Genomic DNA, 67341 nt, shown 5'->3' on the forward strand with positions numbered 1-67341 from the left:
CCTGCCCAGGGAACTGACCTGGTGGAAGGGATGTCAAGTCCCCGCTTCCAGCTGTCCGCAGAGCCACAGGAGCATCCCCTGGGACATGCGAGGTCAGCCCAGCTCCTGCAGCAGCATTGGGAACGGTGTGGGCTTGGGCCCTGACGTTCCAGACTGACAGGGCTCGGAGCAACCTGGGACAGTGGAAGATGTCCCTACCCATGGCAGGGGATGGAACGGGATGAGCTTTAAGGTCCCTTCAAACCCAAACCACTCCATGATTTCATGAAACTTGGAGCAGAGTGGTTTGTCCTTGGAGCAGCTTGCACAGGTACAGTTCCTAAAAGAGAGCTGGAGAGGAACTTTGGACAAGGGCCTAGAGTGGCAGGACAAAGGGTTTCCCACTGACAAAGGCTTAGATGGGATATTGGGAAGGAATTCCTCTCCCTGTGAGGGCGGGGACGCCCTGGCCCAGGTTGCCCAGAGAAGCTGTGGCTGCCCCATCCCTGGTAGTGTCCAAGGCCAGGCTGGACGGGACTTGGAGCAGCCTGGGATAGCGGAAGTATCCTTGCCCGGGGCGGGGCGTGGCGCTGGATGAGATTGAAAGTCCGTCCCACCCAGTGCATCCCGCCCTCGGGGATTTCTCCCCTCACGGCCCGGCGACACGCCCACCATCACAGCGCCTGTCAATCAGCGCAGGGGGCGGGGCCAGGCATGGCGCACGCGCAGACACCTCCCTGCCCCGCGCTTCGTCCCGCCCTCCCCTGCCATTGGCCGGCCTGGGGCCGCCGCAGCCAATCGCGCGCGGGGAGGTGGTGGGGCCCGGCAAGATGGAGGAGTACGCGCGCGAGCCCTGGTGAGGGGAGCGGAGCGGGCCTGGGCCGGGATGGATCGGGATCGGGATCGGGATCGGGATCGGGATCGGGATCGGGATCGGGATCGGGATCGGGATCCGCGAGCGCCGGGAAGGGGCGGGGGAGCGCTGCGGGCGCGTCCGGGGCCGCTCCCCGTCGGAGGGGCGGGGTTGACCTTGGTGGGGCCCCCTGAGGGAAGCGGCGGAGGCCGCTCCGCGGGGCCCGCTCGGGGCCGGGGCAGCCAAACCCCGCCGCTACCGAGCCCCGCGCGGCCTCCCGGAGCGGCCAGGAGCCGACGGGGCCCTGCGGCCTGCGCCGCTCATGCGGCTCCGGGGGCGGAGGGCGCTGCAGTGACGGTCCCACGTCGGGCAGCGCTTCGGTCCTCCAGCACTCCTTTATTCGCAGCCCCACCTCTGTCCCTCATGCTGAGCTTCCCTTCCAGCCTTCCCTTGTCCTTAGTACCTCCTCATCCTCAACCCCCCTCGGCCTCAGCCCCCCGTCATCGGCCTCCCTATCCTCAATCCCCCCTCATCCTCAGCTGCTCACATTCTCAGTCTCTCCCTCATTCACAGGCTCCTCAGCTCCTCTCCTCATCCTCAGTCCTTTCGTCATTCTCAGACTATCCATCCTCAATCTCCCCTCATTCTTAGCTCGCCTCATGTCTCCCCCCGACCTACAGCCCCTCCAGTTCTCAGTCCCCCCTCAGCCACCATCTCAGTCCCCCGTCCTCAGTCTTTCCTCTTATCCACAGCCCCCCCGATCCTCAGCGCCACCATTTTCAGCACCTCATCTCAGCCCTCCTTCATCTACAGCCCCCTTCAATCTCAGCCTCCCCCACGCCCCACTCAGCCTTTTCTCACCCTTAATTCTTTCTCAGTTCTCTCCCTCATCCTCAGTTTCCTCCATCCTCAGCCTCCCCCTCCTCAGCCTTCTCTCACCCTTAATTCATCCTCAGTCGCCCCTCAGCCCCCAAGTCCCCCCCCATCCTTGGCCTCCCCAGGCTCCCCTCACCCCCCAGTTGCCCTGCCCCTGTCCTTCCCTATTTCCATAAGCCTAGCCCAGCCCCCTGGCCCTCTCCATGGCAAACTGTCAGTTTCTGAATCCTGTCATGGTTGAGCACTGTCTTTGTAGACCTGCACAAACACATTGGTTGCAAGTCAAAGGTTGTATTTGTAGTAATAAAAGGATTAAATGCAAGCTCAGGTGCAGGGTTACTGAATCCTGGGCAGAGTTCTCTGTCAGCATGGAGAGGGACTTGGGACAAGGGCCTGGAATCACAGAACAAGGGGGAATGGCTTCCTACTGCCAGAGGGCAGGGTTAGATGGGAGGCTGAGAAAAAAATTCTTCCCTGTGAGGGTGGGGAGGCCCTGGCCCAGGTTGCCCAGGGAAGGTGTGGCTGCCCTGTGCCTGGAAGTGTTCAAGGCCAGGTTGGACTGGGCTTGGAGCAGCCTGGGATGGTGAAAGGTGTCCCTGCCCATGGCAGGGGGTGAAATGGTCTGAGCTTTAAGGTCCCTTCCAGCCTAAATCGTCCTGAGATTCTGCTTGCCTTTGCAGACAGAGATCTGCGACTGTGCATGAGGCTTTTCCCAAACTTTGCAGGGTGCTCTGCTGACATGTATTAAGTTTCTCCATAAATGCCACCCCTGCCTTTTTACAGCATAAAGTCTGGGTCATGAGCAGAGTAAATTGTATTTATTAAAAGATTGCTGTGGGCTCCAGGAAATCCCAGAATTACTGAGACTGGAAAAGACCTCTCAGACCAGCAAGTCCAACCTGTGCCTACCCTATCCCCACCTTGTCAACCAGACCAGAGCACTGAGTGCCACATCCAGTCATTCCTTGAACACCTCCAGGGACAGAGATTCCACTGCCTCCCTGGGCAGCCCCTTCCAATGCCTGACAGTCCTTTCTGTGGAGAAATTCCTCAATATCCAACGTGACCCTCCCCAGGCACAGCTTGAACCTGTGTCCTTAATGCTGTGCAATAGAGATGTTTCACTGCCAAGCCATGTGGGGCTGCTGGTGTCCTCCATTGTTCTGACCCCTTTGCTGCTGGTCACCCAGTTACCCAGCCCCCAGGAGCTGCTGTCCTGGGGTCAGGCAGGTTCCCTATGAGCCACTGGCACAGAGAAAAGTCCCCTTTGTTCATTTAAAGTGTGGTGGCCTCTGATTCCAGTAGTTTTCCAGCTGTCAGGAGAACTGCAGGATGCTGTGGGGCTTGGAGGGAGGACTTCTCCCTCTCTCAGGCATCCAGAGCTGGTATGTGGCTGCCCCGGAGCCCTGGGAAAAGTGAAGTCTTGCCCTCTGCTCTCTTCATCTCTGAGAAATCTCTGGTGCCATCAGGGACCCGACCTTATCCACATGTCATTTCCCTGCAGCTGGGGCTTCCCTCAGAGTCAGGGAAACAATTAACAGTAATACTGTGCTTGTAGATAAGTGCCAGATTAACAATGGAATAATCTCTTCTCCTCCAATTCTTTATGAGGTCAAGCAGTGCCAGGGCTGGGGGTATTTTGTGTCAGCTTTGAGGGAGTTTGGAGGAGCTGACACACAGGCTGGCTGTGCTGGGATCAAAGAGGTTCTCTCATTTAAAAGCTGCTCAGAAAATCTTGGAGAGTAGTTTAAAAGGAAAATTAGGAAGCCCAAAGGTAACAGCTAATGAGGTTAAAGAGGGAAGCATTCCATGATTGGGGTCTCATTAAGAGGCTTCAGGAAAAAGCAGCCATGATTTGTAGATTGGAATTCCTTGACTTTGTGGATGAGGGAAGCCCGCTTTACATAATCCATTTAGGTTTCCAAAAAGCCTTTTAACAAGATCACTCTTTGAGAGTTAACAAAGGGAGAGAATTGGGATGAGATGTGTTATTCATAACAGGGGAGATCAAAATCTGCACAGGAGATGTGAGAGCAAAACAACAAAAAATCCCTGAGAAGAAAGACTTGAGTTGCTTTTCATCTTGGCATCTCAGACAAGAGTGTGCCTGGAACCTTTTCCTGGTGCAGGAAAGAGCAGAAGGAAAATAAACTGTTGAATTATTGAATGCAGTCAGGGCTGAGGGGGTTGTAATGAGGTAGGACGAGACCACGTGCAGGCAGGACAGACAAACAGGAGGTGATGAAGGATAAAATACACTGCCTTGCTCCCTGGGCCATGTGGCTGTCACTGGGGACACTCAGTGGTGACGCTTGGGTGGGGTCCTGGTGCCTTGGGAACAACCCATGGATCCAAGGTACAAAAGTGAAGCCAGCACTGAGTGTGACCTGTGCACACAGGAGTTCCCTTGGGAAGGGGGCAGGGCTGGCTGTGGAGGAGGAGATTTGGAAGTAGGTCATGAACATGAGGAGCCAGGGAGAACATGCAGGAGGAGGGACTGCAAATTAGAGATACTTTGTTCAGGAACAAAACACTTTGTGGCAAAGCCTGCAGCACAGTGAGGGAGGTTTGTCACCCCTCACTAGAGGAGGTCTGTAAGGTGGGGAAGTGGCAGGTCAGGGATGGTGTCCTCATGTGCAGGAGCTGGAAGCTGTAGGGGGTCCTCAGGAACAGAAACATGACATTCCAAGTGAAATTGGAAATGCTCATTGAAGTTCCTGCCTGGCATAAACACCGAGCTTGCCATGGTGCTCAGATTTGTGACCTTCATGCTATTTTAGGCTGATTTTTGCATTTTCTGGTTGTTGGCAGTGCAGGAGTTAAATTACCTGAGTACTTGGCTGGAAGATCTCAGTACAAGATGAAAGAAACCAAACAGCTTTGTTACTTTATGCTCTGAAATTACCCACAGTGACAAAAGAAGTTAATGGCATCTTAAAGCTCACCTAGTTTAGGAGTTTGGTTTAGGGTTGCAAGGCTCCAGTTCTTGGCAGAGGTTCTGAACTCCAAATGAAGGCTCCCCTGGCAGGTGCTGACAGCCTGTGCTGCAGGAAGGTGCTTCTGTGCAGGGTTTTCCTGGCTGCTCTGTGATGTTGGAGCAGGAGTTGTGGCTGCTGTACCTCTGAAGGGATCTCTGTTTTGTTTGAGTGGACTTCAAAGATCCAGAGTGCATGAGGAAAAACCTTTCCAGCTCAGCAAAGGTAACTTTGAAGTCTCACTTAAATAAGCAGAACTAATGAAAAGAGTGAGTGATTCAAGAAAATGTGTTTTGTGCCAACTGGGAGCAGAGTCTCATGGAATTTGCTGCCTCAGTTCTCTGTAGGTCAAGAGAAGAATGAGATCAGGGAATTTAAAGCTATTTACAGTATGTAAGTAGGGCAGAGCTGGAATTCTGCAGGAGTTTTCCATGATGGAAATGTCTCTGCCTTGTGTGAGGAGTTCAGGCATTTCTGTATAATTGCTACTTCCCACTCCAGGGAAGTGGGCCAGGAGACTCTGGCAAAGGTTGAGTTTGTTTTGCTGTAATATTCTTGTTTTCTTTGTTGCTGCCTGCTCAGTGAGCTGGATGTGAAACAGAAAAGCCACCGGGCTCTATTTTCACCCCAGTTACACCAGTGCTGAAGTGCTGGATCCATCCCAGTCACTTACACAGTTTAACATGATGGGATTTAATATTTTCATCCCTATTTTTCTTTCCAGTCCCTGGAGGATAGTGGATGACTGCGGAGGGGCCTTCACCATGGGGGCCATAGGAGGGGGCATTTTCCAGGCTATCAAAGGCTTCCGAAATTCCCCAGTGGTGAGTAAAATGCTCTGAAGGTGCATGGACTGCAGTCTTGCCTCCCCTGTCCTTCCCCAGGGAGCGTGGCAGTGAAGGGCAAGGAGAATAAATCCCTGTGCAGGGAGCAGGGCTGATTAAAGACCTGCACATCGTTAATCCAGACCATGAGAATCTGTCCTGGCTCAAGATCTGTGGGGTCCTTCATTTTTTTGGGATAAAATTGCTGCTTCCCCGTTTGCTCTGGTGGCCACAATGGGATACTGGTAGCTTGTTCCTCCCTAAGTGATGAACATTTCCCTCGGGATGGGGAAGTGCAGCAGGAAACATCCACCTTGGCTGATCTCCTGCTTGTGGTTCTGTCTGCATGGAGGGACATGAAGCCTGGGCTCTCCTTCCTTTCCTGGCCTCTTCCTTTCTTTTGAAACATGGAATGACTCAAAGAAAGAGTCTTTTTCTCCTTCAGATTTATATTAAAAGGTATAATTTTCTGTAATTAATCTCTTATGTAATCATTGCCCTTTTTATTAACTCAGTTTTTCAGTGCTCAGGTTTGGTTTCAATGCAGGAGTGAGTAAACATGGCAGTGAAGGTTTGCTGATGCAAATTGGTTTTCACTTTCAGGACTTCTGCTGCAAAATTTTGGCTATAAACCCATTGCAGAGACATTTGATAAATTAAGATCTAATTGCTACTTAAACATTTGTTTTAAAATTTCTCTGACTTCATATAAAAGGTGTTTTTGATGTTACTCTGACAATTAGCTGTTGGTTTGAGGTGGGTTTAATAATTAACTTTCCGAACTAGTCAGATCCTGCAGACGCTTCACTTCAAAAGGACTGTGTGCTTAATTAGATTCTTAATTTTGCTTAAGACTTGCTAAATATACCTATCCTCACTTCTGTGTGATTGTAACAAAAATAAAACTTGGTGGATATTCTTTAAACTGCGTTAAAGTGTGGGAAAATGTGTAATTGTTCTGTGGGGTGACATGTTGAGTATTGGACTCTGGAAGGCTCAGCATGACTTCACTTCTCTTGGGTACAAAGACTGTATATTCCAGCTGCAGGAATGACTAAAGTGGCACAGCTAGTGGGATTGCCCATCAGATGGGAAGAAAAAATGATACATATGAAAAATCGCTGCTTATCCTGCTAAAATGTTACTGTAATGCCTCCTTCAGTCACAGTGGGCCCCTCAGACTGTGAACCCAAATTGTTTCCTGCCTGCTAACTGTAATTCCCATATGTACCTGACAGGAATATTGTAAGGGAGTGGTAAATAGTGAAATAGGTGTAAAGCACACTTTGTCTCAGCTCCTCACAAGCTGCTGAGGGGGCTCAGAAGGCTGTTGGACCTGGGGCAGGTTTTTGCAATACAGACTCAGCTTTGCTGTAAGATTTTACTGTTTTATTTTAACTAAATTCTCTTATTTTAGGGTGTCAACCACCGGCTGCGTGGCAGTTTGACAGCCATTAAAACCAGAGCTCCACAACTGGGAGGTAATGAATTTTGGGGTTTTGTTGCAGAGTTGACTGTTGGCAGAGTTTGGAAATATTACATGGTGGAGGTGCACTGACACCTGAGCTGGGTCTCAGCAGGTTTGTTGGCCCAAGCAATGAGTAAATACAGTTCTGATATATCCAAAATGAGTTTGGTTGGGGAGGAAACAGTCTGTGTTCCTGGAGTGATAAGCCAGCAGTAATAACTGGTCATAAACAGCAGAGCTCCCTGAGCCTCTTCATGGTGTGCAGGGGGTTAAGATAAAACTAACTCATTACAAGAAGTGATCCAGTTTGGATCAAAAATAGAACTTGGGGGTGTCCCTGCATGTGCTGTAGGATGCCAAGCTCCTGAGGCCCCAGGAGCAGGGTTGGGTGTGGTGTGAGGTGTGACATGACTCTGCATCGTTGTCTGTGAGGAAATACGTTAAAAAGGGATAAATCTGGAAGTTCCCTTAGCTAATCTGACTTTTTTAGGATGAAAGTTCCATTATAATCACAGTTTGATAAACTTTCTGGAGTTAATTGTATATTAGTGAGATGATATATAAAATGGGGGGAGAGGGGGATAATGACAAGTTGGAAATTTTCCTGTATTTATTTTAACCTGTATTTGGTTCTTCATGAGTTAGAATTTACTTCATGTCTGAAAGGGAGCACAGTAATGCCACAGCACCTCTTGTGCAGCACAACTGGCTTCTCTGCTCTCTCCAAAGTGGCTTTGGTTTGATTTGGAACAGGGAGCTTTGCTGTCTGGGGAGGTCTCTTCTCCATGATTGACTGCAGTATGGTCAGGATGAGAGGGAAGGAAGATCCCTGGAATTCCATCACGAGTGGAGCCCTGACTGGAGCCATTTTAGCTGCAAGAAGTAAGAAATTAGGGATATCAGTTGAAAACCTCATGCTCTCTAAATGTACAGTTCTCATTGTTATAGCAAAGCAACAGTCTGTGGCACCCAAATTGGAATTTGCTGTTTCAGATGCTGAAAAATAATCTGGAGCTTTTCTCCTCTGCTTAGGAAAGTAATAATCAGGCTCCCAAATGTTCCTGGTGTTTCTTGAAGGGAGGGCGGAGGGAGTTGCCCAGTAATTATCCTTTAATGCAGCTTAATGGATGCAAAATTACTGCTCTGAGTCTGCTTTAGGAGAGATCAAGACTGCACGAAGAGGGTGGGCAGGCCCTGGCACAGCGTGCCCTCGCCAGAGAAGCTGTGGCTGCCCCTGGATCCCTGGCAGTGTCCAAGACCAGGTTGGGTGGGGCTTGGAGCAACCTGGGCTAGTGGAAGGTGGCCCTGCCCATGGCAGGGGGTGGAACAAAATGATCTTTAAGGTCTCTTCCAGCCCAAACCATCCTAGGATTCAGTAGATTCTGACATGTAGCAAAGAAATGAAAAGCGTTGGTTTGTGCTTTTCATTCCCAGACGGCCCCGTTGCCATGGTCGGATCTGCTGCGATGGGAGGAATTCTCCTGGCCTTGATTGAAGGAGCAGGAATTCTGCTGACAAGATTTGCCTCCACACAGTTCCCAAACGGTAAGGAGCCAGAGGATGTGTCACAAGGATTTGCTTTGCTGATGTGCCCCTGGCAGTCTTCTTCTTATCCTAGAGTGAATCTGCACTGCCCTGCCAGCTCCTGAGGCTGTGGAAAGCCAAGGAGGAGCTGCAGGTGCTGATGACATGAGATTATCACCAGCTGCTTCCTGCTGGGAGACTGGAGGTGGCATGGCTGAGAGCAGGGATGTCCCTGCTGTCCCTGGCTTCTGCCACACACCTGGCACATGGTGGCAGAAGGGTTTTACTCAGGGGTGGGGCACAATGGTTTGAGGGAATGGCAGGCAGCAAGTTGTTGAAAAGGGGGGTGGTTCTGGCAGGCCCTTGTCTGTGTGGGGAACTCTGGGGTAAAAGAGATGCTAAAGACCTGGGAGATACAGATACATGATTTCCAAAAAAGGTGGTGGTGATTCTCTTCTAAACTGCTTCAGTATCTGCATCCCTGACTTCTTTCCCAAGTAAAATGCAAGCAGGGCTCTCACGGAGTCAGAAGCTGTTGTGTGAATGCTTCCCATGGAAAATCCTAAATATCTCTGTCACAGAATCCCAGACTGGTTTGGGGTGGCAGGGACCTCAAAGCCCATCTCATTGTACCCCCTGCCATAGGCAGGAACAGTTTCCACTAGCCCAGGTTGCTCCAAGCCCCATCCAACCTGACCTTGGAAACTTCCAGGCACAGGGCAGCCACAGCTTCTTTGGGCAAACTGGGCCAGGTCCTCCCCACCCTCACAGGGAAGAATTTCTTCCCAGTATCCCATCTAACCCTGCCCTCTGGCAGTGGGAAGCCATTCCTTCTTGTCCTGTGATTCCAGGCCCTTGTCCCCAGTCCCTCTCCAGCTCTCCTGGAGCCCCTTTAGGCACTGGAAGGGTCTCTAAGGTCTCCCTGGAGCCTTCTGCTCTTCAGGCTTAACATTGGTAGCTTCTCCCAGCATTTCGTTGTAGGATAAATGCTCCACCTTATTTTGGGAAGAACACAAACTGCTAGTGTTGGAGGAGTAGTAGGTCACTGTTTCCCAAGTGAATCCTCTTCTGGGTTTGTTCACCAATATTCTTCATCCAACCTAAACTATGACAATTTCTATTCTTTAAAGATGCTTGAAAATTAATCTGCCTTGGAGAAAGTGTTACCATCTGTCCATGATGATTAATTCTCTCTGGATTGTCCCACCACAGCTGTGTTGCTCCCTCCAGCAGCAGGCAGTGGATCAGGAAGCTGACTCCACACTTGTTCCGTTTCACTGGTTGCTTTATTGTTGGGCAAGTCACCGTGGTTGAACCTTTCTAGAGGAGCCAAGGTCACCTCAAGGGCACTAACGTGCAAGTTTCCAGCTGCTTTATGTGACTGGAAAGATTTCCCTCTCCCTGCTCTAGTTCATTTCCGTGCTAGAAAACCTTGTCTAGTGCAAGGTGTCCCTGCCCATGGCAAGGGATGGAACAAGATGAGCTTTAAGGTCCCTTCCAACCCAAATCATTCCACAATTCCATGATTCTGTGAAACTTGGAGAGAAGTGGTTTGTCTTCAGAGCAGCTTGCACAGTGTACTTTTCCTAAAAGAGAGCTGAAGAGGGTCTTTGGACAAGGGCCGGGAGTCACAGAACAAGGGGAAATGGCTTCCCAGTGCCAGAGGGCAGGGTTAGATAGGATATTGGGAAGGAATTCTTCCCTGTGAGGGTGGGGAGGCCCTGGCACAGGGTGCCCAGAGCAGCTGTGGCTGCCCCATCCCTGGCAGTATCCAAGGCCAGGCTGGGTGGGGCTTGGAGCACCCTGGGCTAGTGGAAGGTGTCCCTGCCCATGGCAGGGGGTGGGAATGGGATGAGCTTTGAGGTCCCTTCCAGCCCAAGTCAGTCTGGGATTCTATGCAGGTTTTGAAACTTTTTATGAAACCAAAGCCATTCCAGGATTTATTATTAATTTTAAGAGGGATTTAGATAAACAAACCAGTTGTGAATTCTGTTAATAGGAAGAATCTCTTGTCTTTTGGTATTCATTTGCCTTTTCCCCTGTCCCTGCTCCAGGCCCACAGCTGTCAGAGGATCCATCCCAGCTCCAGCCACCCCCGTTCAGCGACTACCGACAGTACCAGTGATGGTCCCTGGCCACCTCCTCCTCCTCTTCCTTCTCCTCTTCCACTTCCTTCCTTTTTCCTGAGCGGTCCCACCTGGAGGATGCAGAGGGGGTTTGTACTTAACACCAGGGGTTGTCCCTTACACACCATGCCAGGAGGACCTGCAGCATTTCTTAATGTCAAACTGCTCAGGAGAACTTTTAGAAAAGAAAATCTATTTATTCCTGATATATTCCGTTGCTGTAATGTTACACGTGTCTGGTAGAATACAAGGAGGTTTGAGACAAGGACCAAAGAGAGTCTTGTCATCCTTTGGACACAGACTGGAGTGAAAGTCTTGGAGTCTCCTCTGGGATGTCGCACCTGCAGTGAACACAGCTGGAAGGTAGCCTCTTCCCTGTCGGATTTAGGTTATGGGGCTGGAGGGGGAAGCATTGCACCTGCTGCCAGCACAGCCTCCTGCTTTTCATCCCGGATCCTGGCCTGAGCAGAGTTACCACATCTGCTCTGTGGTTTTGTCGTTAAACTCCAGCCGTGGAGGCCCCTTCCTTCTTGCCAGCAGTTACAAAATAACATCCAGCAGCGTCTTCTGTTGCAACTCGTTAATTACCTCGATGCTATTGTGTGCTGGCAGTTCCTGATACAGTATCCAGAAAGACTTGAGTAATGTTATCTGAGCCAGTCCTGGCTTTTCCTCTGCCCAGGGAGGAGGAAACCAAGTCAGCCATGTAGTGGAAGCAGAGGATGGAAGGAACAGAAGTGCTCGCAGTAATGTTGACACGTGGGTAGATGAGGGTTGCGTGAGGTGTGCATGCACGTGTGAGAGCCTGATCATCTCCTGTGTCCTTAGAAGGGACATCTTCCACCCCCCTGCCTCTCAGAATCACCCCAGGACTACCAGGGCTTGTGTCTCATCCCTCAGAGTTACCACTGGTTTGTAATTTTCAAACCCTTACACACAAAAGTGCCTTTTGTGTGTTTGTGTTGTGTGTGTGTAGAGGCTCGTCTTGCTTTGCCACTTCCCTGGTTCCTCGGGCAGATTTTGAAGGCAGTTTTCTCTATTTGTGTCACTCGGGTGGTGTCTTTTCTGTTTTCAGGTGAGTGTCTGTGCTCTGAGAGACAATTACACTTGCAGATTCCCTGAATATCCAAACCTGGGTGTTCAAATCCCTGGTGTTTTCCCAACCTCCAGAGGAGGAGCAGTCAGGTGTTGTTCAGATCCATGTGGAGCTCCAGGCTGCTGCTTCCAGGCCTGGCTGTGCATCCTGGAGCTTTGCTGGAACGGGGTGGACACTCACCCATGTCACCTCCTGGAGCACGGGGTGACCTCTGCCAGCAGTGCTGTGTCTGGGAGCAGGCTCAGCCTGGGTGAGAGGTGGGATACAGGATTGGTCAGGCTCTGCCCGGGTGGGATGGGGGATGCAGGACCTGCTGCTGCCTGTGCTGGGGGCTCCCTCCAGCCCCAGCCTGGGGGGTTTCCAAAGCTGGGCCACATCCAAACAGCTCAGCAAAAGGATGCCCCCACCTGTGGGGGAGGGCAGGAACAGGTGGCACAGGGGCTGTGGTGGCTCTGCCCACACTGCTCCCTCACCTCTAGGTCGGGCAGTGGCCTTCAGCTGCCTGAGCTGGGCTTTACTGTGCTGGCCTCTGCCCCTCTAAAACCCTGACAGTCACTGTCCCCTGTGCTCCAGGAGAAGCCTCTGGCATGGTCCTGCGCTGCCCCCACCCTTCCCAGGCTGTGACACCTCTCCTGCCCTGCTGAGCCCCAAGGGAAGTCACAGCCCCGGAGCTGTCACCAGCCAGGGCTGGGTTTCCTGCCCTGTCATCACCACACCACCTCAATTTCCCGTTTATTCCAGCCCAGTCCAGACTCCACCGCAGCTGGAGGGGGAATCCCATGGCCCCAGGGCGCTCCTGCCCTGCTCCTGGGGGTGCCCAGAGCCCTCTCTCCCCCTTCCCCAAAACCAGACACGGACACAGCGGTGACACTGAACTATTGACCTTTTTATTTCAATCAGCTACAGCAGCTCTACATTCCCTACACCGTCCTTCCTCCCTCCTCCTGACAGTGAGGGAGCTGAGGACTGCAGCGGCAGCGCATCGTTTTAAAGCTTAGTATTAAATATTAAATATTCTTTCATTTATGTTTACATTACTTTGTCAAGGAAAACAAAACAAAACAGGACAATTAAAACTTTAAATTACATGAGTGTGTGCCCATGCCTGGGGCTGCCCCAGCCAGGCACTGCCATGGGGGATATGCAGAACTCCTGGTGCATGAGGAGCAGGATGTGCTCGGCTGTGCAGGAGCAGGGAGCTGTTCCCTGTGCTGCCAGAGCAGCAGGTGATCCCGGTGCAGCTAAAACAGTCTGGAGGAGGCGGGAGTCCCCCTGCAGCCCCAGCGCAGTGCGTGGGGAAGGGGGTGAGGATTTGGTCAACAACTGCTAAAGGATTTATCAGTTTCTTATTTTTTTGTTTCTTTAAAAAAAAAACCAAGAACCCCAAATGGTTTTGAGTCTTCCTTTGATTTTAGCAAAGACAAGAGTTTAAAAAGCACTTAGGAAGCTTGTACTAAAACCAGGTGCTCTCAGAGGAGAGAGTCGTCTGTGCACCCCCCTTCCAGGCCGTAGCGGAATTCCTGCAGGTTGGACACCCCGTAGAAGTGGACAAAGGCTGCAGCCACCACCAGCACATGGAAGATCTGATGAGACTGGAACTGCAGGGAAGCAAAAAAGCCTTTAGACAAGACCAAAGGGGACAGGAACACTGTCAACACCTCCTCCTGTTCTTCCTCGCTGCTCCAGGACTGCCCTCTGCCCTCTGCTCCCCGCTCTGTTGCTCCCAGCAGTGATTCCCACCCTGTACTTTGCCCTGCCCATGCCAACACGTGTTCAAGGTATGCCTGCCAGCATGTGCTGAGGTACAGCAGGACACCCCCAGCCTCTAGCCACTCAATGCCCCCTCTCCTGACCCCAGCACCCCGTTCACCCCCACACTCACCCAGATGTCGAACTTGCCCGGGAAGAAGCGCTCAGGGATGCGGGCGGCGTAGAGCCCAGCGCCCGTGATGTACATCACGGCCATGAGGAAGAACCAGCCCATCTGCCCCACCGTGGTGGCCTTCACAAAGCCCTCGGCGATGGTGAAGTGCATGGTGGGCACGACCCCGCTCAGCCCCAGCCCCAGGAACACGCCTGTGGCCCAGAGAGGAGGTCAGGGAAAGGAGCTCAGTGTGGAAGGGGAGCTGCTCCTCCCACCAACTCCCCTTGAACCCTCATCCTGTGTTAGGGAAGCAGCTTTTCTTCATTGGATTCATAGAATATCCTGAGCTAGAAAGGACCCATAAGGATCATTGTATCCAACTCCTGGCCCTGCACAGGAGACCCACAAACAATCCCACCCTGTGCCTGAAAGCTTTGTCCAAACACTCCTTAAACTTCTCCAATCCTCGTGGCACTTATCCTTCACAAAACGAGGGATCCACAGCTCCACATCCCAGGCAAAGCACCCCTGTGCTCGCTGGGTGAATCCACCCAGTATTTCTTATGCAGGACTGCAGCAGCTCCCGCTCCTGGCTATGGGAATGGACATTTTGGAAGGTGCCAGCCCTTTGGATTGCACCAGGAACACAGCCACCCCTTCCAGGAAAGTAATTTCTTGGAGCTCCTGAGGAAGGAGCTCAGCAGCAGCTGAAACGTTCAACTCTGGCCTCTGCTGAGTTGGCAGAGAACAAGTGGCACAACAGTGACACTGGCCTGGAGAGGCTCTGGGTGGCACCCAGCTGGATCTTGCTCGTCCTGGGGGCACAGGATGCAGTGGGGAGGAGCCACGGGGATGTGAGTCCTGCCTGTCCCCTGCCCTCATCTGAGGGCTCTCAGGTGGCCTCTGGCTCAGCGTGGTCTCTCCTCACTCATGTAGCCAAGACAGTGCTCCAACAGACATTTGCTTCAGGCCCCCTGGGAGCTGGGGAGGGACGTGTCTTCTGGTGTTCAGAGAGGCTGATGGGTCCTGCTGTGGGGGTAAATTGGGGTGTGGGGCTGGAGGCAGCCCCCCACTCCACCCCCAGGAAGGCAGGGACCAGCCAGCGTGTCCCTGGCAGGGAAGAGCTCAGGGATGTCTTCCTCCTGTGCCCTAGCTGCAGGTTCCTGCTGCCACTGCTTCCCAGGGAAGGCGGAAAAGGCACAGCCCCAGCCTGCCGAGGGCTATCCTTAAACTCCAAACCCCAGGCTCTGCTCAGGAGATGAATCCCCAGCACAGCAAGAGAAGGCAGGAGGCTGCTCCCTGCAGTGCTGTGCTGCTCAGGGGGGCAATGAACCCACCAGATGCCCAGAGTCTTTCCCAAATGGAATCTGCCCAAAGTGCCTCCCAGGACTCGGGGGAGGAGGGAGCTCCTACCTGCTCTGGTCTGCCTGTGCTTGGGCGTGGCAAATCGGTCCCACTGTGCCACGATGATGGCAGAGATACCCAAGACACAGACGATGGAGAGGTAGATGAGTCTTGGCTGTGGGGAGCAGTAGAATGAGTAGTAGAGCCATGGGACGAAGCTCCCCATGATCAGCAGTGCAATTCCTGAATAATCCAACCTGCAGCCAGGATGCAACGACAGAGAGCCACAGGTGAGCCCCAAAATCCACCCTCTCCATGTGTGGGAACTCCCCAGCCTGCACCTGAGTGCAGTCACAGGCAGGAGGGGTGTGCTGGGGTCCCATCAGGGCCAGGTGCGACAGGAGGAAGGGCCTGGGCATGTAGGAGGGGGCAAGAGGGGGCTGGAGTTCAAACCACCAGGAACAAATCCCTGAGCACATGGATCTGTGATCCTCCACTCATCTCACCACCAAAACATAGCACTTGCACTTCCCCCACTGCCTTCCCAGGAACACAAGGGCATTCCTGCTGGGTTTGTTCTGGAGACAGGATCCCATGGGGTCTCTGGGGGTTGTGCAAAGGGGATGGGCAAGATTCCCAGCAAGCAGCACCCAAATGAATGCCTTTAATAGCCATGTGGGAGCAGAATGTCACTTGAGAGCCTCACTGCAAAGGCTGACGGGAGCTTGACTCTTGAAGCAGCCTAGGAAGAGGCATAAACCACTGACCAGCCTTCCCACTCTGCTGGGAATCCTGTTTGTGTTCCTTCTTTCCATTTGGTTTCAGTCCAAACTGGATCCAAAAGAGAGGTTTTTAAAAGCATCCAGTAAACTGGGACCTACCAAACTGGCCATGGCCCCCAGCTGCCCAGTGAGAGCGAGACTCCTCCTCACTTCACTCCTACGAGGGGCACAGAGCCTGTTCCCTTGGGAGCACAGAGCCTGTTCCCTTGGAAGCCAGGGTCCTGTTCCCTTGGGAGCTGCAGGGCCCCAGGATCTTTATCACGCACCTGAGACCCCTGACCTGGCAGATTTAAGGTGCTCAGGCAGAGCCCTCCAGAACCCTGTTGTGGCTCCCCCTCAGTTCCACGCTGGATTGGGTGGATGCTCCCTTCCCCCAAGGATAAAACATTTGGGAGTGCAGTGCTTTCCAAGAGGAAGTGCTGCAAGAACCCAAAAACCTCCCAGGAGACCACACAACCACACTCATGCTGACTCACTTCGAAAAAGTCCGTGAGACCTTCTCTGAGTGACAGTAGACAGTGTGGAAAAGCCAGGAGAAGCTGAGGCACAGCACTGCTCCCAGGAAGAACATCCCAAACACCACCTTCTCTTGGAGAGGAGCCATAAAGTACATGTTGGGCCGCAGCATGGTCAGGATCCCGAGGCAGAGGAACAGAACAAAGCCTGCAGGAACACATGGAGCGGGAAGTCAGGGGGACTGTGGGAGAGTTCAGCAGAGCCACGATGAGAACAGCCCTGGCCATGCTCTGGGAGGTGCTGGATGTATCCCAGGGGTGCTCAGTGGCCCACAGTGGGTCCTTGGCTGAGGCCTTGTTAGTGCAAACGAGCAGGGCTGGGGTCAGGGGAAGGGGCAGGCACAGGGCAAAGAGCTACTGAGCACCCCTGTGTTTCACAGGGTCATGGAATCCCAGACGGGTTTGGGTGGGAAGGGACCTTAAAGCTCACCCATTCCCATCCCCTACCATGGGCAGGGACACCTTCCACTGTCCCAGGCTGCTCCAAGCCCCATCCAACCTGGCCTTGAACACTTCCAGGGATCCAGGGGCAGCCACAGCTGCTCTGGGCACCCTGTGCCAGGGCCTCCCCACCCTCACAGGGAAGAATTCCTTCCCAATATCCCATCTAACCCTGCCCTCTGGCACTGGGAAGCCATTCCCCCTTGTCCTGTGATTCCCTGCCCTTGTCCAAAGCTTCTCTTCAGCTCTCCTGGAGCCCCTTTAGGCACTGGAAGGGTCTCTAAGGTCTCCCCTGAAGTCTTCTCATCTCCAGGCTAAGTATTCCCAGCATTCCCAGCCTGGCTCCAGAGCAGAAGAGCTCCAGCCCCCAGAGGATCTCTGTGGCCTCCTCCAGACTCATTTCAGAGGAACACCCTCTGAGGCTTCCCTGTTTTGTCCAGGACACATTTCCTCATCCCACTCCTGCAGTGGCTGAGCCCAGCCCTGGTCCCTCTCTCCCAAGGGGCTCTAGGAGCTCCAGGCACTCCATGTCCGCTCCTACTGCATGCACAGGATCCACACAGGGAGCCCTGGGCATGGAGAGGACCCAGCAGCGAGCCTGTCCTGACCCTAATGCAGGGTCTGAGCCCCTCCAGCCCCAGAGCTGCCCCTTCCCCCAGTCACCCAGCAGGTGTGTCCAGATGTTGCCCGTCTCGGTGTGTATCCGGAAGATGCTGCGGAAGCAGGCGCGGAAGGAGGGCATGGGGGGCCGGTGCCCGTGCAGGAGGTAATCGTTGTCCTTGAGCCAGTCGGGCAGGACATCGTAGGGGATCACGCGCCAGCGCCCCTCCCACACCTGCAACGCACCAGGGGATCAGGGCAGCCCAGAGCCCCAAAGGCACGGGGAACAGCCCAGCCCTGGGATGCTCCCTGGGGAGAGGAAGTTTGGCTGCTCTGACATGAGGTGCCCTGTGGGACCCTGTGAGCCACCCCCACCCTGCGCTTTGCTCCCCACAGCCCCCCAAGGAGTGATTCCAGGTCCTCCCAGGGACTGATTCCCCACCCCCAGGGAGCAATTCCCAGCCCAGCCAGGGAGTGATTCCTGGTCGCCCCAGGGAGTGATTCCAGGGAGTCAGGGGCGATTCATACCCTCAGCTTTAACCCTTCCACACCCACAGTCTGTTCCCTGCGGTAATTCCCGTTTGATCAAGGAAGAAGCACAGCAGCCACAGTGACTGCAGGCACTGGGTGACACCCCTGCGGTGCTCCCGGGCCCCACCCAGGCCCGCAGGAACAGCGGGATTGCTCCCAGATCCTCACCCACCGTGGCTGGGCCAGCCCCCATCCCGGCCAGCCCCGTCCTACACCGCTCCCGGGAGACGCTGCTGGGAGCAGCGCAGCAGAGCCGGAGCCAACTGCGGCCGCGTGGAGCTTTATCTGGACACATCCCATCACCCCGAGCCCTGGGACTGGGGAATCTGCTCCAAAATCAGGACCGGGGGATCGCCGCAGGCTCCAGTACCTTGTACACGAACTCTTCCATCTTCTCCATGGCATGGTGAGCCTGCAGGGGCAGGGTCAGCACCCGCACCACCTCCTCCTCCTCCTCGCGGGCCGCCGGGCACGGCGGGTCCTCGGCCTGCGGGGAGAAGAGCCGGGAAGGAGCCGTTCCAGCCCCCAGGAGAGGAATCATCCCTGCTCTTCTGAGAGCACCTGGGGCTTCATCCCTCCGAGGGGACGGGCAGGACCCGCCGGTCACCCTCGTTTATGCAACACGCTGCTGCTTGACCCACCCGGGGCGGGCTAATCCCAGATTTATCCTGTCGAAAGGCGGGATTACCGCCAGGGATTTTCATCCCTACAACCAAGGCTGGAACGGGAAACCCGAGCCGGCCCAGCCGAGCAGAAGCGGCTCCGAGCTGGGAACGCTCCGGGTCGCGGCACAGCTCCAGCTCTGCCCAGACGGAAAAGGGTTCGGGAAGGTGATTCCCAGCCCTGTGGAAATGCTGAGGCACTGGAAACACCCTGGGAACACCCGGCACAGACACAGCGATCCCGGTGACCCCCGGACTATCCCAGCTCCACGCTTGCTCGGCAGGAGCAGAGGTTGGGCCGGCTGGGAGCAGGGACCGAGGAACGACACGGAGCCGTATTCCCCCAGCTATTAATGGGATAACGGGCAGATTCCCGGGATAAGCCGCGGGGGCGGAGCGAGGAGCCTGAGCCGGGCTCTGGATCCCCGCCCGCCCGGGGGTCTCGGAGGGGCTCACGCTGGCCGCGCCGGTGCCTCCTTGGTCCCCCTTCTCCTCTAGGAGCGGCCCCAGCTCGGCGAGCTCCAGATGCGCCCGTTCCCGTTCCCGTTCCCGTTCCCGTTCCCGCTCCCGATCCCGGTCCCGGCCGGCGGCCGCCAGCCCGCTGCCCGCCCCGGCGGGGGCCTTGCGGGACGCCATCGGGGCGGCGGCTCCGTGCGGCTCCGAGGCAGCCGGTGAAGGTCCCTCCGCGTCCTTCTGCCGCCGCGCTGGGTGGGGAAGAAGCACAGAGTTACTGGAACCGGGGGAACCGGCGGCAGGGCTCTCCCCGGTGGTGTGGAAGCAGCGGCCCCGCCCGCCCCGGGCAGCGCCCGGACCCCCCGCTCCCCCGCCCGTCCCTCACCGGCCGCTACATCCCGCGGGCGGCGGCGGCGGCACCGGAAGCAACGCTGAGGGAACGGGAACGCGCAGCGCCGCTTCCGGCCTCGGGGCCACGCTCCCGCAGGGCCCCGCCCTGGGAATGGCGCTCTGTGATTGGTCCAGGCCGCTGTCTGTCTCTCTCTCCTCCCGCCCCGCCCGCCGCCGCCCGCTGCGATTGGCCGAGCCGCCCGGCTGAAGGGCCGGCAGGAGGCGCTCTGGCCGCGCGGCGCAGCTTTGTGGCCGCGCGCTCGGCTGCCCCCTGCTGGCGCGGCGGGACAGCCCCGAGGGGCCCCGGGGCTGCGGTGGCACCGGAACCGTGCCCGGGGTGATGCCTTCGAGTTGAATTACCTGCCCCGGAACTCTGTGTTTCAAGCATTGGGTAAAGTCACATCACCAAAATAAATATGTATTAGGCAGGCGAAGAATATGCTTTAGATAGGCGGGTTCATGTAAGTTTTACTGTGGAAAAGATTTAACTTTTTACCCCTTGGTGTGCTTGATTTGTGGAAACCTCCTCGTTGCACCTGATGCAGAATAAATAAGATCTCCTTTCTAACATGACTCTGTGTTTAGAGAGCTCCTAAAGTCAGCAACGAGAGGGAACAGACCCAGTCATCCATCTGGGATGTCCCTGTGTCCCAACAGCCCCACCTGCCCGCGCACGGGTCCCGTCTGTGGCTGCTGAGGGCTTCCCCGAATGGCCACAGCAATAATTGATGGCCGAGGTCACCCCGGCCCGGTGGGGCGGCTCGTCTTTCCCTGCCCACAGGTTTCATTTCCTTGGCTGAGAAGAGCCGGAGACTCCCGGCTGCCGCTGGCACAATGGTGGATCCTGTTCCCCATCAATCATTCATGTCCTCGCCGCTGGAAGGGGTTTCTTGGGGGCTGCTGGAGTGGAAAGGGGGGAGGGATTTTCTGACCTTCGTGATATTATCTAGGTGCTGGCAGCACCAGGGAAGGTTGGAGGTACCTGGGTCACCCGCTGTCCCCACAGGGTGAGTGGTGTGGGGGCTGAAGGGAACACAAGATTTAGAGGGGACATGGGATTTGTACGGGACACGGGAGTTGTAGGGAACATGGGATTTGGTGGGGACAGAGGGTTTGGAGGGGACATAGGACTGGGAAAATGGGGTTTGAAGGGGACATGTGGTTGGGAGGGGACACAAATTTGGAGAGGAAACAGGTTTTTTGGGGTGTCATGGGAGATGGTGGGGATACAAAATGATCTGGCAATTTTGGGAGGCTGCATCCCCCCACATTCTGCTGGAGCCATGGGGTCCAGGACAAATCAGGGCTGGCTGTGGCCAGGGCTCTGCTCTCCCCTCCATAGGGACAAACACTGCCGTGTCCCCCCTCCCGGTGTCCCCATGGGTGTCTTGAGCTGCATGAAGTACCTGATGTTCATCTTCAACGTGCTGGTGTTTGTGAGTCCACCTGGGCCCCGTGGGGTGCAGGGGTGGAGAGAACCTGTGCCTGGGGAGCGCCATCTCCAGCTGGCTCAGGGGTGGGTGACACCGGTCCCAGGGAGGGGACCAAGGGTTCAAACATCCCCCATCCACATGGGGTGACATTTCCGTCTGACTCGGGTGGGTGACACCCATCCCAGGGAGGGGACCAAGCCTTGGACATCCCCTGACCCCATGCTCATCTCCGGACCTCCCCCTGCAGGCCGGGGGGACATGCCTGGTGGGCGTGGGAGTCTGGGTGGCCGTGGACCCGGCTGGTTTCCAGGACATCGTGGCCGCCAGGGCTGTGCTGAGTGCAGGCGCGTGGCTGCTGCTGGCCGTGGGCATCGCCCTGTCCCTGCTGGGCTTCCTGGGCTGCTGCGGGGCCCTGCGCCGGAGCCGCCCACTCCTGCTGCTGGTGAGGGAGGGAGATGGGTGGGAAGGGGCTGCAGGATGTGGGCAGAGGCACTGGGGGCAGGAGTCATGGGCTGGAGGGTGGTGGAGGGTGCAGGTGTTCCTCATCCTCTGTACATCCTACCATCCACTCCCCATCTTGTGAGTCTCGATTTAGAGCCCAGAGGATTTATAAAGCCACTAAGTGGGGTCAATTCTCTCTGAAGCCACTGGCTTGCCCCACATGGCATTTCTAAGATATCCCCACTGCTGGTGAGGGGCAGAAATGCCTGTTTGAGCACCAACACCCCCATTTCTTCAGCATCCCCAGTCCCTTGCAGACAGTGCTTGTTTTTGACCCTGGCCTTGCAGCCACAGTGGTCAGAGAAGTGGAATCTGTTCCCAGGAGCCTCACACACATCCCTCGTCTCGAGGATGCAGGGCACAGGCAGGGCTGGTGTAGAGGAGGGCAGGGGTAATGTGAGCAAGCTGCTTGTGGGATCGGGCTGGTCTCTGACTCCTTCACCTGCTGCCTTCCAGTTCTTCATCCTCGTCAGCCTCGTCTTCCTCATGCAGCTTGCTGGGGCCGTTCTCTTCCTGGTGCACTGGAAACAGGTACTGGCACCGTCCCCAGTGTCGCCAGCCTCCCTCTGTCACACCATGGCCATGGCTCAGAGTCCACCACACAACTGGGGCTGGTGTGGGGACACCCTTCCCCTCACCTCCATCACCAGCACCACAACACAAACCTCAAAGCAGGGGGGGAGGGGGTGTCCACTGGGTGCCCAACTCCCCTCCAAAGGAGCTGGTGCTGAGCAGAGTGGGAGAGGAACAGTCCCAGCCCTGGCACCAATCCCACAGGTCCAACCTGAGCGCTTCCTGTCCGAGCTGCGGAGGAACTATGGTGGGGACGAGGGTGCTGAGGTCTTCTCCACAGCCTGGAACACCCTCATGGTCACGGTGAGCACCTGGGAGGCTCCTGGGGGTGTGTGGAGCACACACAGGATCCACCAAAGGTGACCACGGTGATGGTGTTTCCCTTCTGTTCCAGTTCTCGTGTTGTGGCGTTTTAGGACCTGAAGACTTTGGGAACGGCTCCCGCTTCCAGGAGCTGCACCCAGGGACGCCATGGCCACGGGCATGCTGTGCCCGGAATGGGCTTCTGCAGGCAGGAGAGCTCCTGGGCTGGGAGCAGTGCCAGGACAGAAGCCCTGGCTACATCCACGAGCAGGTACGGCACAGCTCTGCTGTGTCCATGTCCCTGTCTCAGCCTCAGCCCTCCCCAGGCTCACAGAGCAGAGCATGAGGGACAGGAGCCTGGGACATTGCCTGGCTGTGGTTCCACAATCCAAGGGCTCCCAAAGTCCTCAGCTCGTCCTGCCACACAGAAGACCCCCCCACCCCCCAGTCCCGCTCTGGGCTCCCCGTGGCCACGGGGAACACGAGAGAGCCCCTCCCTCCTCTCCCTGCCCCAGGGCTGCTTCTCCACCTTCGGCAGGACCCTGCAGAGGTACATCTCCCTCCCTGGGACCTGCAGCTTGGCCGTGCTGGGTGTTGAGGTAATGAGGGGGGCTGGGGACAGGGCAGGCAGAGGGTCCCCTCTTTGTGGCAGGGGGGTTGCTCAGCAGGCAAGGAGAGCACAAAGGGGCTCAGGTCTGTCTCAGGGTACAGAGCCCACTCTCCACTGCAGATGGGGCAGGTGAAGGGACAGGGGAGGCTTTGTTTTGCTCCCCCTGGGTCTCCTTGCCCTGGTGTCCCTGTGCAGCACCAGGACAGCTGGCCCAGGTCCCTTGAGGGGCACAGCAATGGTCCCAGGCCAGGGACCCTCCAGCCCCTCTCTGCTTCCAACCACAGCCAGGCCCGGCCTGGCCCAGCCCTGCCGTGGGGCTGACCCTCTCCCGCCTCTGCCATTCCAGATCTTCGCAATGTTCTTCGCCTTCTGCCTCTACTACAACTTCGACTGAGTGGGACAGGGACAGGCTCGGGGCTCTGGGAGCAGCCGAGGACACAGCCTTTCCTCACCCATCAGACTCAGCTCATCACTGAGCTCCATCACTTCCCAGGCACTGGGAACCTTGCCGAGTCCTGTCTCTGCTCCAGAGGTGGGCCTGGCTCACCCTTCTGGGAGCAGGGACAGGACATGGGTTAAATTCCCAGCAGGGAACCTGCAGAGCAAGAGGCTGAGCACTGCCCTTGCTCCCCCTGCGAGCTGCAGTCAGCCCTCATTTCTGCATCCCTGGAAGTACTGACAACTGTCCTCCTTAGCCCAGTCCTCTCGTGCTCCTCACCCTGCACATCACAGCGCTGACATCCCAGCTCTTCCACATCCATCCACTCTCAGATCGCTGGGAATCCTTTGGGCTCTTCCTCCCCTGCCCTGAGCTGGTTCTTGTCACTGGCCACCTCCTGGAGTCACAACAGAGCCAAGACACCATCCAGGTTATCCTAAATGGTCCAACTGGAACCTAACAGACTGCTGTGGAGAGCCAGGGTTATAAGACTTGAGTTTAATAACTTAGCCCTTGAGGTTACATGGAAAACGAAGCCTTTCCCAGGAAAGGACTCGCAGCAGCTGGTTCTGACCTGTCTGCTGCTCAGCTCCTGCTCTCAGCCCGTTGTGAAAACAGAAACTGAACTTCTTGGTGCTATTCCCATGTCTCTGAAAGCTGGAAATTGGAAGCTGAAGTGGTGCTTCCAGTTTTCCTTTTCTTTTGAATATTCCAAAACCTCCACTCAACAAAATGGAAAAACAGATATAAAAGCCTTATATTTTATTAATATAATGGAACTTTTCACAAAAAAAAAAAAACCATGCCAAGGAACCAGAAACCCAAAGCTGGTGCAGCCCTTTAAAGGCAGACTCTTTCCTTGTACCTGTGTGAGGGGAAGGGGACAGTGACAGCCCCAAGAGAACAAACTCCCCTCAGGAATCTGGGCAGGATTTCTTCTCCTTCCTGCTGATGTTCACCCCTTTTCTTTTCTGCGCGGTCGATTCACTGCTGGCGCTTGTTTCACTTTGGACGATTTTCTCTTCCAAAGGCTTGGAAGCCTGTGATGACCCAAGAAATAAAAGAGCTGTGAATAATTTAATTTTACAGCCATTGGAATGCCCTGTGCTCCACCAAAGTAAGAGCTGACTGTACTCTGGCTCTCATGCAGTGAGCCTTTGCTGTTCTGCTCCCGCTGCTGGGGTTTTTAGGAAGGGGGATGAGAGGAGAGCAGGAGGACTGAGCAGAGCAGTGGCACACACACACAGAGGAGCTGGGTTGCTCCAGGGTTCCGTGTGTTGGGGCAGGGATGGCTTCACTCTGTGCCCTCCTGACAACCACAGTGAACTTGGAAATGGGTTCAGAGCTGGAGCAGTGAGCACGACTGCCAGGGCTCCTGCAGGGAAGATAGCCTCATCCCAGAAAGGGTGTTATCCAAACAAGGTGCAGGGAGGGAAGGCACCTAGGGAAGGCAGAAGGCCCAAAGGTAACTGATTTTTGGGCAGTTTTTGATCTGCTTAAGTGTGGTTTATTTTTAGGAAACTCATTCATGAGGTGAGGGAGAGGAAAGGAGGCAGGAAGAGAGGAAGGGTGATGGGAGGAAGGCTGCACTCCACCAGGGAATAAGGGAGACCAGGGAACACAGATGAGGGAGAACAGGGCTGCAGGATCCCTGGGAAGAGTTTATCCATCTGCCCTTCCTCCTCGAGCAGCACAGCAGTTTTTAGTGAATGAGCATTTAATTGGAAGGAGAGAATGTAATGAGCTTAAAAAAATATGATGAAATTAAATACAGATCCAAAACACAGAGCAGAAGGGGAGGAAGGACAGAACAAAGCAACTGTGAAAAGGAAACTGAAACAAAAGGACTGTAGACCAAGAGGGAGCTACACCCAGTGAGCAAAGCGTGGTCCTTACTCTCAGCTGCCCTGCGTATTTCTCAGTCCACTCCCTGGCATTGAGCAGGAACAGCTGCTTGTTGTACTTGTACTCCGAGGACTAAATGGGAAGAGCAAGACAAAGACAGAGATTTGATTGAATACCTGTCATCAAGAAGCTGGCACCAAGTCTGGCTTTAGGACTCCTAAAAGCACACTAAAACCACAACAAGCAGAAAGTGTAAAATCCATTTAGTTTGCTTGAAGAACTCATGCTGCCATTTGCACTGAAGAGAATGGTTTGAAAACAAAATCTTGACCATCTCTTCTGGCCTCAGCTGCCTCAGGGAAGCCCAGGGACACCCCAGCTGATCCAGGTCAGGCCACACTCCTAGTGTGTCAATCCAGAGCAAGTGAAGCAGAAGCTGAGCCTAAATCCAGCCCTGCACTCCCTCCCCACCTGTGTCCATGGCCAGGAGAGAGGGAGAGGAGCTCACGTACGATGTCAGCCATGAGAGGGTCATCAGGGTTGGGCTCTGCCATCAGCAGCTGGATGGAGGTCAGCAGGGTGGAGATGTTCAGGGAAGGCCTCCATGCACCCTGTAAGGAAATGGGATGAGAGCAGCAGCTCAGAGAGAGAAACCAGCACATGGCAGTCCAGAGACACCTCAGAACCCACAGCACTTCAACCCAACCTGCCCACAGCTGCCTTGGACTTCCAGCACCTAGTGCCCCATGGAACACAGCAGACCCACTCTCAACACAAGGCTCCAAGGAAGCCCAGCTGACAGCCAGGGCAGTGCTCATGGCTCCAAGGTGGCCAGAGCTCAAAGGGCATTTGGAAAAAGCTCCCAGGCACACGGTGGGACTCTGGGCCTGTCCTGTGCAAATCCAACTCATGGCCCCAATGATCCATGCGTGTCCCTTCTAACTCAGGAGATTCCATGATTCTGTGGGCTGGATCTCTGCTGTGTTGGGGCAACTCATTTTCAGACCTAAAGCCTTTTGACTCCAATCCTTAAAACCTTGGAAACTTATATGGAACAAAGAACGTCATGTTCTGGCTCTAAACAAATGAGATGCCACTCAAAAATGTCACTCCCTGCTCCCTGTAAATAAGTCAGGAGTAAACAGACATTCAATCAGGCTTTTACAAGAAGCAGATAAGGAGGTCATTATCCTGCCCAGGCTCACTTACCCACACCCAAGCACTGTCTTACCTTGGGGGGTAACTTAAGAACATCCAGGCAAATCCTCCCAGCAGAGTCGATGTTGGGATGGTAGATGGGGGTCAGGAAGCGTATCTTTGGTGGCTCAAATGGGTACCTGAAGGCACAAGCATTAAGAAACCAAAGTTACTGTTATTTCTGTAGGCCAGTTGTTTTGCCACCCAAGCAATGCCACAGCTTCCTCCTCTCACCCTACATGACACCCTTCCCCACAAATCTTTGGAGGCAGTGCTCTGCCTTTGCTGCTTCCAGCTGTGTCTGAGCAGCACTTCCCTGGATAGACTTCCACAAGGGAACAACATAAGAAACTTTGTACTGATGAACAAGCTCTTTCCAGAAAGCTTTGGGACAGTATGAGGAGGCAAAAGTCTTATCATGCACTTTTAGGTTTTTAATCACACATCTTTGATGTTCAATGCAAAATAAGTGTATCAGCCACTGGAAAAATTGCATTCCTTAAAAAAAAGGGTCTCAACCCCATTCCTTGTTGGGAGGATAAAGGAAAGACCCACATGTTAGCCTTTACAGCAAATACATTACATCAGTTTACTCACACTTGAAAGCAGGACTACACCAACTACTTAACCAAACAGCCTGCTTTGGGTGGGAAGGGACCTCAAAGCCCATCCAGTCCCACCCCTGCCATGGCAGGGACACCTTCCACTAGCCCAGGGTGCTCCAAGCCCCATCCAACCTGGCTGTGGACACTTCCATGCATGGGGCAGCCACAGCTGCTCTGGGCACCCTGTGCCAGGGCCTGCCCACCCTCACACGGGTGTCCACTTACCTTTCAGGAACTATGATTTCCAGGTTGAATATTCCTTTCTCATATGGTGTGTCCACACCTCCTAAAATTTCTTTAGGAGCAAGATGAAAATACAAGAATTACATCAAAATCAGAATTACAGAATGGTTTGGGTTGGAAAGGACCTTCAAGATCATCTCGTTGACAGCAGTCCCCACGTACCTCCCACAGTTACAGAGCTGCTCAGGTGACAGAATCATAGAATGTTAAGGGTTGGGAGGGACCTTAAAGACCACCCAGTTCCAGGAACACCTTCCATTATCCCAGGTTGCTCCAAGCCTCACCCAACCTGGACACTCCCAGGGATGGGACAGCCACAGTTTCTGTGAGCAACCTGTGCCAGGGCCTCACCACCCTCACAGGGGAGAATCCAGGAATAAAAAATATCATCTTATGTGAGACCAGCTCCCCTCCACAGCATCAAAACTGAGGGCAGACCAGCCCAAGGCACAGGCCAAGCTGTGTTTAAAGGAAAATAAAATCCCACACTTCCACATAGCCTATAAAGGCCAGAGCACACAGCAAGCACAGACCTAGCAGCAAATTGCAGCCCAGCCCTGCCTTTGGGAGCCCCCAAGGTACGTACGTGCCCGCAGGTCATCGAGCTGCCCGTTCTGCCAGCAGGTGATGCCCGGAGGTGGCTCTGTAGCCAGGAGCGAGAGCTCCCGTGTCAGCCGCGAGGCTCTCTGCATGGTGCTGGAGCTCGGACACCGGATTCCACTCCTGACAAACCCGGATTTTTTAAAATACCCCTTTGTATTGAGAAATTTTTTTGGCTACAGATGTGGGTTTTGAGCTGTTATCCTGATGTGATACCAGAGTCACAGAGAGGCTGAACCCGTTCCTGGAGCGGCTCTCACACCTGCTGGAGGAGCGGAATGAGACTCTTTATAATCCATGCCATCTCCTCAGTCCCCAGCTGAGTCTAATAAACTCTGGGGTTTAACAAACCCTAAGGAACTGGGAGGCCACGACCAGGTTCTAAACCCCTCATGGAACTGTAGCATCTGCCCCAGGACCAGCCACGTCCCTTCATGGTTAGGGTACACACTGCCCTGCTGGAGCCACCCATCAGTGCCCCCTCCCACCCCAAGGGCCCATCTCCCCCTTCCTGTGCAGGGGGAATCCGAAAGCTGCCCAGGGACGGGCCACTCCCGGCCACAGCAAACTCCCAGAGCAGGGGTCTGCTCTGCCCCCCCAGTCCCCATGGACAGGGACACGGGGACACCCGCCAGCCCGCCCTGAGAGGAACCCGTCCCTATAACACACTACAGCCCTAACCACCCACGCTGAGGATGTGGGACCCCCCCAGGCCTAACTTCCCCCACCAGGGATTATCGTTTCCCTCAGGCACCACTAGCACGGACTCCCCCGCCCGAGCACCCCTCAGTTTCACTGCACCCCTAGCCTGACTATGCCCACTGAAGAAGCGTTTCACCCCCCTTCATCAGCCTAATTAATTAACCCCTCAGCCTAATTACCCCCGCACCCGGACAAGAGCTGCACCCCTCTTCCCACAGATAGGAACAACCACCCACAGCCTCACCGCTCCTAGAGCCCTTACACAACCCCTTCAGAACAACCTCCACCCTCTCTACTTACTAATTACCCCCTCACTCTAATTAACTAACGGCCCACAACGACCGAGCCCCGCGCTCCCGCCCCCCAGGCCCGTGAGGCGGCGCGCGGCGGGGGCGGGACTTCCGCTATCACCTGGCAACGGCGGACGCCTGGCGGGCAGCCCCGCCCCCCGGCCCGCAGCTCGGGCGCTGATTGGGCGGTGCCGGCGCTCAGCCCCGCCCCTCACCCGAATAGGAGCTCTGCCATTGGGTGAGCGCTGCGGGCGGGAACCCTGGCCCCGCCCCTCGCTGGGACCCGCTCGGGGGGCGCGGCCCGGAGTTGCGGTGTGGAGGCGGGAGCGGGGCCGGGGCCGTCCCGCGACCCTCCGGAGCCCCGGCTTTGGGACATTCCGGCCCTGGGACCGTCCCAGCCTGAACCGCGTTAAACCTCCGCGGACAGGGGGTAGGGGCCCGCTGGGAACGGTTCTTATATAACCCGCCCGTTCCGGCGTTGTGTAACCGGCCCCGTGGGGCGAGGCACCGGCGCCGCGCCCGCCGGCCCGCAGGAAGGAGGTAAAGGCGGCTCTGGGAGCCACCCCAGGGAGGAGGTGGGGGACCAGGCCGGGCCGTTCGCCCCCAGCTGCTGCGGGACGGGGGCCGCCCTCCCTCGTTCCCTCCTCGCCACTTGCCCGCCCGTCTGAGGGGCCCGGGCAGGGGATCCTGGAGCCCCGGGCCGTCTCCCGCACCCCGCTTCCCTCCCCATGGGTAGAGACTCTGGGGAGGGGTTCTCAACTCGCTGCAGTAGAAGCCCCAGTCAAGCCCCTACACTTGGGTGGGCTTGGGACTTATTTCCTACTTTGACTCAAAATGCCATTTTCTTGCATCAAAGCTGTATCCAGTACCGTATTTACCACCGAAAGTATTCAAGCAGGGAAAAGAACCTAGAGGTTGGAATCAACAGTAGCCTCAGGTCTGGCTCAGTGTGGAGAGTGGGATTATAGAACCAGATTTGTGCAAAAAATGCCGTCTTAGATCCCAGAATTACTAATAATTGAAGAATTGTTCTCAAGCCTATCAAATCAGAATAACATTAAACAACTTAACGGTGATAATTAGTCCACTTTCCAAGCCCAGACTGTGGTTTCAGAGAGCAGGTGTGGGGCTGCTCTCTCCAGGTGTCCGGCACCTGCGTTTAAGTGTTTTACTATTGCTTCTGAAGCAGCCAGGATATAGTCAAGGAGCATCTGTGTTTGGATTTGACAGTGGAGAGTGCCCCACAGAGGAAATTAAACTGAAGTTTCTCTTCCCAGTTCCTAGGCCTTGGTCTGTCCCTGCCCTGTCTGGCTCTGCTGGCTCCAGGGAGCAGTGGGACCAGAGGGGAGCTGCCTGCAACCCTCCTCCTTCTCTCTTGGGAATTACAGAAAAGCCTGAGTGCCTTGGACCATCTTTGATGCAGAATCCACCTCAGTGCATGTGTTTATGGTATTTAGGGGTTTTTAAACCTGGGCAGCTAATTTCTTGATGCCTGTAGGAACAGGAGCACCACGGTGGGATTTGGATAGTGCCACTGACAGCCCCTGCATCCCTTCAGCACATCCCTGCCTGTGAGAGAAATGCTCAGCAGCGAGAGAGCCAGGATGAGTGACTGTGTGACCTCATCTCTTTGGGGTGACGTGTTGTGAAGACCTTGGTGTGTCAGCTGAGCAACCCTCAAGGTAAGGCCTAGTTTTTCCTGCTTTCTGTCTTGATGTGCCTGTCCCAAAGTGTAGGGATGAATCCAGTGAGAGGTGTATTTTCTGCCTGCCTGGTTGATTTTTGGGGAACACATGTGATCCAGATGTGGCAGGGAGTCTGCCCAGCCTTGCTGGGTGAATGGACTCGAGTCACTGGTTCATGGAGAAGTGGAAGAGTAGCAGTGGATAAATCCCAACATGAGGTCAATGACAGACAGCACCTGCTCTACCTTCTCTAGCATCCCAGAGGATCTTTCCCTTCTTCCTGACAGGACAGGAGTGTCCAAGGGTGCAGTTCCTTTCTGACACCACCCATGGCCTGCACAAGTGATCCCCCTCCCCATTCCTTCCCACCCAGTAGGGGATCCCAGCTCCTCACCCAGCCTTGACAGCTCTTTGTCTCTGGGCTCCCTCCCTTCCCAGTGAGTTCCAGACCCTTTTAATGAAATCCCTGTTGCCCCAGCTCTGATTTCCCCAGTCCCCTTTAGTGGAATCTTTAGTGGAATCCCCAGAGCTACCCTTGACCCAGGCCCTGCAGCCCACCCAGGCCCTGGCCTGGAGCCCACCTGCCCTGTGCCCAGTCCCTGTTATGGTGTAATCCTGCTCCCCACTGCTCCTGCAGGGATGCCACCACTAGAAGGGATGGAATGGGCCCCAGCCCAGGGACACATCTTGGGGCCATCCATGGCCTGTGTGGGGCACTGGGCTCAGAGCAGTCCCAGCTGTGTGGGACCCAGGAGCACTGGGTGAGTGTGATCCCACAGGCTTCATGGGGCTGTGGGGCCCTGGATTTGAGGTGACCCTGCAGACCATGTGGAGCTACAGGGCTTGGGACAGCCCCAAAGGCTGTGGGGGCCTTGGAGCCCCTGACTGGGGCAGTCCTTCAGTGAGGCTAGCTGGTGCATAGGGTGCAGGGGACTCTTCCAGCATGCTTTGCATGGTTTAGTACCCAAAAATGCCAGCTGGGTGCTCCCCTGAGCAGCGGGAGTCACCTTGTTTTTCCGGTTCTCCCAGGAAGTGGGTACAGGGCCGTGCCGAGCTGGGGCGCAGGGCAGAGCACCCCACACATCCCAGCCCGCACTGGGCTGCAGCCCGTGCTCGTGAGTGTGGGGCCCTCCTTGGGGGGTTGTAACACAGCGGGTTTGTCTGGATGCTGCCAGTATATGTGTTTGGGAATAGAGCAAATCAGATTTCTGCAAAAGCTGCTGGATGTGGGTTGAGCCGGGACAAGCGCTGAGTCACCCGGGGCAGCCATGGGTGAGGGGGTGAGTGGAGCTGTTTGGCTGGAAGAGCAGAGCTGGATTAGGGATTGTTGTTTGGTTCTTCGCTAATCCCTAATCTCTTAATTCTCCTCTGGGGGTAACACTTGAAATTAGCAGCAGGTGGGGACCCACCTGGAGGTGGGCATTGAACTTTCCCGGTTTTCCACGGAAGAGCAAGACTGGGAGGTGCTGCTGGGCTCAGTGCAGACACGAGGTGGCAGCTGGGCTCCTCCTTTGCTTCCCGGCACCTACTTAGTCCATTGTCCTGAACAGGGCAGCCAGAGTCTGGGAGCTGCTTCCCACACTCTGAGCACCTTCATCCTGAGACCCAAGGTCAGCGCTCCTGCCAACCCTCTGAACTCAGCTGAAGGGGTTCAAAGGGGAATAAATGTATGAGTCAAGAGTAGTCTTGTGTCATTATCACACCCAGCTCTGCTCTGGAGACAGGCTGGGAGAGCTGGGGGTGTCCAGCCTAGAGAAGAAAAGGGGAGACCTTAGAGCCCCTTCCAGTGCCTAAAGGGGCTCCAAGAGGGCTAGAGAGAGACTTCTGATAAGGGTCTAGAGGAACAAGACAAGGGGGAATGGCTTCCCACTACCACAGGGCAGGGTTAGATGGGATATTGGAAGAAATTCTTCCCTGTGAGGGTGGCAGGCCCTGGCACAGGGTGCCCAGAGCAGCTGTGGCTGCCCCTGGATCCCTGGCAGTGTCCAAGACCAGGTTGGACAGGGCTTGGAGCAACCTGGGCTAGTGGGAGGTATCCCTGCCCATGGCAGGGGGTGGAACTGGATGGGCTTTAATGTCCCTTCCATCCCAAACCACTCTGGGATTCTGTGAAGTCCATAAATTCAGATGTCTCCTACTAAAATCCCCTGGCAGAGGGAGTATTGTACCAGGTCTCATGAGCTGATTGCTCCTGTGGACTTCCTTGAAATCAGCTGATGACTTCCAGAGGGTTTGCTGACAGCAACATTTGTGGGGTTAAAAAGTGTTTGTGCACTAAATGGAGCTCTGGCAGCTCCATCTGTTTTGATTCCTTCCTTCTGGTGAGTGTTATTGGGATGTAATTTCATTGAGGGATTTAATTTAAGGATTTGAGTGACTCATTTGGGGCAGAGACCATTCTCTGTGGAGCTGGGTGGTGATCCTGCTGCTGAATGGTGGGGCCAGAGGAGAGGTTTGGTCTTGTTCCTGCTTTTCTCTCTCATGAAAACTTATCAAAGCAAGAGGTTTGTGGTAAAAACTGCAGAGGAGTTTGTTTTGAGCTCTATTTCCAATTGTTAATTGACCTTGTTCTCTCTAGGGATTTGGTATCCTGAATTCCAGGAGTTCCCTTCCCCCTGTAGCCAGGATGCTGCATCGCACCATTCACCTTTTCCGGAAGGAGCTCCGGCTCCACGACAACCCAGTGCTGCTGGCTGCCCTGGAGTCCTCAGAGGCCCTGTACCCCGTGTACATCCTGGACACAGCATTCCTGACCTCCTCCATGCACATCGGGGCCCTGCGCTGGCACTTCCTGCTCCAGTCCCTTGAGGATCTTCACAAAAACCTGGGCCAGCTGGGCTCCTGCTTGCTGGTTATTCAAGGGGAGTATGAGACCGTTCTTAGGGATCACGTCCAGCAGTGGAATATCACCCAAGTGACGCTGGATGCAGAGATGGAGCCCTTTTACAAGGACATGGAGGCCAACATCCGGCGCCTGGGGGCAGAGCTGGGCTTTGAGGTGCTCTCCCTGGTGGGCCACAGCCTGTACAACACCCAGCGGTACGTGACTGCCCCAAACCCACACGTGTCTCCAGGGGGGTAATTTTAGAAGAGAAAACTCCAAGTGTCTTGGATTTTCATTTGGAGAAAGTTGGACTGGCTGAGGTGAACATGGTGCTGTTTGCTGGAGAAACTTTGTGTGCTCCTCTGTTGGAAGGAACAGAAGAGATTGGGACAGGTTTCAGGATTTCAGCCTAAAGAGCTGGTTAGCTTTTTCCTTTTGGGCAGTTTAATTCACCTAAAAACTTACTCTTTTAAACAGAGTGGAAGAAATTCTCTAACTCATTTAATAGGACTCGTAAAAGTTCTGTTAAATGTGGTAAAGAATTTTTGGTGTCAGATTTTTTCAAAATCTTTCAAATCAACTTTCACTGGTATCTGGACCCACTTGGATCCAAGCTGTTACTCAGTGCTGAATGACTGAAAATATTGAAATTACTAAGAAGGAAAATAGGAATAACTAAAGCAGCCCTAACACTGCAGTTGTGCACAACCCCAAAATTATGGAAATGAATGGATGTGTGTAACCTGCAGTCTTGAATTCAAGCTGTTTGCACAGGTGATTGCTCACAAACAACAGTTATTTACTGCCCTGAACCTGGTTTTTGTGACACCAGAGGCATCCCACACCCTGTCCTGTGTGTCCTGCCTGTGTGTGGCTGTACAGGTGAAACCATGGCTGGAATCCTGATCCCAGTTTTGTTGTCTCAGGTCTTGAGAAACTGCTCTTGAGATGGATGTGCATTCACTCAGGGGAGTTTTACTTGTAAAATCTGTAATTTCCACGTTCAGTTGCACTGATGGAGTTGTTACAGCCTCTGATGTCACCTTCCTGTCCACTGGCAGCTCCAGCTTCTTCCTTGGTTTCTGTTGTGTGAAAAGTGATCTTGGGTTTTTTTTTAGCATTTTGGACCTAAATGGTGGGAGTCCCCCATTAACTTACAAGAGGTTCCTTCACATTCTGTCTCTGCTTGGTGACCCTGAGGTGCCTGTCCGAAACCTCACAGCTGAAGACTTCCAGTAAGTATCAGCCAGTGAGTGGGAATTGCTGGGCCTCTTTCTCTGCCCAAAAGAAGAGCCAGGGCCAAATGATAACGATGCATTTTAGACATTTTCTTGTTTTATTTCTATGCGTGGAGGGTTATAGATTCTATATACAGGGGATGTGACTGTTGTTAGGAGGGGAGAGCAGATGGTGGAATGGTCTGATACTCAGCTCTTTTGGTATTTGTGCAGCAGATTTCCCACCATTTGGGACACCTCATGAAATAATGGTTGGATCCAATGATTTAAAGGTCTTTTCCAACCTTAATGATTTTGTGATTCCATAAAAGTCTTAAGCTTTTGCAAGGCACCTTGAGAAAAGCTTTTAAGAGATGGCAAACTCCTACAGAGGAATGCCTGGGGAATTTACTCAAAGGCATGCTCTACATTCCTCTCAAGATTTTGGACAGGAATTGGGTGAACCACTGTAGTTTGTTTTATGCAGGAAGTTCGGTGGAATAATCCTACTGTTCCCTCCTGGCTTTAAATCTCTCCTCCCCTCTGCTGTATGGGAAAGAGGGACTGAGCTCGTGTCTCCCAGGACTTGAGAAGAAGCTCAGAGTCAAGGATGTCTTGTGTTTAGCTCTGCATGAGGAGAGGTCAGTGATCCAAAGGGAGGTAAGACTGGGGCAGGAGAGAGCTGGGATGGGACTGCAGGTCCTTGGGATTCAGTATCAGATTCCTCCTGCATGGCCTCAGCTCAGTGCCACCAACCCAGGCTTGGGTCTTCCCATCTTGGGGGAGTCCTGTTAACTCCTGAGTATTGTCCTCAAACAGTCTGATGACAGGACTCATGTAAGTACTGGGATATATAAGTTCCTATATTTTTTTCTAGCACTTTTTTTCCCCCTTTCTTGCCTAATTTGTTTGTTTGGACTTTTAAAATTAATGCTGATGAGAGAGAAGTGGTTCACATACTTCCCAGCAGGCCTGAGCTATGTCAGTGCTCTGAGAGCTGCACTGGCCCCACCTCTGTAGGTGTCTGCAGCACGCTGAGCTCAGGTTTGTCCCGGTGAGTACAAACATCTGTTGATGTCTGAGCTCATTCCTGGGTTGTGAGAAATCTCTGTACCACCAACACTTCCTTGGGCCTCTTCATCTGTTTTATAAGGTGGGGAAGAAAAACCAAACTGATGCTCTTCCAGCCTTACGGGGGGCAGAGGCCTTGGGAAGCCTCAGCAGCTGAGGCTGAGGAGATGCTGGGGGGCTGCTCAGGGGTGTGTGCTTGGGGAGCCCCCAGCTTGGTTAGCAACGAGCAGCCAGGGTGGCCCAGGGAGCTGATCTGCCTCCTTCCCTATGAAACTGAAAGGGAGCAGGTTTGGATTAGATGTTGGGAAGAATTCTCCCTGTGAGGGTGGGGAGGCCCTGGCACAGGGTGCCCAGAGAAGCTGGGGCTGCCCCTGGATCCCTGGCAGTGTCCAAGGCCAGGTTGGACGGGGCTTGGAGCAACTTGGGACAGTGGAAGGTGTCCCTGCCCATGGCAGGGGTGGGACTGAATGGGCTTTGAGGTCCCATCCACCCAGACCAGTCTGGGATTCTGTGAAACCTCTCCAGAGTGACCTCAGACGCACAGGATCTGGAGTGGCCTTTGGAGGCAGCACCAGAATTGTGTTTAGGGTCTGAGGAGGCTCTTAGTTCCCTCCTAGGGATGGATGTGACAGCTGGGAGCAACTGGAGAGGAGCTATCTCTGAGCCTTGTGTAGGGAGTGGGAACTAAAAGGGGTCTGAGCTGTGGGTCTGCAGCTGCCCTGAGTACTGTAACTTGGTGGGACTGTTCCTCTTTCCCCAGTTCAGGCTAGAATTCCCTGGAGCAATTGCAGGATGAGCTCTTCTTCCCCAGGAGAGTACAGCCTGGCATTTCTGGCTGTGCTTTCATTCCCTGTGCTCTGGTTGGACCGTGACAGAGGAGACTTGGCGTGTGCCATGGACAGGGGCTGCCTCCTTCTCCTGGCTCCTGTTGCCCCTTTCAAAGAGTTTTCTCTCTCACCTCAGGAGATGTAGGGCCCCTGAGCCAGGCCTGGCTGAGTGTTACAGGGTGCCCCTCCCTGTGGATTTGAAGATTTCCTCAGAGAGTCTTTCCCCTTGGAGAGGAGGGGAGACTGAAGGGCTGCAGCGCCTGGAGCAACACTTGACTGACCAGGTCAGCCCTGGTGGAACACAGGGGGATGGTGGTGGTTCCAGGTGGGCTGAGGTCAGTGCCCAGCTTGGCTTGGAGGAGGGTGGCAGCTTGGGCTCAGGTTTTGTTCTCCCTGATTTCTGGGAAGTGGGAGTATTTTCCAGGCATTACATCAAACAAGCTCCTGTGATAGTGAAGCCAGTTCCAAGAGCTTTCCTCTGTTTATTACTGGACATTTGTAATCTTGTGCTCCCTGAACCCAGATTGCTGTTTTCATTTCAGGGCTGGGTGACAAGTTTTACTAAACCAAGGACAATCCCAAACTCGCTTCTTCCAAGCACCACAGGCCTGAGCCCATATTTCAGTATGGGCTGTCTGTCAGTTCGGACCTTTTTTTATAGGTTGTCAAACATTTATGCTCAGGTAAGCAAATAATTGCTCCAAGGTAAGCAAATCCAAAACTGTGACATGTCTGGCATGGCAGGCAGGATTTAACACTCAGATCATCTTGGTAGAGACTTGGTGTATCAAAAATGCTGCTTTGTTAATGTCTTCTCACAGTGTCTCATGAAATCTGTGGAGTGGCTTCATGTTGTGTGAAACACCTGTGAGTGTTTGTGGCTCTTCCCAATTAAGTTTTAGAAACAGGATATTCATATTCTAAATTCGTATTTTCATCAGGGGCTGTAGTGACAGGACAAGGGGAAGCTTCAAACTGAAAGAGTAGGGTTAGATGGGATATTGGGAAGAAATTCCTTCCCTGTTGAGGGTGGGGAGGCCCTGGCACAGGGTGCCCAAAGAAGCTGGGGCTGCCCCTGGATCCCTGGAAGTTTCCAAGGCCAGGCTGGACAGAGCTTGGAGCAACCTGGGCTAGTGGAAGGTGTCCCTGCCCATGGCAGAGGGTGGAGCAAAATGGGCTTTAAGGTCCCTTCCAACCGAAATCATTCCATGGTTCTATGAATAGGGAGCAAGCAGACATGGGATCAGCATGGAAGCCCAGGAAAACCTTCCTGAAATTCAAGGATTTTAGTTCGTTTGTCTGGTGGTACAAGTCCAGGTGCAGAGTCCTGCATTTTGGCCACAATAACCCCCTGCAGCCCTACAGGCTGGGGACAGAGTGGCCGGACAGTGCCCAGGCAGAAAGGGACCTGGGGGTGCTGGTTGACAGCTGACTGGACATGAGCCAGCTGTGCCCAGGTGGCCAAGAAGGTCAATGGCTCCTGGCCTGGATCAGGAATGGAGTGGGCAGCAGGAGCAGGGAGGTCATTCTTCCCCTGTACTGGGCACTGGTGAGGCCACACCTCGAGTGCTGTGCCCAGTTCTGTGTCCAGTTCAGGAAGGACGTGGAGATGCCTGAACGCATCCAGAGGAGGGTGACAGGGCTGGGGAGGGGCCTGGAGCACAAGTGCTGTGAGGAATGACTGAGGGAGCTGGGGTTGTTTAGCCTGGGGAAAAGGAGACTCAGGGGTGACCTTACCACTCTCTGCAACTCCCTGAAAGGTGGCTGCAGCCAAGGGGGGCTTTGTCTCTTTTCCCAGACAGCAACCAAGGACACAGTCTCAAGCTGCACCAAGGAAAATTTAGGTTGGATGTTAGGAAAAAATTTTTTACTGAAAGAGTGATAAAGTTCTGGAATCATCTGCCCAGGGAGGTGGTGGAGTCACCATCCCTGGATGTGCTTAAGAAAAGATTGGATGTGGCACTCAGTGCCATGGTTTAGTTGAGGTGGTGTTAAGGCATGGGTTGGACTCGGTGATCTTGAAGGTCTCTTCCAACCTGGTGATTCTGTGGTTAAGGGCAGTTTTTGATCAGTTCATGCAGTTTTGTTTCTGGAAGTCAACTGGTTTTGTCTTAGACAAGTTTAAATTGTAGCATAAACCAAAACCATGTTCAGAAAACTTGTTTAATGATTCTTAAGAAAAAGTGAGCTTGAAACCAACCCAAGAAAACCAAGGTCCTCCTGAACCTCCATCTTAAGATTATCTCTTGAGACATGGCTGAGCCACCTGAATTCAGTTAACACATTAATAAACACATGTTTGGTGTAAGAAATCGCAGTGTGACACTGTTTTGGAAGGTAGATGGAGAATGTTTGAGGTAACACTGAGGTCTGGCAGTTTGGCTTTGCTTTGGGCCAGACAGCGTTGCCTCAGATTTTTTTGACTGCCTTGACTTGAATGTTGAAGTGCCTCGAAACCAGTATTGTAGTCAGATTAATCTTTATTTTATGGGCCTGACAGTCACAAAATGAGTGAGGCTGCAATGATATGTATGAACTGAAGCTGTCACCTTGTGTCTTTTGCAGGCAAAGCACCACTCTCTGCCCCCATTGTCACTCCAAGGGCAGCTGCTGTGGAGGGAATTCTTCTATACAGTAGCATCAGCAACCCCCAACTTCACCCAAATGGCTGGGAACCCCATCTGCCTCCAGATCTCCTGGTACAAGGATGCAGAGAGGCTCCACAAATGGAAAATGGTAAATGAGGCACGGCCACAGCAGCTGCATTGGAGCTCGGGGCTTTCCTCTTCCCTTCATTGGTCCCTGCTGGCAGTTTGAGGGACCAGCTGTGAGGGCTGGGAATGTTCAGCCTGGAGAAGAGAAGGCTCTGGGGAGACCTTAGAGACCCTTCCAGAAGGAGCTCCTGGACAGCTGGAGAGGGACTGGGGACAAGGGATGGAGGGACAGGACACAGGCAATGGCTTCCCAGTGCCAGAGGGGCAGGGATAGATGGGATATTGGGAAGGAATTCCTCCCTGTGAGGGTGGGCAGGCCCTGGCACAGGGTGCCCAGAGCAGCTGTGGCTGCCCCTGGATCCCTGGCAGTGTCCAAGGCCAGGCTGGACATTGGGGCTTGGAGCAACCTGGGACAGTGGAAGGTGTCCCTGCCATGGCAGGGGCTGGAATGAGCTTTAAGGTCCCTTCCCACCCAAACCATCCCGTGATTCTGTGAAGGCAGTGTATGAGGGGAGGGCTGATGTTCCTGTTCTGCTGCAGGCACAGACAGGGTTCCCATGGATCGATGCCATCATGACCCAGCTGCGCCAGGAAGGCTGGATCCATCACCTGGCTCGGCATGCTGTCGCCTGCTTCCTGACACGGGGGGACCTCTGGATCAGCTGGGAAGAGGGAATGAAGGTTCACTGCTGGCTTTTTATTTTCCTCTGTTTTGCCTGGCCCTGAGAAACCCTGCACAGCCTGAGTCTAGCAGTGGGAGGGTTCTGCAGGGGAGGGTTTCGTTCTGAGCCTTCCTGTGGATCTCAGGGTTTATGGAATCTCTTGGTTTGTCACTCGGTGCAGTGGTGGTCCCTTCCCCAAATCCTCATGATTTTTGGATAATGAGGATACTGGTGGAGACGTGCTCAGTCTGTAGCAGGTCCCAAACCCAGAGTTTTTGGGTTGCTCTGGCTTCCTTCTGTCTTTGTGAAGAGCATTCCCGGTGTGCCTGTGAGGAGGCAGCCCAGGCCCCACAGTGCTGTGTTTCCAGCAGCAACCCCACCCTTCACCTCCCAGCCTGGTTTTGTCTAGTTTTTGCAATGCAGCCATTTCAGGGGTGTTTTTCTCTCTCTTCCCTGACGTGCAGGTGTTTGAAGAGCTGCTTTTAGATGCTGATTACAGCATCAATGCTGGGAACTGGATGTGGCTGTCAGCCAGCGCCTTCTTCCACCAGTACACGCGGATCTTCTGCCCTGTCCGCTTTGGGAAGCGCACGGACCCCCAGGGCAACTACATCAGGTCAGGGGACACCCCCACCCCACCCCACCCCACCCCACCATCTCCCTGAGAGCTTCTCAGGCTGCTCTGACAGCAGGAGCTGATGAACTGGATCAGTTTGAAACACACACACACACACCTGTTAAACAGCACTCAGAGCAATGATCTTGTGGAACTCATGAGGAAAGTGAAGCGTGGAAAGCAGAGAGGTACCTGTGCTTCCAAGTGATGGCTGAGCAGGGCTTGTGTTCGTCTGTGAGCATTTGTTGCCTCCAGTGCTGTGTTTGATCACCAGGCTGGCTCCTCTTTCTAAAGGATTTGAGTAGAACTCTCCACAGCTTCCCTGGTTCCAGTCAGCACTTTGTTTCTTGCTTTTCATAGAATTCTGGGATGGTTTGGCTTGGAAGGGACCTTAAACCTCATACAGTTCCACCCCCTGCCATGGGCAAGGGCACCTTCCACTATCCCAGGTTGCTCCAAGCCTGGCCTTGAACACTTCCAGGGATCCAGGGGCAGCCACAGCTGCTCTGGGCACCCTGTGCCAGGGCCTGCCCACCCTCACAGGGAGGAATATCCCAATATCCCATCTAACCCTGCCAGCCTTTAGTTGCACACACATGGGTTTTATTTTCCACTCTGAGTCTTCTCTGTTTCAGAGACTCATTTCCTCATCTCTCCCCAAGGTGCTGATGGGCTCTCTCAAAGCACGGGGGGGTTTCCTGAGCTCACTGTGTTCATGTTGAGCAAACAGCTCCATTTCCCCACAGCTCTTCCTCCCATCCTCTCTAGATTTGGGTATTGCCAAGGAGAAGCCCGTGCTGAGGTACCTCACAGAGTAGGACAGAAAATGACTTTTGTTTTTTAAATTTATTAATGTTTAGGATGAAATGTCAGTGAAATGGTTTTGGATAAAAATACATTTTAGATGAAATCAAAACTGAAGTACTGTTTAAATCACCCCATTTATTCTATGCTGTAAAGTTAACTTTTGGAAGACATCACCTATGGAGGTTTGAGAACATAAATCCACTTCTTTTGTGGAGAATGAATCAGAACTTCCCCATGGATTGTAATAGCAATAATAACATGGCACAGGTTGGTTTACACTTCTCTGAATATATGAATATTTGCCTTCAGGATTATAAACCCCCCTACTATCCCTGTTTTGTAGGAAATACTTGCCTATACTAAAGAACTTTCCCTCCAAGTACATCTACGAGCCCTGGACAGCATCTGAAGAAGTGCAGAAGCAAGCAGGGTGTATCATTGGTAATTCATTCACATTCCTTGCTAAGGATTTTCTTGCTGCTAACTGTCCAAATTAAATGTGTCTGAGATGGCAGCATCACACTTCCAATGTAAACCATTTCTCTTCTGAAAATGGACGAATCTAACAGCCTCCCTTCTGTTCACTCTCCATTAACATTTTTTTATTGGAGTCTCATTTCAGAGTACATATTCTTGCCTCAACTTTATGTCCTAAAACTCTTGGATCACTCCAGGCTTTTGCCTTTGAATTTATCCATCTTGGATGCTTGGCTGCTTTAAATAGTAACAGAACATCTTGTGCTTTTACTCCTGCTCTAACACATCTTTGAAGGCTCTTATGTCAAAGTGGGAGCTCATCTCTTTGATGGAGAGGATTAGGCACTTCCATTTAAGAAAAGATGGAAGTGTTTTAAATTTGGGGAAATGTCCTTGCTGAGTCCAGTAAAGGCTCTGCCTCCATGTTGTCCAGGTCAGGATTACCCCTTCCCCATGGTGAACCACAAGGAAGCCAGTGACCATAACCTTCAGCTGATGAAACAGGTCAGAGAGGAGCAGCACAGAACAGCCCAGCTCACGAGAGGTGAGAGGTGCTGCAGCACCCATGTTCCCTGTGCTGTGGCACACAGGCTGTCCCCAGGAACCCAGGGCTCTGGGGCTTGGCTTTGGGTGCTTTTCCAGGGTGCTTTTCCTCTTTGGATACCAACATCATGCACAGCTCTTCTAGTTACTGTTAAAACGCTGTCCCAAGTGGGAGAACAAGAGTTTGAGCCTTTTCTACCTTCCCTCTCCCCTTGGAGCATCCTTCTGCCTGCTGCAGAAATGCCTTCCCAAAGCCAGATCTTCTCCACCTGCCCACACTCCCCAGCCCCAGGCTGGCTGGGTGTGTCTCCAAGGTGCAGAAATCTGTGCAGCTCTGCCCATGCCTCTTGTGAGCCAGAACATCCTTGTTTGTCCTTGGTACCATGCTCTGCCCTGAGCCATAGCAGAGATTGAGATTCCCACTGAGCACAAAGCTCTGGAGAGGTGAGTTGTTCCAAGAAATTTACCTTTTGGCCTAGTTTGCTGTATTGCTTAACCCTATGGATAACAAACAGGTAGTCATCAGGCAAAGCTAGAACACTCAAACTGTGCTGAGCTTGAAGTAATTAATTAATTAGGTATTTCCAGTCACACAGATGCGTCACTTTTGGCATCTGTGCTCTTAAAATTGAAATCCCAGGGCCTGTGCTGAGCTCAGAGGAATCCTTCACAGTAAAACATGGAATCTCAGCCTGGTTTGGGTGGGAAGGGACATTAAAGCCCATCTAGTTTCTACCCCCTGCCATGGGCAGGGACACCTTCCACTGTCCCAGGGTGCTCCAAGCCCCAATGTCCAGCCTGGCCTTGGACACTGCCAGGGATTCAGGGGCAGCCACAGCTGCTCTGGGCACCCTGTGCCAGGGCCTGCCCACCCTCACAGTGTGGAATTCCTTCCCAATATTCCATCCATCCCTGCCCCTCTGGCACTGGGAAGCCACTGCCTGTGTCCTGTCCCTCCATCCCCTGTCCCCAGTCCCTCTCCAGCTCTCTTGGAGCTCCTTTTGGAAGGGTCTCTAAGGTCTCCCTGGAGCCTTCTCTTCTCCAGGCTGAACATTCCAGCTCACCCAACCTGGCTCCAGAATGGAATTTAAGTGACAAAATACCTTTTTATTTAACAGTGGGCCACAGCAGCCTCTCTTTATTTTATAGAAACTCAACATGCAGCAGCTGAGGGGATCCTTAACTATTCCTTACTTCCTATACTGCTCTGGTCTGAGGGCATTAATTGTTCCAAACCCTGGAATGGATACCTGTGAATGTGTCCAGGAGGTTGCACACTGGAATAGTTCAGCTATAACCACTGCATGCTGGCAGTTCTTCCAGCAATTCTGTGGTACCAGGGACTCAGTGGTGCTCCCAGCATGCTGCTGGGGATAGGTAGAGCCAAAATCTTGAGAGTCCCTGACTCCAGCACCCAACTCTGTATGAAACCAGCTCATACAGGTGAGCAGATACTGGAATAGAGTAAGGGCCAAGGAGTTGCATTGGGCTTGGAGCTGTCTGCAAGGTGTCCCTGCCCGAGCTTTAGGGCCCATTACAACCCAATCCATCCTGGGACTCCATGGTTCTTGTTGCCTATGAACAGAAGCATTTTCTGATACTTTGTGTCTTCACGTGGCTGAAGTCAGAGAAGAATTTCCAAACTTTAATCCTTCTTCCTTTCTCGCTGTAGATGATGCAGATGACCCCATGGAAATAAAGGTAAAATGTGACTACTCTGAAGAAAGCATTTCGAAAGGAAAAGTGGCCAGGATGACAGAATAAACCGAAATTCCCTCAGGTGTCACCTGCTGGGAACCAGAAAAAGGCAAGAAGGGAGAGCCAGGGGCCAGCTGATCTGGCCAAAGCACTGTCCTCTGTACTTTGCCCTGCTAATGGTTCTTCTTGCTTGTGACCTGACCTCAGGAGAAGTGTTGGATCCTGAGTAGTGTTAGTGCAGTTATTTTGGATGGAATTATCTTTGAGTGGCTTCTGGACCATTGGTTGAAGCTGTTGGGTGAATGCAAGAGGTGCCTGGTTGTGGCAGGGCCTGCTGCTGCAGCATCCTTCAAATCCACGTATTTCATGCACCTGTTTAAATAGATTTTGTGATAAATACTCATCTCAATGTCAGAAGACCACGTGCACATTAATGTGGTTGCACATTGGTATTAGGACCTTGTTTTGCTTGCCTTGTAGAGACAGAGACTTAGGGACGTTCAGATTATTTATTTTAAATTCCCAGTTTGTGATTGTAATCCCCAGTTTGGGGAGACAGCAGAGTGCAGCCCCTTGTACTTGGTGTGTAGTTTTTAAGTCATAAGTAGGAATTACTATGCATTTTAAGAGCAATGTTAAAAATATCTCACTAAATTACTAAATATCTCACTAATATACAGCTCTATCACCATAATTCTCCTCTTTGGCTAATTCCTCTACACGTGCAGGGCAGAGGTTAATTCTATCATGTACCACATGGAAAAATTTCCCCTCCCACTGCAATGTGTTGTGGAGTTTGACAAGGCTGGATTAGTCAATTATGGTTGGGGGTTTGGGGGTGGGGGAGTGCAGGTGGTATTTTGGCTTTGGAAAGAAATAAAACTCATTTCTGACATGAACAATGCAAGGGCTGTGGAGCAATCTCTTACCACGATTGATATCCATTGGTCCTCCCGGGAAACCTGGCAGCACAACAGCCCCAGCAGGAATCCAAACTCCTCGGAAGCATCCCGGGATCCAGTGCAGGAGCAGCATGGGAACCACGAGCACCAGGAGGAGGCCATAAACTGCAGGGTCTTTCAGTGCTGCTGGAGGCCTGCAGGACCTGTCAGGGCAGAGCACGCTGGCAGCAGGGCAGTGAGGTATAAATACAAAGCTGCAAGGACCCTCCTGCTGCTCCAAGCCTGGAGATGCCCATGTTCCCTGACACTTCAGCCCTCCAGCAAACCTCATGACTTGCAGGGATGGCCAGAATGAAAGGCCTCCTGTCTCCCTCTTTAGGGAAGGTAGAATTTCAAGGTGGTGCTTGTTTTTTTGGGGAGCTCTGCTGCTCTGAAGCCTCTTAACATCCCTCCCCTCTGTCACTGGGCTCCTTGCTGTGCCTGAAGGGATTTATGGCATCCCTGAAGGGATTACTCCCATTCACACGAGGGGCTGCAAGGAGGATCTGGGAAGCTCCAGGCCTGTCAGCCTGACCTCAGTGCCTGGTGAGATTGTGGAACAGATCCTCTTGGGTGCCATCACCTACAGGATGCCCAGGGGATCAGACCCAGCCAGCGTGGGTTTAGGAGGGGCAGGTCCTGCCTGACCAACCTGATCTCCTTTTATGACCAGGTGACCTGCCTGGTGGGTGAGGGGAAGGCTGTGGATGTTTGTTTGGACTTCAGCAAGGCCTTTGCCACTGTCTCCCACAGCAAACCCCTGGAAAAGCTGCAGCCACAGCTTGGACAGGAGCACTCTGTGCTGGGTCAGGAACTGGCTGGATGGGCAGGCCCAGAGAGTGCTGGTGAACAGAGCTGCATCCAGAGGTGGCCAGTGACCAGTGGTGTCCCTCAGGGGTCTGTGCTGGGCCAGTCCTGTTCAATACTTTTATTGATGACATGGATGAGGGGATTGAGTCCACCATCAGTAAATTTGCAGATGACACCAAACTGGGAGGGAGTGTGGGTCTGCTGGAGGTAGGAGGGCTCTGCAGAGGGACCTGGACAGGCTGGATAGATGGGTCAAGTCCAACAATGTGAAGTTTAACAAGTCCAAGTGCAGAGTCCTGAACTTTGGCCATAAAACCCCTTCAGCCCTACAGGCTGGGGACAGAGTGGCCGGACAGTGCCCAGGCAGAAAGGGACCTGGGGGTGCTGGTTGACAGCTGACTGGACATGAGCCAGCTGTGCCCAGGTGGCCAAGAAGGCCAATGGCTCCTGGCCTGGATCAGGAATGGAGTGGGCAGCAGAAGCAGGGAGGGCATTCTTCCCCTGTACTGGGCACTGGTGAGGCCACACCTCGAGTGCTGTGCCCAGTTCTGTGTCCAGTTCAGGAAGGATGTGGAGATGCCTGAACGCATCCAGAGGAGGGTGACAGGGCTGGGGAGGGGCCTGGAGCACAAGTGCTGTGAGGAATGACTGAGGGAGCTGGGGTTGTTTAGCCTGGGGAAAAGGAGACTCAGAGGTGACCTTATCGCTCTCTGCAACTCCCTGAAAGGTGGCTGCAGCCAAGGGGGGGTCAGTCTCTTCTCCCAGGTGACCAGCGATAGGATGAGAAGTTGCAGCCTCAAGCTGTGCCAGGGGAAGTTTAACCTGGATATTAGAAAAAAAATCTTCACAGAAAGAGTGGTTCAGCATTGGAATCGTCTGCCCAGGCAGGTGTGGATTCACCGTCCCTGGAGGTGTTTAAACAAAGACTTGATGAGGCCCTCAGTGCCATGGTTTAGCTGAGAAGGGAATGTTAGGTCACAGGTTGGACTCAAAGGTCTTTTCCAACCTAGTTTATTCTGTGGTTCTGTGGTTCTGTGTCTGTGGCCTAGCTCCAGTGCAGGGGCTCCAGGAATGCAGAGCTGGCTCCTGCCTCGTGTTTTGAGGCACAGTCTTTGCCTTCAGGTCCTAAAGGGGCTGGTCTTGTTCCCTGAAATGTCTCTACCTTGAAATGTTTTGTGTTCCCTGAGCTTGAGTGAGTCCTGGGCCTGTGTAGTACACCAGAACTGCGGAATCCCAGACTGGTTTGGGTGGAAGGGACCTCAAGGATCACCCATTCCCACCCCCTGCCCTGGGCAGGGACACCTTCCACTGTCCCAGGCTTCCCCAAGCCCCGTCCAACCTGGCCTTGGACACTTCCAGGCACGGGGCAGCCCCAGCTTCTCTGGGCACCCTGTGCCAGGGCCTCCCCACCCTTTCAAGGCCTCTCTGGGACTCCTGTTACTGCAAAGCAGTCTCATGGTCTGGTCTGTGGTTGGAAGGAGCGGGACTTGGCCTGCAAAGGAGCTGGTTTTGAGCAAGAAACAGCAAGTGCAGTTGGAGTCTGACCTCTGCTTCTGGCTGACAAAGTAGCATTGGAGAAGTTACTGAAAGAAGCAAAATCATGGAATCAGAGAATCCTTGAGGTTGGAAAAGCCCTAAAAGATCACCATATCCAAATATTTCCCCAGCACTGCCATCCACAGCCATGTTCCCAGATGCCACATCCACACCATTTTTGAACACTTTAATGGGTGGTGACTCCACCACCGCCCCAGGTAGCCCTTGCCACGTGCTGACCACCCTTTCCAGGAAGAAATTTTTCATAATATCCAACCTAAACCTCCCCTGGAGCAACTTGCAAAGTCTTGTATTTTCAGTGCTGAACTCTCTCCTCCTGTCCCTGTTCCCTGGCAGCAGAGCCCGACCCCCCCGGCTGCCCCCTCCTGTCAGGGACTTGTGCAGAGCCACAAGGTCCCCCCTGAGCCTCCTTTGCTCCAGCCTGAGCCCCTTTCCAGCTCCCTCAGCCGCTCCTGGGGCTCCAGCCCCTTCCCCAGCCCTGTTCCCTGCCCTGGACACTCTCCAGCCCCTCCAGGCCTTTCTTGGGGTGAGGGGCTCCAAACTGACTCCAGGATGGGAGGTGGGGCCTCACCAGTGCCCAGTGCAGGGGGATGGTCACTGCGTGGTCCTGCTGGACACGCCATGGCCAGAACAAACACCCCAGGTCCTTTTGGAGCCATGTGGAAGGACTGAGCTGGCTTGTGACATCACGGCCAAGCCACTTGCTCTGTAAAAATGAATTACTGGCAGAGTGCCTCTGTCTGTGCATCTTTTTCTCTGCTGAGGGGATCTGACCTTGCAGGCAGCTGGATTTGATGTGGAATTGTTCAGATATTGACCCATCAAATGCACCTGATGCAGGTCTCTGAGTCCTGGGGTGTGGAGACAAGTGATGGCATCTTTGCTGGGCATTCCTGGCATGATCCAAAGCCCCTCTGGCTGGATTTGGGTCCCCTTAGATGCATTAACTATAGGAGGGAAAGGTGTCAGATGGTGTTGATTTTTTTTGACTTTTGTTTTTTTCACCACTCCTGCCCCTCCTTTGACTTCCTCACCCCCTCCAACATGCCCAAAGCTTCTCTCCATGCCCAGGGGATATTCTTTCTCATCTTTGCTTCTTTATGGGGCTTATCTTGTAAAGTTTTCATTTGGGGGTTGTGAATTAGGGCTTTAAGTGTCTTTTCTGATCGTTTCCTCTGGTTTGAGTCATTGTTGGTGGAAATGAGAGTGGGTCATAAATTAAGTCACCTGTTGTGGGTCACTTGTGCTCCAGGGAACCTTTCATGGAATCCCAGGCTGGTTTGGGTTGGAAGGAACTTTAAAGCTCACCCCATTCCACCCCCTGCCATGGTCAGGGACACCTCCCACTGCACCAGGTTGCTCTAAGCCCTGTCCAACTCAGCATTTTCAGAGCTGCTTTAGTGTTTTGCCAACAGTGTTTTGCAGTGGAGTTGATCAGCCATCTGCCCTTGTGGATGTTGAGGAAAGTTTCACTGCTCATACCAGGGCAGAGCTCCCGGGGGACAGCTCTGATCTCTGCTCCCTGTGAGCAGGGACAGGAGCCAGGGAGGGGCTGGAGCTGTGCCAGGGCAGGGTCAGGCTGGCGAGCAGGGAAAGGTTCTTCCCCCAGAGGGTGCTGGGCACTGACCAGGCTCCCCAGGGAATGAATGGGCACAGCCCCGAGGCTGCCAGAGCTGCAGGAGCATTTGGCCAAGGCTCTCCGGGTGCACAGGGTGGGATTGTTGGGGTGTCAGTGCAGGGCTGGGAGTTGGACTGGATGATTCCTGTGGGTCCCTTCCAGCTCAGGAGATTCTGTGATTCTATTCCTCCAATTCCTTTGGCAGAGGAAGGTGATCAAAGCAGCTGCTCCCAGGACGGCCTCAGCCAGGCTCTCCCTGCATCCTGCCGTGTCACACGTGATGGTGACAGCAGAGCTTTTGGAGTGGCACTGGCTCTGCAGCACCTCGGTGTCCCTGAGGACAGGACATGCCATGATGGCCCTGCTCCCTCTGCCACAGCTGCATCTCCACCCCACTGCTCTCCCCTTGCTGGAAGTCCCTTTGCTCTCAGGCACATGCTGGGATCCTTTGGGTTGTCCTGTGCAGACTCGGGAATTGGACTCCACAGGTCCCTTCCAACGATGATATTCTGGGATTAATAACATTCACCAGTTCAGCCAATTCCACTGGTTGTGTTGAAGGACTGCAGTCACGGGCTGAAAATAAGAACAGCCATGTAACCTTATCCCAGAGGGCTCCCTCCTGGATAGTGACAGCTGGATCTTTGCCAGCAGTGACAGCAGAGGGAAATCCCCCCTCACCTCAGTACGGCCCCTCCAAGGCACGGGGGCTGCTGTGCCCTGACCGACCCTGGTGGTGCTGTACCTCCAGTGCTGGGGCACTGGTGTCCCACCACCTTCCCTTCTGCAGAGCAGGGTGGCAAACAGCCCTCCCTGGCTGGGGGGGATGCAGCAAAGGGCTGCCAGGGGGATGCCTGACACCAGGCTGTAGCTGCCCCTTGAACTGGAACCACCTCTCCGTGATCCTTTTGGGAATCCACCTGATCACTGGGAGCCCGATGTGCTGAGCCACAGCTCCAGCTGAGCAGGGCTGGTGCCCCTGGTGCTGTGCTTGAACCATCAGCAGCTGCAGCGAGGGGAGGGCAACCTGCCTGTCCTCCACTCAACACTGTCTTGTTTGGGATGGATGCTTATGGGACAAATAGCTGAGTTTTAGGCTGATTGGGTTTTTCTGGATAACTCAACTATGTTTTCTCAGGCTTCTGCTGATGGGAGAAGTTCTGGGTATTACTCCTTGATATAAGTTTAAGGTGGTTTTTTTATAAAATCTTCTGAGTTTTTATATCTAAAAAAAATGTGCTGTCTGAGCTAAATCTAAATCCTTTCCCAGATTTAGACTCTGAGACCACAGAAATCTGTGTCCTAATGTTTTTCATAATATTACACTGTGAGATCCCACTTCAACAAATGAGATTTTGAATTCCAAGTCATTTACTCCTTATTTTATTGGGTTCATTAACAAGAACAATAATCACCCTCCTCTGTGCACTAAACACTGGCGGGAGGCAGTGGAGCCAAGGCACAGGACTTTTGCCCATGATTTATTTTTTTCCTGGTCCAAATTGTCCTGTCAAAATTGCAACTTTCTTACTCAACTGGTTTTTCTTAATCCTGAAACTTCAAGCATGATGGTGATGGATCCTCAAACAGCCCATTGGCATTTCAGACTTGGGATGAGTTTTGAATTTTAATTCTTTGTGGTTGAGTGGAATTGGACAACGAAATATCCTGAACAAAATAAGCACTATGAGCCAGGATTTGGTGGGCCTTGAATAGAATTTCAAACATTCGTTTGCTTAATGTCTAGAAATCAGAAGTGGAAGGTAAAATTCTTGTGAACCCTCATGAAGTCCAATTTTAATTAAAATAATGGAATCATGGAATCTCAGCCCATCCAGTCCCACCCCCTGCCATGGGCAGGGACACCTTCCACTGTCCCAGTTTGCTCCAAGCCCTGCCCAACCTGGCCTTGGACACTGCCAGGGATGGGGCAGCCACAGCTGCTCTGGGTACCCTGTCCAGGGCCTCAGCACCCTAAGAGCCAGGAATTCCTTCCCAATATCCCATCTAACCTTCCCTCTGCCAGTTTTTATGGTTTAAAAACCTTAAATGAGGTTTTTCTATGTCCAGTGCCAACTCTACCTTTCCAAGCTGCAAAACTGGCAGTGAATTTAGCCAGTCTTACTGCTTTATATATACAAATTAGCTTTATGTGGTGGAAAACACCAATTCAGATGTGTCCCCAAAGAGGTGGAGCCCTGCCCTTGTAGGACACGTGTGGCTTTGCTGACTCAATCCTAAATACTGCACTGAGAACTGCAAACCAGTTTATAATGGATGTAGCACGGATTGAATAAGGAGCCCATAGTAAAGTCTAACTCAGCATCATTTGGTGCTTTCAAGACTCCAGATGAATTTTGGCACCAATTTTCCATCTCTGTAGGAACCCAGCGTGCCGAGAATATTTCTCTGCCTGTTTTTAAGGGTTTTTACCCCCCTGGACACCACTGGTATAGCTTTAAACCTTGGAAAAAATTACCAGCAGTCAGACAGGAACTAGAAAATACAGTGGTGTGAATTAGGTGATAGACTACGATGTAAGATTGTCACAGGGTGAAAAATTTAGAGGTTTTAGGCTTCTCCTTATAGTATATAGATAAGAGTAAAAAATACCAAAATGGAGGATTGTTGTTGTATTACCACAGGCCTCGTTCCTAGGGTACATCACCGTGTCCCACAGACATAGGGAGGAGGAGGAGGAGAAGATCCAGCAGGCAGGAATTGTGCAGCAAGATTGATCTATTTAATTATTTTACAAACTCTTTTATAGACTTTTTTCTTCATAGCCTAATTGGACAAAGGATCAGCCCCCCCTTGGGGGTGATTGGCTAAAATCCTAAAACATCCACTGTCAAAATATTTTTCTACTGTACCATAAACAAGACTTTTCAAGGTTGCAGGTGTCTGGGTTGTTTACATTCCCTGCTACCTCTTCTGTGAGAGAGAAAAGTCTCTCACGGACTTAGAAAATAACAAGAAAATCCTCACTAGCAGCATTTTTGTATCTACAGTTGTTCTCTAAACCTTCATCTCCTTCTTCTACCACTCCATGTTCTGCAGTAAAAGTAGTTTGGAATGATTGGATAGAAAATTCTGCAGTTCCTGCCCATGTTACTGAATAATTGGTAAGAAAGTGAAAATAATGTACGTTTTTAGTAACCATTGGTTAAAATATCTTTAAAAGGCTGTGTAAAGCTTGATAATTAGTCTTTCTCGCTCTCACTCCTCCTTTTCCTCCTTCCACGCTGTACCTGGGTCACACTAGTGGCTCAGTTCCTCTGATAAGACTTAATAAACAACTATCTGGAAGCATTGAAACTACAGAAGACGTCTCGCTTTATCTTTTAAACTCCTTAAAGACTTTCAGCAAATTTTCTCCCATCAGGAGAGACTTGATTTATGGCACAATAAAGTGTCACATCTCGTGATATCTCAGTGGCAAATTTGACAAGAGCAAGTGCTCACAACATCCCTTTTGACAGGCAGTGGATGCCTCTGTCCGGCTGCTTTCCAGCTGAAGTGTCAGACCAAGGAGCCAAACCACGCTCTTGAAGAGCAGACTGGACCAACATCTGACACATAAATAGATGATCATCTCTGCACACAAGTCTCTGCTGACACCAGACCTCAAAGTCAAACCCAAATGATGCCAAATGAGCAGGCAGGAGAGGAGACAGCTGAAATGTGTTCTCCCCAAAATGTTTGTTTGAAGCCTGTGGCTCTGGTTGGCAATTTAGAGGAAGCTGAGTTAGACCTTGCTCAATGTACTTGGATTCAACATGAGGAAAAAGTCCTGACCATGAAAAAAAACCGGAGAGAAATTTTTAGCTGAGCATCCCATAAATGAGGAAGGCAAAGATCGACCTCCAGAAGCTGGAGGACTTTGCCAATTCAAAGGGAGCTTGAAAGTCTTGGCAAAAATTACCCAAATCTGAAGGAATTTGAATTTTCCAGGAGCCCAGCCAGCATCCTCTTGCTAAAAGGACCAGCAGTGAATACTGCTGACAGACAGCAATCCTGGGAAATAGCAAAAACTTCTGCCCGAAGCCTTTACCTGTCTGTCCTGGACAGGTGACACCCAGAACATGCCAGATGCTGTGTTCCCAGTTCAGTCAGACACCAAACCTTGTTCATTTTTTAGGATTAGGATCCAGGTGGGAAAAGAGGGAAACAGGAGGAAAAGCTTTTGACTGGGTAGAACGAGGTGCTCTGGTGAGGCACCTGGAGAGCTGTGTGCAGTTCTGGGCTCCCCCTGGAAAGAGAAACATCGAGGGGCTGGAGCATGTCCAGGGGAAGGAACGGGGCTGGGGAAGGATGTGGAGCACCAGGAGCAGCTGAGGGAGCTGGGGGGTGTCAGGACCCATGGTTGGTTCATTGTAAATCCTCATCAGGCTGAGCAAAGGTCAGGGAGCACTTGTGCTTTTGTGGTACTCCAGCAACTCCAGCAACCAGCCAGCTGAGTATAGACTCCAAAGGTGTGGGCCAAAAAGCTCTTGAATTTTTACAGTGCACTTCCACAGGAGTGGTGGCTACAAGCCCTGAATTTTGTGCAGTTCACTTCAATGGGTCCTCAGCTCCCACAACAAATTCCTCACAAGCCACGGTGCCACTACTCCATCTCCCCACGCCCACAACCAACTTCCATGCAGAGCACAGGATGGAATACAAAAACCATGTTTTGCCCAGGCAAAGCAGGGGAGCAGCTGAGGGAGATTTAAACTCCAGAGGACCCTGAGAACTACAGACCTGTCAGTGTCACTTCAGTGCCCGGTAAAACTATGGAGGAGGTTACTGTGGGAACGATGGAAAACCACCTGAAGGACAAGGCAGTCATTGGTCAACCAGAACAGCCTCATGAGAGGAAGGTCCTGCTTCATCAAACCTGATTTCCTGTCATGACAAGGTGACCCACCACCCTGCTTGATCCAGGAAAGCCAGCTGATGGAATCTTTGTGGGTTTCAGTAAACCTTTCAATGCTGTCTCTCCCAGGATCCTTCTGGAGAAAATGTCCAGCTCACAGCTGGATAAACACATCATGGGAGGGTGAGCAGCTGGCTCACAGGTGAGACACAAGGGGTGACAGTGGCTGAGGAGACATCAGACTGGGGACCTGTCACTAGTGGGGTTCCACAGGGCTCCATCCTCAGCTCTGTGCTCTTCAACATCTTCATAAATGACTTGGATCCAGGACTGGAAGGGATACTGAGCAAGTTCACAGATGATACAAATCTGGGAGGAGCTGTTGTCCCTCTCGAAGGCAGGGAGGCCCTGCAGAGAGACCTCAACAAGTTAGAGGAGAGGACAATCACCAACCTATGGAGTTCAACAGGGGAAGGTGCTGGATTCTGCACCTGGAATGGGGCAAAGCTGGATGTCTGGACAGACTGGGGAACGAGAGGCTGGAAAGCAGTGCCTGGAAAGGGACCCAGGGGTCCTGGTCAGTGGCCAGTTGGACCTGAGCCAGCAGTGCCCTGGCAGCCAGGAGGGACATCACTGTCCTGGGGGGCATCAGGCCCAGCACTGATGGCTGGGCAGGGAGCAGATTGCCCCACTCTGCTCTGGGGCAGCCTGACCTCAAGTGCTGTGGGCAGTTTTGGGCATCACAAGATAAAAAAGACATTAAGCCATTGGAGAGCATCCAAAGGAGGGCAACAAAGATGGTAAAGAGCCTTGAGGGGAAGCTGTGTGAGGAGCAGCTGAGGGCACTTGCTTTGGAGGAGGCTGAGGGGAGACTCATCACAGTTACAACTTCAATGTGAGGGGAAAAGGAGGGGCAGACATTGATCTCTTCTCTGTGAGCAGGGACAGGACCCGAGGGAACGGTCTGAAGCTGTGTCAGGGGAGGTTTAGGTCGGATATCAGGGAAAGGTTCTTCCCCAGAGGGTGCTGGGCACTGCCCAGGCTCCCCAGATTATGGCCCCAAGGCTGCCAGAGATCCTGAAGTGTTTGGACAACACTCTCAGGGACAGGATGGGATTGTTGGGGTGTCTGTGAACGGCCAGGAGTTGGACTCTCCCTGTGGGTCCCTTCCAACTCAGGACATTCTGTGGTTTTGTGAGATAAAGACAGAAAAGGGGGAAGGAGAGAAGAGCAAAGAGTATCACCAGTCCTTAGATCCCACCTTGTTCCTGGAGCTCGGCTTGTGAGACAAAGAAAGTGAAAGTGAAAGAGAGGAAAAAGAGAACCAGGGGCCCAATCCACTTCCTTTCGTAGTTAAACCTGTGCCGCCTCTTATGTAAATTAGATTTTTCGTGCTGTTTTGTTCATGAATGCGCAGCCAATCCTTTGAGTCCTCCTCGAGAGGGGGGACTGAGCACGAGTCTCTCCAGCAGCAGGGAGTGAATTGGCTCAGCTCCACGGGACCTTCTCCTCTGATCACACTTTTCCTGTTGTGACAGTCACAATGTCTGAGACAAATCATGCCCGTGCCTGATCCTCCACAGGGGAGGACCCGGAGCAAAGGAGGCTCAGGGGGGACCTTGTGGCTCTCCACATCTCCCTGACAGGAGGGGGCAGCCGGGCGGGTCGAGCTCTGCTGCCAGGGAACAGGGACAGGAGGAGAGGGAACGGCCTCAGGCTGTGCCAGAGGAGGTTTAGTTTGGATACTGGGAAAAATTTCTTCCTGGAAAGGGTGGTCAGGCCCTGGCACAGCTTCCCAGGGCACAGGTGGAGTCACCATCCCTGGAGGTGCTCAGGGGATACGGTTTAGTGGTGGCTTTGGCAGTGTTGGGTTAACAACTGGTCTTAATGATCTTAGAGGGCTTCTCCAACCAAAATGATTCCATGACTCGGTGATTCTGGGCTGTGACTAGGATACAGGTAGTGTAGAAAAATGGAAAGAGATTCACAAGCACGAATTTGGGCATGAGCAACCCCATTGATGAGTTGCTGGCCAAGAAGTACCCACGAGAGATTGTGAAGGCTCCCTCCTGGGCTGAAATGATGGGGTGTTCCTCCAGATAACCTCCTGATGCAGCCCAAGGGTTGGATTAGTGCAGAATCATCTCAGAGCAGTGGCATGGACAGACTGTGACCGGTCATGGTGCCTTTGCCTGGTGTCACATGCCAGACACTGTCCTCGAGTGTCCCCATGACACCTCTGTCTGTGTAAGCCCTGGTTTCATGGCAGGTTCCAAACTCAGTCTTTGTTTATAAAGAAACAGGAATTCTAAAGATAACGTTTCAGGTGTATCAGGAACCATAAAGATCAGAAGATGGTCTAAACCTTTGTGTCTTGAGCCTCAAGCTGTGCCAGTGGAGGATCAGGTTGGACATCAGGAGGAATTTCTCCATGGGAAGGGTGATCAGGCACTGGAAGGGGTGCCCAGGGAGGTTTGGAGTGCCCATCCCTGGCGGTGCCCAAGGAATGCCTGGATGTGGCACTCAGTGCTCCATCCTGGCTGATAAGGTGGAGACCATTCACAGGTTGGAGTCAATGGTCTTGGGGGACTTTTCCAACCTGAATGATCCCAGGATTCTGTGGATGACTTCACAGCTCAGCTCTTTGCCTGGATGATGCTGTGCATAAAACAGAAGGATGATTGTTTTGGGTGTAAATTACCCCAGTGAAGAGGAGGACCTTGGGGAGAGTGGGTGGGTGACTCTGCTCGGCCCCCTCCCAGCTGGGAATGCCTTCTTGGTGACATTTTGCATACAATTATTATTACCTATGTTAGCACATCATTATTATTATTATGACTGTTGCTGTTGATCATCACCATCATCACTCTATTGGTGCTGGTGCATTTATCTAGGGCAAGTCCACACCTGTATTTCTGTTGTTTCAAAAATTCCTACTGTTCATAAATCTGTGATTATGAAAGTCCTCATTGAGCAGGACCAGACTTGTGGTGCCCAACTGGTCGTGATCAGAAATTCAACCCAGCTGCTCCCAGCCCCTCTGAGGACCAGTTGGGACACAGGGGGATTATTTTCTGCCAAATTCCTATGATCTCCATGTGACACCAATAATTGTCATGGGCAAACACTTGGTGTTGGAAACATTAATTTAGTTTATTGCAAATTAAAATATGTTTGGATGGTGAGAAATAAAGACAAGATTTAAACCACTTTTTCCCCAGGCTCAGTTTCACATCCCCTAACCTCTCTTTCCCTCCAGCCTGGGCAGTGCAGCAGGGATGGGGAATGGGGAATGGGGAATAGGGGATGTGGTCAGACCGTAAAAAATCCTCTCTGCTGCTCCTTTTCCCTTGCATTTCTCCTGCTCCAGTGTGGGTGCTCCGTGAGATGGATGTGGTTTCTTCAGGACAAAGCCACCTTCTCCTGTATCACCCTGACACACCTTTGTCACCACAATCTGGACATTCACAAATCCAGAGAGTTTTGACTCATTCTCTTGATTGGGGGGAGGAGGGTAATGGGGGATCCATTGATGGTGGAGTCCTTGGACATGCTCAAGGAATGACTGCCTGTGGCACTCAGAGCTCTTGTCCAGCTGGTGACTGGTCACAGGTTGGACTGGATGGTCTTGAAGTCTTTTTCAGCCTAAGTGATGGATTCTGTGATCCTGGTCATGGAGCAAGAGAGAGAGAGGACAGAACATGAAAGGGTCTTCCAGTCTGTTCCCAAGGAACAACAGGAAAATCAGAGTCCCTCAGGCAGTTTTGTAACATCTCAGAATCTCAGAATCCCAGGATGGTTTGGGTTGGGAGGGACATTAAAGCTCATCCCGTCCCACCCCCTGCCACGGGCAGGGACACCTTCACTAGCCCAGGTTGCCCCAAGCCCATCCAAGCTGGCCTATCTCCATGGATAACACGACACTGAGCGCCGTGTTTGGCCACAGCGGTGACTGGCGGTGTGCTGGCTCTGGGCTGGGGAAGCAGCTGCAGCTCTGGAAGTTGGGATTTGGGCTGACACGGTCCTGCTTCACCAGCCAAAGAGGGAGAACGAGCCCGGCGACACAGGGGCAGAGACACAGCTCCCAGAGCTGCTCCTCCACGTGTGGAGAGCAGCCAAACGTGCCCCCAGCATTTTGTGCCACTTTGGCAATTTATGGCTGGTGAAAGCAGAATTTTAACAGGAGATTTTGAACCTCTTCCCTTCCATGGAATAAGGAGTCCAGCAGTGCAAATCATGGAATTGTTGAGGTTGGAAAAGCCCTCCAGGATCATCGAGTCCAACCTGTGACCAACCCTCACCTCGTCAACCTGATAAGTTTTACATATAATATATAATACATAATACAAAATATATAAAATTATCATATATAATAAATAATATGTATTATATAACATATAACATATAACATATAACATATAATATATAATATATAATATATAATATATAATATATAATATATAATATATAATATATAATATATAATATATAATATGTATTATATAACATTAGGATATTATATTATGTAACATTAGGATAAAGAGTCTGTACAACCACACGGACCTACAGACGTGAATGTGTGTGTACACGAGTGTATAAATACATCGATGAAAGGCGCTTAGGTGTTATGGAAATATATATGATATATAATATATATTATATATATAATTATATTATATATATTACATATATAATAAATAAATATGTAATATTATATATAAATATATAAAAATATATAATATATATTATATGTATAATTATATTATAGAAATTATATATAATAAATAAATATATAATATTATATATATAAAAACATATAAAAATATATAATATATATTATATAATATATATTATATGTATAATTATATTATAGAAATTATATATATAATAAATAAGTATATATAATATATATTATATATTATGGAATATATATTATATATTATATAATAAATAAATAAATAAATAAACAATATTATATATAAAAATATATATAAATATAAATAATATATAAATATATATATTTATATATTTATTTATAATATAAATATAGATATATAAAAATACATAATATATATTATATAAATATAATAAATATATCTATAATATATATTATATATTATATAATATATATTATATATATTATATATCTTATATATCATATATATTTCCATAACACATAAGCGCCTTTCATCGATGTATTTATACACTCGTGTACACACACATTCACGTCTGTAGGTCCGTGTGGTTGTACAGACCCTTTATCCTAATGTTACACCACAGAGCACTTAACAAGAATGTGATTTGTGTCATTTTTGCTCCACCAATGCCCACACTGCCAGGCACTCCTGCATTTCTCCCTGCAACCATAACAACACAGAACACACAACAAAATCCCCAGGACAGCTTATATCTGCCACGTTCTGTGTGTTATGCAGAGGATTATTTGTATTTATTTTTAGTATGACACCCCACAGGGTCATGCTGTTGCCTCCTGCTGGGTACCATACATGCTGCTGTACTGGAATGTGATCTTTCATTTTATATATGTGTGTGTATAAAAACCCCAGCCCCACACAGCCTCCACACATGTATATCTGTAGTCTGTGCAGGCTCAGCTACCCCTTCTCAGAGCCTCTATGTAATGGAATACAAAATTATATTTTATATCTATATATGCTTTATGTAACCTATAATACAAATTATATAAGAGCATAATAATTATAAATTGTTATTATTTTTTATTATAAATGTCATTATTTATCGCTTTTATTTCAATGTATCATTTTATCACGATTCATTATAATCATACCATTAAATCATTATAATATTAGATGATATATTACATTTTGTTATTTATTTTACATATATTATCTATATAAAGCTCACTGATAACACAGAGTACATCTCACCAGTGGGTGTGCTCACCCCACTCTCTCCGACACACACCTGTCCTTGCCCATATTATAACACCTATTTGCATATGCAAATTGCCTATTTAAATATCCGCCCGCCCTCAGCGGTGGTTCACACACACAGGAGCAGAGCGGTGCGGGTGCCTGTGGGCGATACCGGTGTCCCCGCTGCCCCCGGTGCCCCCCGGTGCCCCCCGGTGCCCCCTGTTCCCCCGCTGTCCCCCGGTGCCCCCTGTGCCCCTCCCGTGCCCCCCCCGCCCCGCCCCGCCCGTTTCCGCCCGCACCGGAAGCGCCACCCCCGCGGTGCCGCTCGCGGCCGCCGGGCGGCGCCACTTTCCGGAAGCGGCGTCCCGGAAGCGGCGGCGGCAGGGGCGGGGCGGGCGGAAGTGACGCGCGGGGCCGCGGCGGGGCCGCCCCGCCATGTCCCGGAGCGCTGAGCAGCGGCCGCAGTTGTGAGTACGGGCGGGCCCGGGGGTTCGGCCGCGCAGGGACGCCCCGCCAGGTACGGTCCCGCCGCTCGCCGCCCTGCCGGGACCCGTGCGCGGAAACGGGAGGGCGGGGGCGGCGGCGGCGGCCCCGGCGGGACGGGCGGGGGGGCGGCGGCGGGGAGGGCGTCGTCCTGTTCGTTCCCTTCCGTTTCTTTCTTATCCCTTCCTTTCCCATCCCTTTCTTACTCATCCCTTTCTAGCCCTTCCTTTCCTTGTTCCTTCCCTTCCTTTCCATTCCCTTCCCTGCGCCTTCCCCTTCCATGCCTCATCTTTCCTTTCACCTTTTCCTTCCTTCATTCTTCCCTTCCCTTCCCTTCCCTTCCCTTCCCTTCCCTTCCCTTCTCCCTTCCCTTCCCTTCCCTCATCCCTTCCCTTCCCTCATCCCTTCCCTTCCCTCATCCCTTCCCTTCCCTTCCCTTCCCTTCCCTTCCCTTCCCTTCCCTTCCCCCTTTCCTTCCCTTCCCTCCCCTCCCCTCCTTTCCCTTCCCTTTCCCATTCCAGGCGGTGCTGAGCGGGCTGGGGGCGGTTCCAGCCCCGCTCCACGTGCGGTGCCGTCTCCGGCTCGATGCCAGTTGTGTTTTGGTTGTGTTTTGGCTTTGTTTTGGCTGTGTTTTGGCTGTATTTTGGTTGTGTTTTGGTGTCAGGGGCTCTTGGTGTTCGTTGTCGCTGCGGCCACATCGCGGTGAGGGTGGGGTTTGCTGGAGGCAGCCGGGAAACGGGGAGTGGGGATATCAGAGGAATCGAACCTTTCACAGTCATGGAATTATTTCCGTTGGAAAAACCCTTAAAGATCACTGAGTCCAACCATTCCCGCAGCACTGCCATGTTCGCCACTAACCCGTGCCCGAGGTGCCACATCCATTCATTTTTTGAACACTTCCACAGAGACTCCACCTCTGTCCTGGGAAGCCTTTGCCGGTGCCTGGCCACCCTTTCCATGAAGAAATTTTCCCAATATCCCCCTGCCCCTCCCCTGGCCCAGCCTGAGGCCGTTCCCTCTCCTCCTGTCCCTGTTCCCTGGCAGCAGAGCCCGACCCCCCCGGCTGCCCCCTCCTGTCAGGGACTTGTGCAGAGCCACAAGGTCCCCCTGAGCCTCCTTTGCTCCAGGCTCAGCCCCTTTCCAGCTCCCTCAGCCGCTCCTGGGGCTCCAGCCCCTTCCCAGCTCCGTTCCCTTCCCCGGGCTCTCTGGGGCAGCTTTACCCATCAGGTCCCTCGTTAGGATCGCACCGCGCGGGCGTGGCTGTGCTGGCAGCTCCCGCAGGAAGGATTCCGGGAATTCTGCGGGCCGCCCGCCTCTCCGAGCCTCCATCCCCGGTTCGCGCCGGGGGCTCAGCGGGCCCAGCGGCTCCAGCCGTGGTTTGGCTCCCGGTGCCTTTCCTTGTCTCTCTGGAGTTCTCAGGGTGCTCTGCGTGCTCAGGGATGAGTTTTGGGTGATTTCTGATTCCCGGGGCTGCCGTGGGATCCCCGCCAGGTGTTTCTGATCCCCGCCGGGTGTTTCTGACCCCGTTGGGTGTTTTTGATGGTCGCAGATCCCACCAGAGGTTCTGTGGCTGGAGGAGGATCCTGTCACGGATCAGGAGAGCTGTGGTTCAGAACAGAGCACAGGGAGTGTTTCCTGGCGTTTTGCACATCCACAACTATCTGTACTCCAGGGAATATTCCACAGTGGATGAAAGAGTTCCCAGAAACAATTACTGTCAAACAGAAAGTGGTTTTTCTGCCGTTCTTGAAAGCCTCTGGTTTAGGGTAAAACCTCAGGTCATTAGAGATGGCTTGAACTAAAATACTGGTCAGGATTCCTCCAAATTCAACATCAATTTCTTGATTTCCTTTAGATGATGGTAATGATAATAACAATGATCATTGTATATTATTCAGATTATATGTTACTATATATTTAGTATTGTCATTACTACTATTATTTTATTACAATTTCCGGATAATCCACGGAATGAATGCAGCTATATAAAATAAATATATATCAACTACAATCAAGTAATTTTACTTTGTCCCTGGGTGCACATTTCCAATTGACAAGAAGTTGTTACTTTGCCACTCCCTGGCTCCAACTGAACCCATTAAAATAAATTCTGTTGCTTCTCTGGAGTGGCCCATAGTCCCTGGTCATTTACTCACATTTGTAGGTGAAAGTTGTGCCTAAAGGAACAGTTGGGAGTGAAGGCAGATGGAAAAGTAGCTCATTTCTTCCGAGGGGGATTGCTCCTTCAGACGACTTTGCAGGGAAATTGAGCAGTCTGTCTCTTTGATCTCTGCTGATGCGTTTTTTAATGGCACAGTCAGGATTTCTGTGGGAATCGTGCTGGTGGTTGCACTGCATTTGATGAATGAATTTATTTGGCAGAAAAAAGTATTCCTATTTTCTGAAAATATTCCAAGGGTGTTTTTGTTAATGGAAGCATAAAGGAGAGAGGGTGAATGTTTAAATACTCAATATTTTGTGTTTTGTGCTGCTCACTGAGAGTAATGAACAGTGAGAGAAGTTTAGACAGTCAAATTGCTGTGTCTGGGCAAGAAAACAGGAATTCTGGTGAACTGAAGGAAATGTAGGTTATTCTTATTATTTTTCTGTCTTGAAATAAGTAAGTAAAGAAATAAATCTCCCAGTTTCTTTCTGTTCTCTCTGCTTTCCTACCTTCCTTAATGCCACATCCATAGGGAGGTGTTGGTGTTGCTGCACACAGACTGTTCACTGAAAGAAATTTCCTTTTTGGGTCAAAAAAAATGTCATCTGGTTGACAGATCCCTCTATGAATGTCACAGAATTTTATTTGGTTGTTTTTACTGAATTTGGCCATTTCTCTGGTGATGTTCAATAACGTTTCTACCAGTCCACCATTTTTTAATTCTTCCATTAACTTCTTTGACTTAAGTTTTGTTCATGGATCTGCCTTAAGCCTTTCTAAAGAATTGTAACAACACAATTGTTTCTGAGCACTCATATGTGAGATTTGAGGAGGTTTATTCTTATGGGGTTGGGAAGTGAAGGAAGGTGAAGAGGAGAAAGAAAACTCTACTTCAGTAACTATGGGAGAAATTCCCAAGGACAACCTGGCAGGATACAGATTTCCTGTTGTCATTTTTTTTTTTTTTAAGGAAAAGAAATTAACCTGTTCTTTAACAAAATTAATCTCACACCCTAAAAAAGGGGATCCTGAGGGAGTTTTTTTCATTCTGATTAAGAGATTCTTAAAGATTCATTAATTCAAAGAGCAGTGACCTGAAGACTGAAGTAAAACAACTTCTACCTCTCCTCTTCATCCCTCAAAAACGTGTGGAGACAGTGCTTTATTTTATTCTGGTAACAAGAAACTTCCTCGTGGTTATTTCTTTGTATCACCCCGGAAAAGCTTTATGTGAAATTGCTGCAATGAAGCCTTTTTAACTCAGAGTGCTGGAAACAAGCACAGTGATCCTTTCTCTCCTCAGTCGAAGATGTTTGAGTCAATCTGGGTGAATTCCACTTCTTGGTATCTCATTGGACTTTTCCTTCTCTCTTGCCTATCCTTTAGCTTTTTGTCATTCTCTCAGCGTGTAAATACCTGATATTAGTTTCAAGTTAAAGAATGTTATTTCCCAGAAAATGATGATTTTGGGGTGTCTTGCACTTTTTCATGGAGATAAAAAGCTGCAGTTGCCTTCTGTCATCATGGAAAGCAGAATGATCTGAAGTTCAGGCAAATGAGATTTTTTACTGGTGCTTGTTTCCCCAATCTACTTTAAAGTTCCTGTTTGTAGCACAGTCAAAACCAGTTTCTAAGTCTGTCGAGCTGGAGGTGAATGGTGATTGCAGGTGGGAATGAGGACGTGAGCGCTGGAAACTGGCAGAGGAAAATATTGATGCAAATATATCTTCAGCTCATCTCTCCCTGTTTTTCTTGCTTCCTTTCCCTCTGATCTGCTCCCCCTCCTCTTGCCCAAAAGTTAGAAGTGTTCCCTTGCTTTGACAGGTGGAGGAACGAGCCTCTTTGGAGGTTTCTTCTGCCCCTTGGTGCCAATTTGCAGCCGTAGTTAGTTGGGGTGCAGGTAAGTGCCTGTTTCTCTGTTCAGCAGCTCCACATTTGGGGACTTGCTGAAAAATTCCTTCTGGATTTGCTTTTACTTCTTATATATAGAAGCAAAGTTGAGGCTGTAGATCATGGAGTTATTAAAGAAGTATTGAGAGATTCAAAGCACAGTCCAGGAGCTGCTGCTGTTCCTCATTTGCATTGTCAGTAGTGCTGGGAGGTTTAAAGTGCTCCAAAAGTCTTTTTTCTCTGCTTTAGTTATGTTCAAACACACAAATATTTCTACTTCCTCTTCATTTAGGCAAAACTGTTTTCTGTCAGACTGTTGCCTGTCAGTGCTAGTCCATCTCAACTCTCGTTTCTGATTCCAAAACACCCAACTCCGTTTTGCTCATAAGCCCTCCTGTGACAGCTTCCATTAGGAACCATGTGGTATAATGCCCATATTTTAATTTTCAGTACCTTAAAACCAAAAATACTGCAGAATTTCCTGCCCACTGCACTGATACCTCACGTAAAAATCTCCATTTTCATACCTTGTGCCCAGAAATGAGTCATTGTACCAAAACACTGGGGGTGGAGTTAATTCCAAGGTCCCAGCAAGGAAGGCTCTGTGTATCTGATGGCTTTGTGTGTTGGGCAGACAGTAGTGGGATGTTTGTGTCAACCCCCAGGGGATGTGACTCCCAGCAGGAACTGCCCAGCTTTGGGAGTGAAGAGCATTCCTGTGCCTTCCCAGCAGGTGGGAGAAGCGAAGGCTGGCTGACTCCTGAGCAGCCACAGGGCTGGAGGCAGGACTGAGCCCTCGGGCACTGCTCCAAGCTGAGTCAGAAGCCCAAAAAGACAGAAAAAATGCCCATTTCAAAGCTACCTGACAGAAAGCAGAACACAGCCCTGTGGAATCGGGGTGGAACTGGGAACTACTCCCATGTCCGTGCTCTCACAGCATTTACTGGCACAGGAAGTCGATGGGATGGACGTGGTGCTTGCTCCTGGTGACTCCAGGTGGAGTTGGCAGCTCTGCTTTTTAATCGCTCTGGATCTGCTGTCACAACTTCCAGGGATTTGGTCTCTTCTTTCTCAGTGAGGGCAGCTTTGTTTGCCCACATGTGTCTCTGCAGTGCTTTGGGCAGTAGATTGTTCTGCTTGGAGTCCAGGAGTTCTTTGCAGAAGAGCCTGCATTGGGCAGACTCCCCTGGAGTGGGAGAGGTTCTTTGTCCTGCCATGGACTCGAAAAATCTTGGCATTTGGAGCAGTCACAACTAACTTGTGTTTTGACAAGATCTGTCTGTCTCTTGGTGAGTTCTTACCTTCACCTGCAAGAAATCTCTGTTTTCTCTCTGGATGTCCCTGGTGCTGTTTCCATGTGTTCCTCCTTGGTTTTGAAGCCTTTTCCTTCCTAGACTTAGACTTCTGTTCTCAAAAATGTTTATAACCCAGTATCATTTGAGAGTTTTCCATCTCTTTGAGGATGAACCACCTCTGTGGTCTGTATCTGCCTCAAGAATGGCCAGGCAGGTGCCAGGGAGGCCCAGGAGCCACCTGTTCCACAAAATAAACACATCCTGTTTCCAGATTCCTTTCTTGTGTCTGAAGTAGTTTCTGCTTCTGTCTTGCCATGCAGCTACTCTGCCTGTATTCTCCTGAAGCCTTCCTGAAATTCATAGTTCATAGCACTCAGGAGGGTTAGAAATAGTAACAGGGAGATGGGAAAGGGGAAAATAAGGCTTCTCTGGGAAATTGGGAGGTAGTGTTTTCATTTTCAGAATGAAAGGCCCTGTGAGGGGAAGAGGAGGGTAATGTGAGGTGTTTTCTGGGGTCTTTTAACTTACTTTTAATCTGAAAAAGATGTCATTTCTTGCTACTCTGGGGTGTAGAAGCTGGACACTATTTTCAGTCTGAGATGGTCTGAAATGGAAGCCTGGGTAGGTCAGTAGGAAGCTCCTGAAAATTAACTCAGGCATTTTCCAGGAGTTAATCTGCTTCAGCCCTGGGTGTAGAGTTCACTGATGCTCGTGAATTAAAGTACCTATGCTTGTTCACTTACACTGCCTTTCATTTTTCTCTCTTTTCCCTTTTCTTTGTTAAGCATTGCAGGCTGTATGTACCGAGTCGTTCAGACAACGGGACCAGATGGAAAAAACCTTCTGAAATTGCTTCCCATTTCTAAAACTTCTGGAAGCTTTGTGCCAGTAGTTCAGTCTCCAGCCATGCCAAATAATTCTAACGCAAATGTTTCTAGCCCAGTCCATCTTACTTTTAAGACACAGCTTGGCAATACTGCTGCGCCTTCACCTGTTAAGATACCCATTTTCCAGCCTCCTAATCCTGGAAAGATTATTCTTACGAGGACATTAGACAAGCAGGAGAGTGTTAGGACAGATTCTGAAAAGGAAAGCTTGATTCCAAGTGCAGCTGCCAACGGCCAGAGCAGCTGTGTGTCCATGGATGGAGTGTCCTTGCAGAATGTGGCCATCACGAGCTCCTCTCACCAGAGCAGCACAACCTACATGGTGGTGAACACCAAACCCGTCCCAGTGACTGTCAAGTCTCCAGCACTGCCCTCTGGACACCACCTCCAGATTCCAGCTGATGCAGAAGTGAAATCTGTCCCAGCCTCTCTTTTGCCACCTTCAATACAGCAAAAAATCCTGGCAGCTGCAGCCACCAACGTGTCTGGAGGGGCTGACAGTACAAAAACGCCGACGGTGATTTATGTGTCACCCGTGAACACAGTGAAAACCTCCCAAGTCCTGCCCAAGCACTTGCAGAGCTTTTGCCCCAAACCTGCCACGGAAGTTTCAAAGACACTGATAGTGACAGCTGCCCAAAAGGGATCTGGTTCTTCTCCCGAGCCAGTCACATCCGAGGGGCAGCAGTGCCAGCAAACTCCCATGAAATGGATCGTGCAAGAAACTGCCCCGCTCTCAGCAGCTTGTCTCATCCCTGTAAAGTCTTCAAATAATGTGGCTTCCAAGATCCTGAAAACTTTGTCAGACACGAAGAATGTAGAAGTTAATCCTGCAAATATTTTGCCACTCTGTTCTAACGGTCCTGGTGGAAGCCAAACCAAAATCACACCTTTAAAAGATAATGCTCTGGTCATGTACAATGGGAAAGTCTATTTATTGACCAAAAGAGGCTCTGATGTTCTGTCAGCCCAGGCTGACAAACAAACATCTTCCTCTTCTGATGCTTCACTTAAAAAGGAGACACCCAAGCGAATTGATTCTGCTGAAGTCAATAAAATAACCAGTAAAGTGGTCAATCTGGTGTTGTCAAAAAGCAAAGCAGTGGTGCTGTCCCAGAAAGACCCAAAACCATGTACAGTCTCCAAAAATTCA

At 51.8% G+C, this 67341-nt stretch overlaps 6 protein-coding genes across 14 annotated transcripts in view; 4 read left to right on the forward strand and 2 right to left on the reverse strand.

The window, feature by feature from the left end:
* Nucleotides 1-749: 749 nt before the first annotated feature.
* TIMM17A (translocase of inner mitochondrial membrane 17A) lies at nt 750-10898 on the forward strand. Its single transcript, XM_068995612.1, has 6 exons — nt 750-835; nt 5408-5507; nt 6925-6988; nt 7729-7857; nt 8410-8520; nt 10554-10898. Exons 1-6 carry the CDS (start codon nt 810-812, stop codon nt 10622-10624), a joined length of 501 nt encoding a protein of 166 aa, XP_068851713.1. The 5' UTR covers nt 750-809; the 3' UTR covers nt 10625-10898.
* Nucleotides 10899-12586: 1688 nt separating this feature from the next.
* ADIPOR1 (adiponectin receptor 1) lies at nt 12587-19394 on the reverse strand. Of its 2 annotated transcripts, XM_068995609.1 has the most exons (8): nt 19299-19394; nt 18917-19164; nt 18169-18285; nt 17331-17502; nt 16188-16374; nt 14999-15186; nt 13604-13797; nt 12587-13319 (listed from the first exon to the last, which is right to left on the reverse strand). In XM_068995609.1, the coding sequence occupies exons 2-8, from the start codon at nt 19094-19096 to the stop codon at nt 13191-13193; spliced, it is 1167 nt and encodes a 388-aa protein (XP_068851710.1). In that variant the 5' UTR covers nt 19097-19164; nt 19299-19394; the 3' UTR covers nt 12587-13190. The 2 variants fall into 2 exon arrangements, with proteins under 2 accessions (XP_068851710.1, XP_068851711.1); XM_068995610.1 differs by lacking the exons at nt 12587-13319; nt 13604-13797 and adding an exon at nt 13805-14614.
* A 1288-nt stretch (nt 19395-20682) lies between these two features.
* Nucleotides 20683-23117, forward strand: LOC138099042 (tetraspanin-18-like). Its single transcript, XM_068996064.1, has 7 exons — nt 20683-20739; nt 20984-21178; nt 21694-21768; nt 22015-22113; nt 22205-22384; nt 22629-22712; nt 23070-23117. The coding sequence occupies exons 1-7, from the start codon at nt 20683-20685 to the stop codon at nt 23115-23117; spliced, it is 738 nt and encodes a 245-aa protein (XP_068852165.1).
* An 805-nt stretch (nt 23118-23922) lies between these two features.
* On the reverse strand, nt 23923-28726 carry UBE2T (ubiquitin conjugating enzyme E2 T). Of its 6 annotated transcripts, none has more exons than XM_068995698.1 (7): nt 28655-28726; nt 27639-27917; nt 27035-27104; nt 26239-26344; nt 25520-25618; nt 25059-25139; nt 23923-24202 (listed from the first exon to the last, which is right to left on the reverse strand). In XM_068995698.1, the coding sequence occupies exons 2-7, from the start codon at nt 27742-27744 to the stop codon at nt 24077-24079; spliced, it is 588 nt and encodes a 195-aa protein (XP_068851799.1). In that variant the 5' UTR covers nt 27745-27917; nt 28655-28726; the 3' UTR covers nt 23923-24076. The 6 variants fall into 6 exon arrangements, with proteins under 6 accessions (XP_068851799.1, XP_068851801.1, XP_068851797.1 ...); XM_068995700.1 differs by lacking the exon at nt 28655-28726 and adding an exon at nt 28617-28642; XM_068995696.1 differs by lacking the exon at nt 28655-28726 and adding an exon at nt 28599-28641.
* Nucleotides 28727-32907: 4181 nt separating this feature from the next.
* LOC138098915 (cryptochrome-1-like) lies at nt 32908-44687 on the forward strand. The gene is made up of 10 exons (XM_068995834.1): nt 32908-33368; nt 34272-34388; nt 36405-36552; nt 36811-36951; nt 38834-39004; nt 39523-39663; nt 40109-40260; nt 41411-41508; nt 41978-42088; nt 43760-44687. The coding sequence occupies exons 1-10, from the start codon at nt 32956-32958 to the stop codon at nt 43849-43851; spliced, it is 1584 nt and encodes a 527-aa protein (XP_068851935.1). The 5' UTR covers nt 32908-32955; the 3' UTR covers nt 43852-44687.
* A 15173-nt stretch (nt 44688-59860) lies between these two features.
* LRIF1 (ligand dependent nuclear receptor interacting factor 1) overlaps nt 59861-67341 on the forward strand; it is a 12244-nt gene continuing 4763 nt past the window's right edge. The window contains exons 1-3 of one of the 3 annotated variants that reach the window (XM_068995797.1): nt 59861-59936; nt 63941-64016; nt 66087-67341. The exon at nt 66087-67341 is cut by the window's right edge and continues 270 nt beyond it. In XM_068995797.1, coding sequence (XP_068851898.1) covers nt 66100-67341 — 1242 coding nt within the window. In that variant the 5' untranslated portion in view covers nt 59861-59936; nt 63941-64016; nt 66087-66099. Of the gene's footprint in view, nt 59987-63940; nt 64017-66086 lie in introns of all 3 variants that reach the window. The other 2 variants (XM_068995796.1, XM_068995798.1) reach the window with 2 other exon arrangements.

The sequence above is a fragment of the Aphelocoma coerulescens genome, chromosome 26 (genome assembly GCF_041296385.1).
Source record: "Aphelocoma coerulescens isolate FSJ_1873_10779 chromosome 26, UR_Acoe_1.0, whole genome shotgun sequence".
Lineage (NCBI taxonomy): Eukaryota > Metazoa > Chordata > Aves > Passeriformes > Corvidae > Aphelocoma > Aphelocoma coerulescens.

What these genes read in the sequence shown, in the direction of transcription:
- LOC138099042 (XM_068996064.1), top strand. Translation starts at nt 20,683, where the DNA reads ATGGGTGTCTTGAGCTGCATGAAGTACCTGATGTTCATCTTCAACGTG. An exon ending in GCCGCCCACTCCTGCTGCTG is followed by an intron (nt 21,179 to 21,693) that starts GTGAGGGAGGGA and finishes GCTGCCTTCCAG; the next exon opens with TTCTTCATCCTCGTCAGCCT. An exon ending in CTGGCTACATCCACGAGCAG is followed by an intron (nt 22,385 to 22,628) that starts GTACGGCACAGC and finishes TCCCTGCCCCAG; the next exon opens with GGCTGCTTCTCCACCTTCGG.
- UBE2T (XM_068995698.1), bottom strand. Translation starts at nt 27,744, where the DNA reads ATGCAGAGAGCCTCGCGGCTGACACGGGAGCTCTCGCTCCTGGCTACA. An exon ending in GCTCGATGACCTGCGGGCAC is followed by an intron (nt 27,105 to 27,638) that starts GTACGTACCTTG and finishes TTGCTCCTAAAG; the next exon opens with AAATTTTAGGAGGTGTGGAC. An exon ending in TTCTTAAGTTACCCCCCAAG is followed by an intron (nt 25,619 to 26,238) that starts GTAAGACAGTGC and finishes ATTTCCTTACAG; the next exon opens with GGTGCATGGAGGCCTTCCCT.
- LOC138098915 (XM_068995834.1), top strand. Translation starts at nt 32,956, where the DNA reads ATGCTGCATCGCACCATTCACCTTTTCCGGAAGGAGCTCCGGCTCCAC. An exon ending in GCTGGGAAGAGGGAATGAAG is followed by an intron (nt 39,664 to 40,108) that starts GTTCACTGCTGG and finishes CCTGACGTGCAG; the next exon opens with GTGTTTGAAGAGCTGCTTTT. An exon ending in AACAGCCCAGCTCACGAGAG is followed by an intron (nt 42,089 to 43,759) that starts GTGAGAGGTGCT and finishes TTCTCGCTGTAG; the next exon opens with ATGATGCAGATGACCCCATG.
- TIMM17A (XM_068995612.1), top strand. Translation starts at nt 810, where the DNA reads ATGGAGGAGTACGCGCGCGAGCCCTG. An exon ending in CAGAGCTCCACAACTGGGAG is followed by an intron (nt 6,989 to 7,728) that starts GTAATGAATTTT and finishes GATTTGGAACAG; the next exon opens with GGAGCTTTGCTGTCTGGGGA. An exon ending in CTCCACACAGTTCCCAAACG is followed by an intron (nt 8,521 to 10,553) that starts GTAAGGAGCCAG and finishes TCCCTGCTCCAG; the next exon opens with GCCCACAGCTGTCAGAGGAT.
- ADIPOR1 (XM_068995609.1), bottom strand. Translation starts at nt 19,096, where the DNA reads ATGGCGTCCCGCAAGGCCCCCGCCGGGGCGGGCAGCGGGCTGGCGGCC. An exon ending in GAGGCACCGGCGCGGCCAGC is followed by an intron (nt 18,286 to 18,916) that starts GTGAGCCCCTCC and finishes TTCTCCCCGCAG; the next exon opens with GCCGAGGACCCGCCGTGCCC. An exon ending in CATCTGGACACACCTGCTGG is followed by an intron (nt 16,375 to 17,330) that starts GTGACTGGGGGA and finishes GTGTTCCTGCAG; the next exon opens with GCTTTGTTCTGTTCCTCTGC.